The sequence below is a fragment of the Talpa occidentalis genome, unplaced genomic scaffold (assembly GCF_014898055.3).
Source record: "Talpa occidentalis isolate TD23 unplaced genomic scaffold, MPIMG_talOcc4v2.1 talOcc4.11, whole genome shotgun sequence".
Lineage (NCBI taxonomy): Eukaryota > Metazoa > Chordata > Mammalia > Eulipotyphla > Talpidae > Talpa > Talpa occidentalis.
Genome location: NW_023601104.1, coordinates 2,521,864 through 2,590,942, shown reverse-complemented (window position 1 = coordinate 2,590,942; position 69,079 = coordinate 2,521,864). Strand labels below are relative to the sequence as shown.

The following is a 69,079-nucleotide window of genomic DNA, read 5'->3' as shown; positions in this document are numbered from 1 at the left end:
GGGGATCGAACCGGTGCTGCAGAGGTGCGGACGGCTTCGCAGCCCAGCTCTCAACCGCTGCGCCACTGGGGTGGCCCAAATAAATAAATCTTTAAAAACAAATAAATAAAAGGAAATCTTCAGCCCATAGGACTCTTACTGCCCGGGGAGAGACTGGAATCACCCCGGGATAGAGGTTCAAGAATAGCTCAAGTAGGCTATGGATGGAGGGACCACAGTGCTCCTTTTTCTTATGAGAGATGCTTGAAGGATCAATAGGAAAAACAAGGAGAAGTTGAAGACATTGACTCAAAAAATTGATACACCTAAAGACGCTCAGGAGGATAACTGAGGGACCTAGTTATCCCTCTGTGATATCCGAAGAGGTGAGGAAGGGTGGGGGAATCGGAATATAATTGCAAGAATGGCTTTGGCCTGGAAAACATCTGTCTTGGTCCACTTGGGCTGCTCAGCAAAATCCCATAGATGGTATGACTTATCAACAATGGAAGTTTATTTCTCACAGCTCTGGGACTGGACACCTGAGATCAGGCTCCAGGGTGGGTGGGGAGGTCCCTCTTCCAGGCCTCAGGCTGCTCATTGTGTCCTCAAATGGGGTCTCTTTGATAAGACCACAGATCGCATTCACATGGCTAGCACTTGCATGAACTTTTCACTCCCCCACACCAAGGTCCCACCTCTAATACTATCCCCTTTGGGGGCTAGGATTTTAACACATGTATTGGGTTGGGAGACACACAAACATTAATCTATAGCAAGTCTCTTAGTCTGAAACAGGTAGCAAGGAGGCAGGGATGTAGAGGCATGCCAGTTATTTTTTATCCCTGGAGGAGCTGAAGTTGTCTGCTGAGTGTGCATGGAGGGTCAGTGTTGGGGAGGAACCATCCCTCACCGGCTTTGGCAGGTTCCACATTCAAGACAATCAGGTGCTAGGAGTTTATTGAAGCGGCACCCAGGGAAGAAAGCAATGCTGTGATTAATCATTCATTCATTCAAAATATGGATCAGATCTCTATCATGTGACAGGCACTCATGCAGGTCTGGGGAGGTGACTGTGGACAGCACAAGAATGATTCCTGTTGACGGAGCTCACATTCTAGTGAAATAAAAATAACCCAGTAGATGTGCTCACCACACATGTGCCACCTCCGTGGCTCTGAGTCATTGGATGAGGAAAACTCCCCATCCCCTCTGCAGGCAGAGCTCAGATGAAGCCATGGGTCCTGAGTATGCCCAGAGGGTAACAGGCTCCTCTTGATTGGGCTTGTGCTGGCCCAGTGTGGCAGGGACAGTGGATAATCTCCTCACTGTCCACTCTCCCTTTCTTACTAATTAGTCCTTACTAATGCGACACTGATTTTATTGGAGGGACAATGTGCCCAGTTAAAAAGCTAGAATGTGTCACACAGTACCTACCTTGCCAAACAGAGGTAACTGGGGGGCAGTTGAGGCCAATGAGAAATAAATAGAAATGTTGCATAAGGTGTTCTGCAAAGCTGGTTAAAGGGGGTGCACACTCAGTCAGCCTGCCCTTGTGCCCTTCACCCTTGCTACTTCCAGCTGCCTACTGTGCAACCATGATGACTGCACTTGAGATGCCACCTCAAAAATCTGAGAGAAAGGGGCCTCCTTGGTGGCGCAACCTATGAAGCTATTTGCGGCCACTGCAGCACAGAGTTCGATCACCAGGCGGCCAGGGAACTACCCACATGGCACAGCAGACCTCTCCTGACTTGCTGGCTGCTCCCCTCAGCAGTGGATTTCAGTCAGTCTGCCTGTTCTGTTCCCCACTCTGGCTCTGGTGAATCCTCTCACCCCTCCGGCCCATACCCCAGTTCTTGTATGCATAAATACATCTTTTAAAAAAAAATCTGAGAGAAAGGCCAAGAGAATTTGAGACCCCTACCCTGAATCTTAAAGTTTGAGCCAACTCATGTATTCCTGGACTTCTCATTAGATGAGAGAAAGAAGATTAATTTTGCTTAAGCCATCGCTCTTTGAGTTTTCTGTTACATGCTGTTACATGCTAAATCCACAGCCAATATCCCAAGGACCAACTGTGTTTATTACTTGTGGTGGCCATGATAATGGCTTTTCACGTCTTTGATTGCAGCAAGAGTAATGGATCGAGGACCCTAGCTGCTGTACTTGGAAATTCATCGCTGCAAATGTACCAAGGGCAAATTTCCCTTGGGCTGCTCCCAGGGAATGAGTGAGCACAGATGGGATATTAAAACTCGTGCACTCAAGGAAAAGGGACAGAAAATGTGTGACTTGGGCTGGAGGACTCTCAAGTGACCTTGTCGAGCTTTCCTCAGAGCTGCAGTGCAGTCTACGATGCTTTCACCCAACTGGCTTCCTTCCCTCTGTCGCCCAGGGTCAGCCTTGTAACTTGGTCTGACAGTGTCCAGGATCCCCTGCCTCCTTCCTCATCTGGCTCTAACCTGCAGCAGCCCTAAAAAGTGTCTTGCACATTTAATCCCTTCTTGGTGTCAGCTTCTCTGGGGACACGTCCCCAAACTTGTTTATGCTGTTCTGTGCTTGTTATTGTAATTACATAATTTAATGAAGTATAACTAAACCATAGACACAAGGGTAAAAGGAAAGTGAATTGTTATTTCAATGAAAACTAACTCTGTTGTTTTGGAAATTTTCAAGAAAGATAGTGGCTAAAATATAGCTGTTTACAAAACAAAAATTTGACATTTCTAAAGGAATAATGAAATGGAGCCAAACTCCAGGACAAAGGGAATGACCTAGTGGGTGGGTCCTCTCTTCATGCTTAAGAATGCAGAACACAAAAGCAGAGAGAAACCAAAGGGTTTTTTTTTTTTTTTTTAAACAGGGAGTGAGAAAAAGGGAGAACAGAGAGAGGAAAAGGAAGAACAGAGAGAGAGAAAGCCCAAGAACCAACACCCCTTGAACCCAGTGAAGACTTGCTGGGGGCTTAAAGGCCTCCTGGTCTCCTGGCTCCCCCGGCATCCCTGCCTGCGGTGTACCTGGTTGCTGTAGTACATGTAAAGGCTCAATAAAAGCTTGAGAAAAAAAACAAAAAACAAAAAACAAACAAACAAAAAAAACCAAAAAAAAAAAACAAAAAAAAAAAGCTTGAGAAAGCAAGGTCTCCCCCGGTGGTGCAGCGGTTGAGCGCTGGGCTGTGAAGCTGCCCGCAGCCTCTGCAGGGCCGGCTCGATCCCCGGCCACTGGAGAGGGTCCCAGAGGGCGCACAGACCTCTCCTGCTGCGCCCACTGCTCCCCTCAGCAGTGTATTTCGTCAGTCTGCCTGCTCTGTTCCCCGCTCTGGCGCTGGTGAATTCTCTCACCCTCCCGCGCTTCTGACTGTACCAAGGGCTTGTATAAATAAATAAATAAATAAATCTAAAAAAAAAAAGCTTGAGAAAGCCACTGAGGGCTCCAGGACTCCCCTTACCTGTCTGGTCTGCTCGAATCATAGAACCTGCTCAGGTGCCCATCCTGCTCCTACGAGCACCAACCAGAGGCATTTAGTCAGGGAGGCTACTCAGTGATGAAGTAGGATCATCACTCACAGGACCAACATGAGCAAAGCTCAGCTGTTGACAGAAACACGAGGGACAGGAGTTGGAAGGTCAGGGAGATGGGACACAGGGTACCTGCAGGCTGGGGAGGGACCAGCAGGCCATGGGTGTTCCTTCAGGCCTTCTGGTACCTGGAGGGTGGAGGAAGACTAGGTTCTACTCACAAAGGTCTTCTGGATCCCAGTCCTAGGAGTAAGAATTTTTGGGCAAAGGGCCAGGCAGTACAGTTAGGTGAGAAGAAAGGAGAGAATATCATGTGCAACTGACTTCCTAGACCTGCAAGAATTTCTGGTTGAGGGTCTCCCTGGTGGTGCAGTGGTTAAGTCTCAGCACTATGGAGCTATCCTCAGCCATTGTTCCCGACCAGGGAGTTACCCTCATGGCGCAGCAGACCTCGCCTGTCTTGCCCCTGTACCCCTCAACAGTGTATTTCAATACATCTGCCTATCTGTTCCCCACTCTGTCTCTGGTGAATCCTCTCCCCCCCCACACCTCTGGCCTGTACCCCAGTTCTTGTATGCATAAATAAATAAAAATAAATCTTAAAAAAAAAACAGAAAACATCTGGAGTTCCAGTTTGGGATGAGATTGGCATGAAGAGAATCTAGAGCAAAAACAGAACAGGGAGCTCTGGGTACCCCAGGAGCTGAGGACTAGGAGGGAGAGAGATTACTAGGAAAGAATGTATCAGACTGAGGATGGAGATAAAAGTAAGACTAGCCTTGCAGTATATCTCAGTGGTTATCCAAGTGAGATCTGGAATGTGTCCTGCGGATGTGGCATAGGGGCTCAGCCAATGCCCAAGTCAGTTCTTACTAGACCCAGGTCCAGTCTGGGCCTTTTTTCATCCTGGACAGTTAGTGGGAGCAAGGTTGGATGGGCATTCATATTCTAACTCAACAAGCAAGCAGTGGGTGGTGTGTTCAGAGCTGCCAGGTTGGTGAGGAGGTAGGGGTGATGAAATGAGCTATGTGTAGACCAGCATCCAGTACAAACTGCCAGCCCAGCCACCTAGCTGGTGAGTTAACTCTGCAAGTGTTGGTCATTGCAGCCATGGGTTCCCCCTACTGGTATTTTTCAGGAACTGCTGGTAGAAGGAAGGGATTGAGGCTTCAGATACAAGCAGGAGGATGAAGGCCAGGAATCATCTCTGTTTCCTAGACACATGCAGTCCCATCGATGTCCATTAAAAACAACTCAGGGGCCTCCCTGGTGGGCGCAAGGGGTTAAGCACCGCACTACGAAGCAATCCGCAGCCTCTGCAGCGCAAGTTTGATCCCCTGCCAGCCAGGGAGCAACCCACATGGCGGGTAGACCTCTCCTGTCTCGCCTGCTGCTCCCCTCAGCAGTGTATTTCAGTCAGTCTGCCTGTTCTGTTCCTCACTCTGTCTCTGGTGAGTCTTCTCACCCCCCCCCCACATCTCTGGTCTGTACCCCAGCTCTTGTATACATAAATAAATAAATCTTAAAAAAAAAAAAACAAAAAAAAACAGCCTCCCCGATGGTGCAGTGGGTTGAGCGCAGCGCTATGAAGCTGTCTGCAGCCTCTGCAGTGCAGGTTTGATTCCCGGAGGGCCAGGGTGATTGCCACATGGCGCGGCAGACCTCTCCTGTCACGCCCGCTGCTCCTCTCCGCAGTGTATTTCTGTCATCTGCCTGTTCTGCTCCCTGCTCTGTCTCTGGTCAATTTGTAACAGGGTGGTCTCCAGGAAAGTGGGAGGTTCCAGGTTCCCTGCCCCACCCAAGGGAGGGTGGAGCTGAGCAGGAACAGAAGAGGACGCAGAGGAGACTGGGGAAGGAAGGAAGCAGGATGGAGCCAGAAGGAGACCTGGAGGAGGCACATGGAGCCTAGAGACACGTGAACTGGGTGCTTGTCTTTTGGTGGTGGACTGGGTGACACAGATGTGGATGAGACCCTTGGGGAGGTGACAATGGCAGCTTTTATCTTGATGTTGATTTTGCTCTTTTCCTTCCGGGCTTTCTGGTTGTTTCTGACCCTTTTTTGTGGGTCCCCACTGGAAGATGCTTTAGACTTGTGGTAGGCTTTGGGGTCTTGCTCTTTTTTGTGGGTCCCCACTGGAAGATGCTTTAGACTTGTGGCAGGCTTTGGGGTCTTGCTCTGGGCCGATCCCATATGGATGGACTTTTACCCACGAGGGGACGGGTAACTTTGGGTGCTTCATTTAGAAACTAGACTCTTTGCCTTTCCTGTATTGTTTCCTAGTTTTATTAAAGTTCCTTCCCACTAAAGTCTCATATGTTTTGTGTTGACGCGGTGGATGGCAGAACCTAGTTAGAGCAGGCAGGTTTGCAGGGTCTGGGGTGCCCCTCTCCCTGCCCTGTAACAAATCCTCTCACCCTCCCATGCCTCTGGCCTGTACCCCAGCTCTTGTTAAAAGTCAATAAATCTTAAAAAAAAAAAAGTAAATAATCCAGTCAAAAAATGGGCAGAAGAGCTAAAAAGAAACTTCTCTGAAGAGAAAATGCAAATGGCCAACAGGCATATGAAAAAATGTTCAACATCACTTGTCATCAGGGAAATGCAAATCAAAACTACAATGAGATACCATCTCACACCAGTGAGAATGGCACATATTAAAAAAAACTAGCAACAACAAATGTTGATGAGGGTGTGGAGAAAAAGGAACTCTCCTGCACTGCTGGTGGGAGTGCAAACTGGTCCAACCACTATGGAGAGCTGTGTGGAGATTTCTTGACCTACTAAACATAGAGCTTCCATGTGACCCAGCAATTCCACTCCTAGGTATTTACCCAAAGAACACAAAAACAGTAATTCCGAAGGACACCTGCACCCCTATGTTTATTGCAGCACTGTTTACAATAGCTAAGCTATGGAAACAACCTAAATGCCCAAAAATAGATGACTGGATCAAGAAGATGTGGTACATATACACAATGGAATATTACTCAGCATTCAAAAAAGATAAACTCATGCCATTTGCAGCAACAAGGATGGAGCTGGAAGGGATCATGCTCAGCGAAATAAGCCAGAAAGAAAAAGAAAAATACCGGATGGCCTCACTCATAGCAGGAATTTAGAAAATAAGGGATCAAGAAAAAGACTAATTATAACAAAGTAAAAATCAAAATCAACAGGCAACTATAAACCAGAGACACTCTACGGGGGCGGGAGCGGGGAGAAGGAAGTAGGATCAAAACAAGGGGGGAAGGTGGGAATTTTATGGGAATGATAACCCAGATGAAAATGTGTGTATTGTACAAAAATGAAAAATGATGTAAAAAATATATAAAATAAAAATTAAAAAATTCCTGTTCCAAATATATATAAATAAGTTTAAAAAATATTCCAGTTCTTGAACTTCATATAAGTGGCATCAAAGAAGTATGTATTTTGGTTCAATGTATTTTGCTGAACATGTTTTTGAGATTCATCTATATTATTGTCTCTACCTGTTACTCTTTCATTTTCCTCATTGAATCATATTCCACTGAATGAATATACAATGCCCTGTTTGATCATTTTCTTTTCAATGATTTTCCAGTTTTTAACTACTGTGAGTAAAATAGCAATGAATTTGCAACTCTTTCGTGAACACATGTTTTCATTTCTCTTGAGTATATAACTGGGAGTAGAATTTCTAGGTCAATTGGTAACTCTATGTTTAACTTTTTGAGGAAATGCCAGACTGTTTTGCAAAGTATTTGTACTTTTTGCATTCCTATCGGTTGCATATGAGGGTTCTGATTTCTCTACATCCCCATCAATACTTACCATTCTCTGTCTTTTTGACGATAGCTATTCTAGAGAATGTGAAGGAGTGTCTCATTGCGGTTTTGATTTGCATTTCCCTGATGACTAGTGATGCTGAGCAAGTTTTCATGTATTTAATGACCATCTATATATGTTTGGAGAAATGTCTATTCAGATCCTTTGCCCCCTCCCCCCTTTTAAGAAAAAGACATTACTGTTTTTAATTTTTGCATAGAAGAACTGGGGTGTATGCCAGATGCGTGGGCCGGAGAGGATTCACCAGACATAGAGTGGGGAGCAGAGCAGGCAGATTAACTGAAATACTCTCCTGTGAGACAGGAGAGGTCTGATGTACTATATGTGGGTTAGCTCCCTGGCCAGGGGACCAGGGGACCCCTAGGTCACCGGGGAGGCCCTCCTTTGCCCATTTTAAAAGTAGATTATTTATTTTTATTATTTTTTTATTCAGCTGTAAGTTATTCATATATTCCAGATGCAAGTCTCTTAATAGATATATGATTTGCAAATACTTTCTCCCCTTTCGTGGGTTGCCTGGGGGGAGGATTCTAGTCCGGTTGCAGAGAAAGACACAGAGGATGGGGTGGTGGTGAGGAGGAGCGGTGGAGGAGAGGCATTATAAGGGGGGGGGGTCTAGGGTGAAATTTCTGAGTGAACTGGATGAGCTGCTCTTACATCACCCAGCTCTGCTGGGAAGAATGTGTGTCATTGTACGCTCAGAGCTGTGTGATCAGGCATGCGTGCTAAGTGTCAAGGACTTGGCATCTTGCAAAAAGACCAGGAACATGGATTGAGGGTTGGGGGTGGGGATTTAGAGCCTTCCCACGCTGCCTTCTAAGTCCATGTGACAAACTCCCACAGGACTAATGAGTTACCTTGGAGGCAGCATGATGTGACATGGGAGCCACACATACCGGGCTCTAGATCTTGCTTGTAGGAGATGCTACTACATAGTTCTGCCCCCAGGTCCCGTAGCCATTCCCATGACTTCTTTCTGCAAGCCCTTGGGATTTTCTGCCAAGGACTTTCTCTGCTCAGAAGGCATACAGGGAAGGCTGGAAGTGCCAGGAGCAATCCTCAATCCTTATTTTCCTCATTTCTTTGGTGGGAAAATGACACTGTGTTCAGCACTATGTCCCACAGGTCCAGAATGGGGTTAGCCCCTTATTGCCCTCAGAGGTAATTTGCTCATTATTGCATCCTGAGTTGGGTTCCTTTCATTTTTTGAAAAGATTTATTTATTTATGCATACAAGAGCTGGGTACAGGCCAGAAGTGTGGGCAGGGGATGAGAGGATCCACCACAGACAGAGCGGGGAACAAAACAGGCAGACTGACTGAAATACACTGCTGAGGGGGGCAGTGGGCGAGTCAGGAGAGTCTGCTGCGCCATGTGGATTGCTCTCTGGCTGGGGATCAAACTTGTGCTGCAGAGGCTGCGGATTCCTTCATAGTGCAGTGCTTACCCCCCTGTGCCACCAGGGAGGCCCTCATTATTATTACTTTTTGGCTTCTTAGGGTCATCTTTTTTTTTTTTTTTAAAGATTTATTTATTTATACAAGAACTGGGGTACAGGCCAGAGGCGCGGGAGGGTGAGAGGATTCACCAGAGATAGAGTGGGAAACAGAACCGGCAGACGGATGAAACACACTGCTGAGGGGAGCAATGGGTGAGACAGGAGAGGTCTGCCGCATCAGCTGGGCATCTCCCTGGCCAGCTGGGATCAAACCTGCGCTGCAGAGGCTGCAGACAGCTTCACAGCGAGGCACTCAACCCACTGTGCCACAGGGGAGGCCCATGGTCATCTCTCAAATATACCATTTGTACTCACATCTCAGTGTCTGCTGCTGGGAAGCCCAACCTAAAGTTACTTGGATATTCCATTTCTCAGCTATTTCCTTGGAGATCATTTGACCTGTTGAATCTTACTTTCTTCTACAAAATGGAGATAATAGCACTTTGCAGGCGAGTCTTGAGGAATAGCATCTAGCTCAGACATATTAAAGGTTCAGTAAATGCTAGTCCTCTTTTCAGTTTTTACTGGTCTGTAACAGATTTTTTTTTGAAGTAGTTTTTTTAAATTTAAGATTTATTTATTTATGCATACAAGAACGGGGGTACAGGCCAGAGGTGTGGGCGATGAGAGGATCCACCAGAGACAGAGTGAGGAATAGAACAGGCAATCTACTAAAATACACTGCTGAGGGGAGCAGCGGGCGAGTCAAAAGAGGTCTGCTGTACCATGTGGGTCAGCAACCTGTCGGGGGATCAACCTCAGGTGGTCAGTGATAGTGCTGAGACTTAACCCCTAAGCCACCAGGGAGGCTCCACATGTATTAATTCATTTCATCATCACAGGAATTTGAAGACACAGGTTCTATTACCACCATCCTTATTTTACACATATGGAAAACTCAGGTTTAGTTGAGTACCTTGCTCAAACTTACACAATTGGCAAGGTGGGCAGTCTGCCTTCTAAGTTCATATTGTTAACCCCTGCACTGTGCTATTCTCATAGTAGGTGATCAGAAAATGCTTGTTGAACAAAATTGTGTTTATTCTACATTGCTAACAGCATTTGTCCCCTTCCATTTGCCCAAATTCTAAAGGCACAATCAGTGGAAACAAGGATGAGCTTTGATTTTGGACCTGGGCACTTTCCCTGCCTCTGCTGTTAGCTTAGCAGGAGGCCCTTCTGATTCTCTTGACCAGGGCAATGTCATATGTGATTAGCAGATAGGGGCCCAAACATTTCTCCTTTAGGGCCCATATTAACCACAAGATTTCTCTTTTAAATTCTATGTTGAGGGCCTCCCTGGTGGTGCAAAGGGTTAAGCACTGCCCTATGAAGCAATCTGCAGCCTCTGCAGCATGAGTTGCATCCCCGGTGGGCCAGGGAGCAACCCACATGGTGAAGCAGATCTCTCCTGACTCACCCGCCACTCCCCTCAGCAGTGTACTTCGGTCAATATGCCTGTTCTGTTCCACACTCTGTCTCTGGTGAATCCTCTCACCACCCCCTGCCCCGAATCTCTGGCCTGTACCCCAGCTCTTATATGCATAAATAAATAAAATCTTAAAAAAAAATTCCATGTCGATCCAACAAATCTCTGTAGACCTCACTTTGGACCTCAGACTCCACTGAGGAGCTTTTGGGAACCCTCATCTTTCCTGAGGCCCACATGGAAATACACTATGTCTCCTGTAGGAGCCATGCTCTATAACTTCATCAGATTCCCATTCATTGTTTCACTAGGTGCTCCCCACAGCGCTGCAAATCAGCTGGAAATGGCATCATAGCAGGGGCAGAGAGCAGTGAGAACATATGGGTGAATCTGAGACAGGGCCAACATTAGGATCCAGTTGTCTGCCCTGCAGCTCATAGTTTTCTCTTCATGACTTGCCTGATGGCTAGACTATGCTTCCTGTCAAACACTTCATAGCTCCTGAAGCTCGCTCCCCTATCTTCCCTCTCTTGCACTAATTCTCATCTGTCTGTTTTCACTCCCGCCCCTTTCTGTCCCAGCTGTGGGAGTCAGGCTCCACTCCCAGCAGGCTGGAGCTGGACAATGGGCTCTTATTCTGGTCAAAGAATCCCTGCAGTGTCTCCCACCCACTGAGGCCCCCTTCCAGCCCCTGAATGGTGTGGGTGGAGGGCCCTGCGGAGGGCAAGAGCCATTGGCTGGCAAGACAGAGAGTGCCCCTGGCTGTTGAGCTCCCAGAGGAGGTTTACAATGTAAACACCACTCACAATAAAAGCCTGTTTTTCACTCCCAGTCCCATTTCTCCAAGTAGGCATCTCTAGACCCTGTTAGTTCTGTTTTTTTTATGGGTTATGCTGATGTCCATTCACATTAAGTGTACCTTTCTGGGGCCTCCCTGGTGGCGCAGGGTTAAGCACACTGCACTGTGAAGCAATCTGCAGCCTCTGCAGCACGAGTTCAATCTCCGGCCCGCCAGGGAGCTACCCACACGGCAAGGCAGACCTCTCCTGACTCGCCCGCTGCTCCCCTCAGCAGTGTATTTCAGTAGATCTGCCTGTTCTGTTCCCCGCTCTGTCTCTGGTGAATCCTCTCACCCCCGCATCTCTGGCCTGTACCCCAGCTCTTGTATGCATAAATAAATCTTTTTTTTTTAAAGTGTACCTTTCTGCATATCCTCGTTTCTTGCATTGTTTTCTTTCTCTTTCTACCCCTTTCCCTTTATATTCCTTGGTATAACTTGCCAGTCCCTCGTTCTTATTTCATTCTGACTCCATCATGCTCTCTCTTCTCTCTCTTTCCATGTCTTTCTTTCCAGATCTTACCCTGCCGTGCCTCTGTCTCTTTCTCCAAGTCTCTGCGTCTACCTTTATGTCTCTCCTCGCTTTGTCTTCCAGCTCTGTGCCTGCAGAGGCTGCTGTCCATGCTTCTCCCCGTGTCCCGCCTCGCCTCCTCGTCACCCCCTGCCCTGCCACCTGGGCCTGGGACCTGGACGACCCTCGTCAGCCACCCGCTCTCCTGTCTCAACCCCTCGTTCCTGCTCCCGGCGCCCCGGGACCGGCGTGTCCGGGCACTGTCCCGGTAGCAGATGCGGGCGCTGAGGCCCTGGCTGCTGGCCCCCGGCGCCCACCCCGCCGGCCCTGCGCCCCCGTGGCCGGCCGCGCCCGGGACGCAGCACCTCGGACAGCTCCGGGCCCGCTTCTCGCGGGGGGGGGGAGTCTCGCGAGAGCTGCCGCCGGCCGGGCCGGGGCGCGCGCGGGAGCGGGTCGGGGGCGCGCGCGCGCACCCGCCGCTGGCCCGGGAGCGGCTCGCCGCGGGCTCGGCGCCGCATCGCCGGGTGCAGCGCAGCACAGCCGCGGCCTCTCGGCGGCGGAGCCCCCGCGGCAGGTGAGTCCCGGCCCGCGGCTCGGAGGTGGCGCTGCGGGGGAGCCGCGTGCGGGGCCGGAGGGGTCACCCCCTTCCAGCCTGGCTCCCCCAGCGCCGCACCTCTGGGTGCACCGGGCCGGCCGGGGAGCTGCGGAGCCGGGGCTCGAGGTGACCTTACCTGCTCGGGGCGGGGGAAGAGCGCCCGGGGCGTCCCGGCCCCCGCGCCCCCGCCCCTCTCCTCGGGGGACCCCGGGTCTGGAGAGGGATGACGTCAGGCCCGGGATCTGGAGCCGGGCCTCGGGCCTCCATCCCCCGCCCCACCTGGCGCTCCCTGGAAACGGCCTCCTCCCCCCGGGTGGCGCGCGCGGCCGGGGCTGGGGGCCGGGGTGCGGGGCCGGGGTGCGGGCGGCCGGGGCGGGGGCGCCGGGGCCGCGGCGCTGCGCCTTCCCTCGGGTGCCTCCTCCTCGGGGCGCCCGCAGGTGGCCTGGCCGCGCCCCGCCCTGCGCTCCTCGGGCGCCGACCTTTGCGCGGGGCTGAGCCGCGGGGTGCGGGGGAGGGGCGCCCGGCGGAGCCCGTGCAGCCCGCGCGGGGGCGGGTCGGGGCGCGGGCCGGGCCGGTGGCGGCCGCGGGGACGGGGCGAGGGGCTGGAGCCATCCCCGCACCTGCCTCGGGGGCCCCTGGGGCGCCCGGCCCGCGCTCGGGGCGCGCAGCGGGGACGCATGGAGAGGTCGCCGCCCGGCGCTGGAGCCGGCGATGCCCGCGGCGGGGAGGGAGCCGGCGCGGCCCGGGCGTGCTCGTCGGAGACGCGAGCGGAGGGAGGCGAAGGCCGGGGGCCGGAGGCTCCTGGCACGGTGGCACCTGCACGGGGGCAGGAGAGGGGGCGCCACGTTGGGGGGTGTGGGCGAGGCCGGACAGGGCGGTAAGCGCCGCCGGTGGGGAGCGCGGCCCCTGGGCCCAGTCCTGGGCCTGCTCCCAATCCTGGGCCTGCGCCCTTGGGGTGGGGATTCTGGAGGATTTTGTAGCCTGTTCTGCCCCCACCGGGTGGGCTGAGAGAGGGAGGTGGTTCTTGCAGGCACATGACCGGCTGCAGAGAGGTTCTGTTGGAGCGACACCCGGCTGAGGAGGTCCGGGGGGCCTAGTAAGCCGCGGGAAAGTCTCCAGAGCTGGGAGGGGACTGTCCCCGGTGAACAGGTCTAGGGACGGTGTAGTAAACCCCTGGGGAGTGAGAGGGTCCTGCAGGGGAGCCCTGGATAGGACCCTTGGGCGCTGGAGCTGCTTCTTTAATCCTTTGCCTGGCTGGCTTGCTGGCCAGAGTTGGTTCCTCTCTCTGGGCAGCTCTTTGCCAGCGCCTTTCTCTAGGGATGAAATAATAGGACTAAGTACTGACCTCCCTTGAGGAAGCTGCTTGTTCTAGTTTAGAGCCTCCCTCCCCTGCTCCTTCTGTGTCTCCCTGTCCCGCCGCTTTCCCACAGCATTTCCTCACCGACTGACTGCACTTCCTTCCTTGCTCCCGGCCTGGAGTCTCTGAAGGCTTCCCGGAGGAAGTGTGGGACAGCAGGGCTGGCAGAAGCTGTGGGCTGAGCCGGACTGGGGGAGGAGGGCGTCTCTTGCTTTGCTCCCACCCCTGGGGAGGGTGTCCAAGTTTTAAGTAAGAACATGGATTGACTGTGCTCTGTACCTTGCCCTCTGCTGGGAGCCTCCTGGAAGCCCCCTCCACGAGGAGGTGAAGAGACTGGATGAGCAAGAGTGAGCACTGGATGCTCAAGAACTGTTGCAGAATGTAAGCAGTGGGATGCAAAACTCAGATGTCTGGAAAGGCTTCACCAAGAAGCACGATGTGAGAAAACAGGACTTAGAGGAGCCGACAGGGTATGGTTTAGGGGCACTGGAAATAGGTGGGTGTCCAGACCTGGTGGCCTGCATGAATCTGGGTTGTATGGGAAGTGGGTCAGCCATGGTAGAGAAGCAGAGGGAGGCAGGTATCTGCTTGACACAAGGCCTTGAGTGCTAAACACAGGATCAGTGGGATCTACTGGAGAGTTTGTGTCAGGCCAGTGATAGCAATGCCTGGAGTGCTGTTTTCTGAGGAGGAGTCATAGTTCTAGGATTTCAGGGCTGGGGAATGAGGTCAGGGGATGAGACATGGAGTTGGGGGAGGGTTGGGGGGACACTCCTGTGTTGGCAGCCATGCTGTGGGCAGGCAGGAAAAAGATGACCATGTTTATGCATAGGATGAGGGGCTATTGCAGGGGAGGAGAGAGGGCTGGTGAGCAGGGACCTAAAACTAGCTTCAGGTCCCTGGCTTGATCTGAGGTGGCTGGGCTTTGTTCTCTCTGCCATGAACCCCTCTCTCTCCACTGTGGGAGCTTTTGTACCTCCAGCTTCACTGTAAGAAACAGAATGAATTATAGCCTGGGATTTTTGAAGACAGTTGAGGTAGCATTAGTTATAAGATAGCTAAGGAGGCTTCCTTAGGCTTCCTCTCTTTGGGGAGATGTGTAGCACCACCCAAAACTCCCCAGCACTAGGAAATACTGTAAATTTGGGAGCAACTTGCTATTTCTTCCATTTTGCATTTAAGAATGGTGTTCTATAGAGGCCAGTTACCAACCCCTCCCCACCCCCCAGTATACTGGCGAACCCTGAAATAAGGTCAGGTTGCCTGGAGCCTGTGACCCCAGCCTCCTGCAGCCCCCTCCCTCCAAGTCTAAATTCTCTCTGGGCTGTCTTCATATGCAGACCGCACAGTCCTGCCCTGTGCTCTGGCCCTGAGCTTTGATTTCTCCTTCCATCCTTACTTTGCTGCACTGACTTCTCTGTAGTGGTGGGGACAGCTTTGGGACACAGCCTGGTACTAGGACAGGGGTCAGACTGGAGCCGGGGTCAGAGTCTCTTCCTTTGAGGCTCCTCCGATCTACTATCTCCCTGGCCTCCCTTCCTTGTTATTCTGGAGGACTTCAGTGCTGGACCACAGTCTTCCACTCTCCATCCCTTTGTCCTATGGAGGCAATGCCTCCTTCAGCCGTCCTTTCTCCCGGCCACGCCTCGCTGGTCAGCCCTGGCCTGCAGCCACCTCTGAAACCTTAAACTCCAGTATCCTCTGACTACAGCCCAACTTTTATTTTACCTGTTTGTGAACTCAGGGAGATCTCTATCTCTAGTTCCTGACACCACACTTTCTGAGACCTTCCTGGGCCCCATGGTCCAGTACTGTAACCATTCTCTGGCCCACGCCCTCAGCGACCATGCCGCTCGGCCTGTGTGTCCCGCCCACTCCCAGTGCAGGACTCTGCCCTCAGAATGTGGAGGGCGACTGGGAGCATCAACTACCCGGCTGGCTCAGCTTCCATGTGGGGTCTTCAGCCTCACTGGTCTTCCATTGCTTCTAGAGACCCTTCCTCTGTTCCTGTCTGCTCCCCATTCCATTCCATGGGAGGAATATTCCAAACTGGGCCACTTTCCTAAAGGCCTTTACTCACGGAGAGGGTGGTTGGAAGTCTGTGTGTGTGTGTGTGTGTGTGTGTGTGCGTGCACGTGCTCGCTTATGGCAGGGGGGGTGGGGGTGTCATTAAAACTACTGATTTTTCTCCACTTCTCAATTCCCAGTGAAAGGATTCCTAGTCTTCTGTGCCTCTCCGTGGTGGAGGCCGGTCCTGCCTGTCTCCTGAGGTGCCAGTGTCCATCAGCTGTTCTGCTTCTCCTCTATGTCCCTTAATCTCTGCTCCCCTATGAATATGCTCATCTCCTAATTAGAAAAGCCTTTCTAAGCCTGTCCTCTGCTGCTGTTTTAAATCTAAGGCTTTGTCTCTGCAAAAGTGATACATGGCCATTGTAGAAACTTTAGAAAGGAAAGATAAGTAAACTTATCTGACTTTCAAGAGAATGCTATTAGTCCTTTGGTGTGTGGAACTTCAGTGTGGTCACTGGTATTGTCTGCATGAAATGAACACTTCGGCCACATTTTTTGAGGCTGGTCTGCTAGACTTGTCCCTTCTTCCTCTGCCTCTGGTTTTCTATGCTTCCTGGCAGCTGACCTGCTCCCCACCACGCCCTCAAGCTGTGACTTCCTGGTGGCCAAGTCAGCCCATGTCGCACCTGGCACTCTGTGGTGTGGACATTGTTGACCTGGCTGCCCAGTCATTAAAACGATCAAGATAACCTGTATTCATTGACATGAAAAATTTTCCTGCAATTTTGTTGAGTGGAAAAAAACAAGTTATAAAACAGCATGGATAAAATGACCTCATCTTTGTCATATATGCTTATAGAAACACAAAAAAACTGAAAACCTAAAGGTCAGACTTTTAAAGGGAAGGCTTCTGGGCCGCCCTGGTAGCGCAGGGGTTAAAGTCTCAGCACTATCAGCCCTGGGACATCACATGAGTTCAGCAAGAGTTTGATCCCCAGCCAGGGAGCTACCCACATGGCACAGCAGACCTCGCCTGTCTTCGCCCGCTGCTCCCCTCAGCAGTGTGTTTCAGTCAGTCTGCCTGTTCTGTTCCCCGCTCTGTCTCTGGTGAATCCTCTCACTCCCCACACCTCTGGCCTGTACCCCAGCTCTTGTATGCATAAATAAATAAAAATGAATTTTTTTTAAAAAAGAGAAAGGGGTGGCTTCTGAGAAGGTGGATTTTGGAGGAACTTTTATTTTCTGCTTTATGCACTTGGATTTTTTTTGTAACTTGCAGATGTTTTTGTACATTTTCATTTTGTTAAAAAAACAAACTTTGGGGCTACCTATTTTTAAAAGAATAGGACCCTCAGTGGCTCCCATGTGGGCTTTGACGATAAAGCCCAGATCCTTCAAGGCTAGGATGACAGCCTCTCCCACCTTTCAAACCTGTTTTTGTGTTTCTTCCCTCCCTCCACTTTGAGCTTCATCCCTGCTCTACTTCTTTCTGCTCTTGAATTTGTCATGTTACTGCCCTGAGCTTCACATTTGCTTTCCTGGCCCTGCTCCCCTGGCCGTCTCTTACTAATCTTTCAGGATTCAGCTCTGCTGTCACTTCCTCTATGAAGCCCTGCCTGGCTCCTCCAGGATGGAACAGGGAGGTGTTCCTCTTTCCTCCCACAGCTTTTTGTACTTACTCTCCCAGAGTGCTTCTCAGGCTGTGCTCTGGCCGTGCTGTGGCTGTGCTGTAGTTCTCCCTTGAGTTGGGTCCTTTGCTCTTACTTCCTCCCTCTCTACTGCAGCCTGTCTCCTCTGGTACCGAGAAAATGGAAGCATATGGGAGTGACTCTCACTGTCCTTTCCAAGGCCTCAAACCTGCCCACATCTTGTGCGTCATGCTGTCCTTCCACTTAGGATTGGGGCTGTCCCACCTGCTGTGTTGGCGCCCATGCTTCTCCCTGTCAGGAGCTTACCCTTCATCTCTCTTGTAATTGCAACTTTCCCTGCAATTACAATTCCCTGCAAAAATTTTTTTTTTTGTGGGACCCTTGCCGGCGGCCGGGGAGCAAACTGGCGCTGCAGAGGCTGCGGGCAGCCTTGCAGCCCAGCGCTCAACCGCTGCGCCACCAGGGGAGGCCCTCCCTGCATTTTTTAAAAAAGATTTATTTATTTATGCATACAAGAGCTGGGGTACAGGTCAGAGGTGTGTGTTGGGGTGGGGGGGGGTAAGAGGATTCACCAGAGACAGAGTGGGAAACAGAACAGGGAGACTGACTGAAGTATACTGCTGAGGGGAGCAGCGGGGAAACAGGAGAGGTCTGCTGTGCCATGTGGGTTGCTACCTGGTGGGCTGGGGATCGAACTCGTGCTGCAGAGGTTGTGGATAGCTTCATAGGTTGCGTCTTAACCCCTTGCGCCACCTGGGAGGCCCTGTTTCCATCTTAAACACTCCTCGACCACAGCCGCCCTGGACCTCATATCCCACCTAGGTAGTACTGGATCTCTGTCCCCTTCCTAATTAAGCAGGCTTCTTCATACCTGCTCTCAGCGTAGCTGTTCAATGAGCTCTAATTTGGCTGCTACTCCTACCTACCGCTGCCCCTCCATGGCAGCCCAAAGGATTCTTTCTGTGGTCACAGATGACTTGCCATTGCTAAATGCAATGACTTTTCAGGTACATTTCCTGCAAGTGGCATCTGTCACATCTGTCCACTCTCTACTCCTGGCTCTGGAGACTGTAGCCTCGTCTTCCTGCCTCATCAGCTGCTCCTACTTCTCTGCCAGCTCATCTTCTTCTGCCTAACTTGTTCTTTTTCATTTTTTAAAATAGGTACTACCTTTCCATGATTCATAATGCAGAAGGACGTGCTGAATATCATCAACTCTAAGATGGACATGTTGATACTTCTGAAAACATTTTGTCTTCTGTGTCTAAAACATTTTTGGTGTCTATGATTACAAATTGGCAGTTTTTGTTTCTTTTGGTAAATAAAATAATGATCTATCTTAAAATTGATGGTGAGTGGGTTTAGGCAACGTAAAAATATGTAGTAAAAATTCTTCCTCCCACTTGCTCTATACCTACACACATATGTATTCCCCCCACGTTCTTACTTCCATAGTTCTCAAAGCTACAGAAAAGCCTACAAAATAGTTCAGTGAATACCTGTATGAGGATCCTTCACCTCAGTTCACTGTTTGTTAATACTTTACAGCATTTGTCTTACGTAATATTTTTTCAGAACCTTTTGAAAGTAAGTTGCAGACAGTTACAGCAACATGTATCTTCCTAGAACAAAGAGGTTCTCCTACCCTATATAACCACAGCTCCTAAGAAATTTAACTTTGAGCTCTGGTATCTACTCTGAAGTCTGTATTCAAACTTTCATACTTGTCTTAACAATATATAACTGTGATTTAAAAATACAGAATCCTCTCAAGGCTCACTCATTGCATTTGGTTGGATGTCCCTAGCCCTTTCATTTAGAGGAGTTCCCCCCACCAGTTTTGTCTTTCATGACATTAGTATTTGTCCTGAAGAATGTTCTACAATCTGGATTTGTCTAATCGTTTTTTCATAATTCTATTCAGATTAACATTTTGGCCATAATACTATGTAGGCGGGCCGCGTCCCTGTGTGAGTGTCACACCAGGGACATGACGTCCTTTTGTCCCATCCAAAATGCTGGGTTTGGTGGTTTAGCATTGCGGATTGGGTTGTCTTCATTACAGGAGGACTATTTCTCTGTTGTGATTAATAAGTAATCGAGGGAGTGGTTCTCAGACTGCACCGGTTCTTTAAAATTTTAATTTATTTTTTGAGTAGAGAACAGGGGTGTAGGCCAGAGGTGCAGTGTGTGTGTGTGTGTGTGTGTGTGTGTGAGTGAGAGGACTCACCAGAGACAGAGGGGGGAGCAGAACAGGAGAATCTACTGAAACACACTGCTGAGGGCAGCGGCGGGGAGACGGGAGAGATCTGCTGCGCCATGTGAGTCAGCTCCCTGACCAGGGGTTGAACTCTGGCGTTAGGGGTGCTAGCACTAAGACTCAGCCCCAGGCTGCCATTCCTTCCCTGTTTGTCAGATCTTTCCTTTTCTCTCCTGCCTTTCGTGTGTCTTGGTGGAGATGTGCATTCCTTTCCCTCAGTGTCTTATGACCCATTCCTAACATTATTCAGATTTTTCTCCAGCTTTTTATTTTGAAAACTTTTACCCTAAACTAAAATGGAAAGATTCGTACATGGGACACTTCATTCCGATTCACCAATTGTTAGTTATTTGCCACATTTGGTTTGATTCCTTGTCTATCCATCTACCATTTTTTATTTTCTATCAGAAGGAAGTTTCAAATATCGTGACATTTTACCCCTAAGTAAAGCACATATTTCCCAAGAATACTCTCCATAACCCCAGTACCAGGATCACACCCAAGGAGTGTGATATGAACACAGTGATATTTTCCACTTTCCAGTCTGTGTTCACATATCTGTGATCCCTGGGAGGGCTTTTGCGTTTCCCCGTGAACTGGGATTCTGTGTTTCCCCCGTGAACTGGAGTCTGTGTTTCCCCCGTGAACTGGATTCTGCGTTTCCCCCGTGAACTGGATTCTGCGTTTCCCCCCATGAACTGGATTCTGCGTTTCCCCCCATGAACTGGATTCTGCGTTTCCCCCCATGAACTGGATTCTGCGTTTCCCCCGTGAACTGGGGTCAATCAGAGTTTACACACTGCTTAGTGTTTGCTGCCACGTGGCTTTGTTTCCATGCATTTAATCCCTTGCTATTTTATTTTGTTTCATTTGTTTATCTTTTAGGATGTTAACATTCTTTTTTTTTTTTTAAAGAGGCATGTATTTTTATTTATTTATTTGCTTGTTTGTTTGTTTATTTATACAAGCACTGGGTACAGTCAGAAGCGCGGGAGGGTGAGAGAATTCACCAGAGCCAGAGTGGGGAACAGAACAGGCAGACTGACGAAATACACTGCTGAGGGGAGCAGCAGGCGAGTCAGGAGAGGTCTGCTGTGCCCTGTGGGTAGCTCCTTGGCTGGCTGGGGATCGAACTCATACTGCAGAGGCTGCTGACAGCTTCACAGTGCTGTACTCAACCCCCTGTGCCACGAGGGAGGCCCTCTTCCTCTCTCAGAACAAATGTCACCGTGGACTCATGATTAATTTTAACAGTTAGTATGTTATGTATTATCTTTCATTACTTGTATTGATCATTGCTATTTTTGATGCTCTTAATTATCCCAGATCTAGTTGGTGGTAACCCCTTTAAACTGGTGTCCTTTTAATACGCTCATTAGTTGAATTAGTTGTTTCTGGCACCACAAGATAGTGTAGCCTGACCAGTCAACTTGTGACCAGCCAGCCAAATGTCTGTATTTTAAATCCTGAGTTCTTACTGGTACTGACACCTACAATTCAAATCCCGCATCACAGGGCTCTTTCCTTCCCACATTCCATAGTCTGTCTCCTACTCTAATAGCAAGAACCAGGTTCCCAACATTAGCCCATCTGCTCTCACGCTCTCTCCTGCAGTACACAGGACAGAGGCTCAGAATCGTCACACTCGTGTGACAGAAACAGAACCCTGCAAATTTGTAAATTTCTTTCTAATTGTTTTGTCCTTGAGATCGATACTTCTAGAAGAACACGGAGCACTGTTATCAAATTACTTGACCAGTTCTTTTCCCTGTGTGGCTGTGTTATCCGTTTGCGTAGTCAGCTTCATTGCTTTATTTTCAGCATCCCCAGTGCCTACGAGGCAGCTCTGTGTTTGGGGAGGGGTCTCCCTGCACCTCAGACCTGCCTTGCTTGTAAGGCCACAACTTCTTGTCTTGCCCTGGATCTGCGCCTCTTTCCCCGGGTGCTTCCTGTGATGGACAGCCCTGTTGTCCGCTTCGTGGCTTATGCTGGCAAGTGGTCTTCCTGATAGCCTCTCTCCCCCGACTCACCAAATCCACCTCAGGGTCTCAAACTTGCCTCTAAGGCCCTCAATAATCAACCCTGACACCCCCCCCCAAACAAAACAAAACAAAAAAACACAAAACTGCACTGCACCTTGCCAGCCTCACTCTTGCTGCTTCCCTGTTTGCGTTTGTTTTGGCCACGTCGGTTTTCCTTCCTTTCTCTAGAGCGTGTGAGGCGCTGCGTGCTTCCCCTCTGCCCAGAAAGCTGCCCTGCCCTGGACGCCTCCTCTGTGTTCTTCAGGTCTTCTGCTTACGCATAACTGCCCGGCTCCCTAGTCCAGGCCGGATCACCTTGACATGTGCTGGGTGTGTGCATAGCCGCGACCGTCCCGCCGTTACTCACAGCGTTTGTACTGGCAGTTTATGCCAAGGGCTGGGGCCACCTCTGTCTCACTTGCTGCCTCCAACAAATGAACCAGTGGTCAAAGACAGACACAAGACGAAGGTGGCCCAGCTAGGCCTCCTGCCTGGAGTCACCTCCCAGTTCCTTCTCCCCGCCCCAACCTTGGATGGGTTCTTCTGAGTCTGGGTTTGTGCCTTGAGGCACAGGGCAAGCTGCCCTGGAGGAGGCAGCTGGTGGGACTAGGGTTCTACAAGTGGGGCTCTCTCCACTGGCTCCTCCCACTGTGGCAGGGGAGCAGGGCTTGCTTGGGGGAGCTTCCAGCCAGGTTGGGGCTGAGAGACTGGCTTGGGCCAGCCATGATCCTCATCCCGTTTTTCCCTACTTTCAGAGCCTCTGACTTTTTTTTCTTTCCAGTTCAGGACAAAGAGACGTGGCAGGCCCCTGGGCATCCTGGTGCCATCATGGCAGGTAAGGAGGGGGCAGGCCACGTGGGTAGGACATGAAAGTGAGTATAAGCTGGGTGGCCTTCTTGCTAGTTCCCATATCCCCCCTAGTTTTTTTTTAATATATATTTTTTTAATTTATGCATACAAGAACTGGGGCACAGGCCAGAGATGAGGGGGTGTGTGGATTCATCAGAGACAGGGTGGGGAGCAGAACAGGCAGACTGACTGAAATACACTGCTGAGGGGAGCAGCGGGCAAGGCAGGAGAGGTCTGCTGCACCATGTGAGTAGTGCCCTGGCCAGGGATCGAACTTGTGCTGCAGTGGCTGCAGATAGCCCCATAGGCTGCGTCCCAACCCCTTGCGCCACCAGGGAGGTCCATATCCCCCCTAGTTTTGGGAGGTCAGTTTCTATCCTCTTGTCCCCAGGTTTTCCCTGAGGCCTGTCTATCTGAGACCCTCAGAATGACACTGTGAGCCCTCTGTAAGGCCCCTGCCCCTGGGACCAGGGAGGGACCAACCACCCCAATGTCCTGGTCCTCCTGGCCAGCTGATCATGAGCTCAGCGCCCTTCCCCTCTGTCACCATTGCTGCCTATTCTCCAAGACCTTGTCCTCTGGCTTCCAGAGGCTTAGGCGCAGAATGCCAGAGCTAGAGGGACCTTTGGGGACCACCTCACTCAGCCCCCCACTCCTTGGGTAAGCTGAGGACTGGAGAAGGCTGGTGACTTGCCCAAAAGTGTGAATGTTGGAGTGGTGGCTGGAACCCAGGTCTCCAGACTCACCCTCCTGCTTCCTCTGCTTGGAACAGGGTCCCCACGGAGAATGGTGTTGCTCCTTGATGGAGGCATTTATTGTTTTCATTCTTCTGAGAGACAGTGTTTTTTTTTTTTTTTTTATATAGAGGCATGTTTTCTTTCTTTCTTTCTTTTGTTTTGTTTTTTTGTTTATACATGCACTGGGTACAGTCAGAAGCGCGGGAGGGTGAGAGAATTCACCAGAGCCAGAGCGGGGAGCAGAGCAGGCAGAAGGACCGAAGTACACTGCTGAGGGGAGCAGCGGGCGGCAGGAGAGGTCTGCACGCCATGTGGGACCCTCCTCCGGTGGCCGGGGAGCAGCCGGGGATCGAACCGGCGCCGCAGAGGCCGCGGGCAGCTTCGCAACCCAGCGCTCAACCGCTGCGCCACCGGGGAGGCCCCTGAGAGACAGTGTTCTGCCTCAGGGATAGTTTGGGAAGCTCATCCAGGAAGCTGGCTTGGGTGGGTGGGGATAGCAAAGCGGCCTGTGGTGCAGAGCCCTGGGAACAGCCCAGACCAGAGGAAGAATGTACACATGGATCGTCAGGGAGGGGGGATATTCAAGGTGACCCCACCCGGTGTGCCTTGTCCACAGAGAAGGTGAACAACTTCCCACCGCTGCCCAAATTCATCCCGCTGAAGCCATGTTTCTACCAAGACTTCGAGGCAGACATCCCTCCCCAGCATCTCAGCATGACTAAGCGCCTCTACTACCTCTGGATGTGTGAGTGCTGTGGGCTGGGCGTGGGCTGGGGGTGCACTGGGTCTTGGGGTGAGGTTGTCCACAGGCCTGCTGTGCTTCACCCCACTTGCAGCATCTGCATGGCCAGGTAAGCTCTCCCCTGCCTGGCTCCCAGCAGGTACCTCTCATGGCCAACTCCCCAGCAGCTGGGCCTCAATTTCTCTCAAGCCCCCCAGGCCTCTGTTCCCTTCTTCCCTCCAGTGATTCTTCTACTGGAACAGTTTTCTAGGGACCCTCTGGTGACTGCCTTGGGATTCTGGATTTGGAGAAGAATCCTTCACTCAAAGCCTCCTTTTTCTTGCCTTCTCTGGGAAACTGCTCACAGAGAAGAGCATTTAACTTGGAGTTGGGAGCTGTGGGACCCAGCAGGGCTGGTTGCTCTCCTTTCTGTGCAGCGGGCTTCTCACTTGCGGGAAGACCAGGCTCATCGGTCACCTGCAACTCTGTGTTGTGCGTTTTGTGCATTGAGAGTCTAGGGTCCTGATATTAGGCGATTTTGAGGCTCAGTGTTTAAAGGTCTGTGGCAGGTTGGTGGAGAGAGTGTCACCTTGAGGGGTATGGGATTTGACAGTGCCCATCTTGGCTGGTCCAGGGTCCCTCTTAGGCATGTGCAGGGAGGGCAGTCTGGCTGCCCTGCGCTAAGTCCTGGCATCGGGGAACCCCAGCAGTGTGACCACAACCAGCTGAGCCCATGTGACGTTGCCAGGAGTTGGGCCTGCACTAGACTGCTCACCTGGGCACTGAGTGATTGTACCAGGACAGTGGCCAAGAACGTGGTCTTTGCAGCAGCTCCTTCCTGGAGTGGTAGAAATGGTATGGGGACAGACAGGTGACTGTCAAGTCCTGGTTGGCCTCTGGGTGGAGAAGGGACCTCTTCCCATGTAACACGAGAGGAGGAAGGGTTGGGCAGGTGTGGGAGGTTTGTAGCTGATGAGAGGGGCGTGAGGAGGTCCCCTCTGATGCTTCCATCTCTTTCACCACATATGATGTAGAAGTGGGGCTGGAAGTGTTGAGGACCGTGGGATTGGAATGTTTGTGGACAGAAGGTACAGGGAAACCTGATGGCTAAGACTTCTGGGCCAGGCACAGGGTCCACTCGAGCCTGACCGCTGTGAATGGAGAGTGCTGCCGGGCCTCCCCGTGCAGGTGCTGCTTCCTAGCAACATTCAGCTTGGGTACGGCGGCAGTTCCGTTCACCCAGGTTGAGTGTGCCCGGAAGACAGCAGCGAGGGGATTAGCAAAGGGGCCTGATGAATCACGGGCTCTGAGCTGCACAGGGGGTGGGGGTGGAGAGAGATGAAAGCTGATGGCTAGAGGAAGGGTGGCCAAGTCTAGAGAAGTCCATTCCAAGAAGGTGGCAGAGCAATTGCGGCAGGAACACTAGCTCAAGCACGTCTGGAAAGTGAGGTACACCTCATAGGCACCGTCGATCTGTGCAGCTACTCAGCCTTGTGCCTGTGAGACGAGTGGGTTTGGTGCCAAGTAGACCATCTCTCCATGCGCCAGTGAAACCAGCCATCCGTGTTACTGTCTTTTCCTGCTGGCGTCACAAGGATGCCAGCAAAGAGCAAACAAAATCAGTGAGAACACCAAGGTGCCAGGCACTCTGAGGGTAATGGATAGGGATGGAAGAAACGCAGCTGCAATGCACAGGAAGAAATGTCTGCATTTGGCATGAGGGGCCCTGAGGTGGGTGTACTCACAAAGGGGACGGGGTTGTCAGGCCAGACTAGGGGAGCACTCTACTTGACCATGGGCTCTAGGAACTTCCCCCAAGAAGATTGCATCTGGGAGCTGGATTTATGGGCTATAAATAGCCCCCTAAGTCCTCACCCTGGAGATGCTTAAGGGTTCTATTAAGAAACCAAGACCATAGACATCTGGATGTCGGAAGCCGAGGCTGAACCTGCCTGCCTTCGTTCACCCAGCCGGTGTTTATGGAGCCTTAAAGGAACTCAGGCTGATGCCCCAGGAGGGAGCACGTTGATGTCAGAAGAGCAGGGTGCATGTCAGTGCCAGCATCCGATAAGGAGCCTTTGACCCTGTGATGCTGTATTCTGAAGTTCAGCTAGATTGTGTGGGAGCCCGGGTCCCACTCCAGTCTGGTTGATGAACTGGGTTTTTTGCACTTGGAGAATCACGAGAGCAGCCCAGATCTGCAGATCAGAGAGCTAGGGAATAACTAAGGCTGCAGTTGTGACGGATGGCTTCTTGGAGGAGGTGGTATGATAGTGGTCTAAGAAATAGATTTAATAACGGCTAATGTTCCAGCCACTGCTCCCTGCCCTATTGAAGTTCCAGGGCAGATGGTACAATACCTGGAAGAGACAAGAGTCTCTTAGACAAGAGTCTTTTACAAGGGGGGACCCTTTTTGTACCCCTACCTTGCAAGAGAAGGTAGAAGATGGGTTTCCCACCTTGGACTTGGTGATGGCTGTCGGTCTGGGAGGGCCAGGAGCTGAGGTCACTCTTCTAAGGAGAAGAGCATTAATGCTACCTGAGGCTTTGGGGCCCTTCGGAGGCTGAGGCTCTGGGTTCCTGCTCCGGGGAGTCTTTGCTCCAGATTTCCCAGACCCCTAGGAGTGGGTGTGGGGAGGGATTGGTCTAAGCTCGCAGCTTCTTTCTTACAGTCTGTACTTCCTCTGTATGTGTGTGTCTTGTGTATCTGTCTGTGTGTTCACTGTTGTGGGTCACGGTGTGAATCTGTTTAAATGTGGTTTGCACGTGTTTGTGTGTGTGCATCACTGTGCTTGTCCGTGCTGCTTGCATGTGTTTTTGTGGGTCTGTGTTGAGTTATGGGTGTTGTGTTTGTGTCTGGGTGCGCATGTATCTCTGCATGAACCTGTGTCTGTGCGCCTGTCTGGTGTCTGTCTGTCTGTGCGTGCATGTGCTCCTGGGTCTGCAGTGAACAGCGTCACGCTGGCCGTGAACCTGGTGGGCTGTCTCGCGTGGCTGATCGGAGGCGGGGGAGCCACCAACTTTGGCCTCGCCTTTCTCTGGCTCATCCTCTTCACACCCTGCTCCTACGTCTGCTGGTTTCGGCCCATTTACAAGGCCTTCAAGTAAGTGGTTGTTGCTGACCCCAGCTCCTAGCCCTTCTCACCTTGTCTAGACTTCTCTACATCTTTTCTCACTCCCCCAAACTCACCTTCCCTTGGTCACCCTCAATTTAGACTACCAGGTAGGATTGGGGCTTCCTGGAAACTGCAGGGCCTGGTGAGGGGGCTGGGAGTCGAGCCTTCCTCTGAGTTCCTCCCCTCCTCACACTACCCTTGCATAAGAGCAACACAGACCAGGCCTATTGTCGTTTTGCCTTCCCCAAGCAGCTCCATGTTAACTTTTGCTAATGGTGCCACCTGTCTTGGGGGAGCTGCCCAGCCTTGTCCATGTGAGACTCGCTGATTTGGTGCCAGTGAAACCGAGCCATTCATGTACCACTGACACTATTTATATGCTGATGAGGTCTTCCAATTCTGTGCCAAAGGGTCCACCCATGCATGTAACTGAGGGGCTAGCTGTCTTGGTGCCAGCAGTCTACCAATGGGCCTCAACTGTCGTTGCCTGTCGGACCACCTACCCATGTGCCAATAAGGTGTTCATTCTAGTGGGTCTTCCTACCTCTGAACTTATGGGACCATCCATCCATGTGCCAGTGGAACTGTCCAGCCCCTTGACAATGGGTTATTTCTGCCACATGGACTCATCTACTCATGTGCCAATGAGGGCCAAGCACCCATGCTTCAGTGGGTGGTCCATTCACGAGGGGATTGCTCCCTGTGTCATGTTGCATACACAGGCCTAACACATGGAAACCTGCAAAGATCTCTGGGCAAACGCTGCCTTATTTTGGCCTCTCAGTGAGGCCTTCAAATGTCTTCTGTCCATTGTGTACTCACTCTAACTCGGGAGGGCTGGGGGCCTTGAAGACAGGAAGCTTCTATCCAGGTGACAGGAGCCACCTCCTCTGCTGCAGGACTGACAGTTCCTTCAGTTTCATGGCATTCTTCTTCACCTTCATGGCCCAGATGGTCATCAGCATCATCCAGGCTGTGGGCATCCCAGGCTGGGGCGTCTGGTAAGAGACTGGGCTATCGGGGCTGATTGGGGGTGGCAGGGCAGCACTTTGGGTGTGTCGTTGGCTTCTGTGTGTTAAGCTTGGGGACACCATGAGTTATAGGAAGAGAGAGCATTTGGGATATTACGGTAGACATGGCCACAACATTGGAGGGAAGGAGAAACTTGCAGTGGTTTCTGGGGGCTAGGGGTGTCAAGCATCGTGGGAGAACACGAGGGAAGGACGGGAGCCTTATGTTTGAGGAGCCCATCTTCTGAGCCGTGGGGAAGCGTTCTTCCTGAATCCCTGTACATGCCCTTGGGTGTCACTAAGATGGTTCCTGTGCATCTGATGATACACCCCCTTGCTCTATGGGGGTGGCTCCTGGGTACGCCTCACCATGCCTAGCAACCCCAGAGCTGACCTCTTCCCACAGCGGCTGGATTGCCACCATCTCCTTCTTTGGCACGAACGTTGGCTCCGCCGTGGTGATGCTCATCCCCACCATCATGTTCACAGTCGTCGCTGTCTTTTCCTTCATCGCTCTCAGCATGGTACGCGGTCCCCTCTGGCGGCGGGAAGGGGCTGTGACAGGAAACTAGCCCTCCTCCGGGTTACGGGAGGACCCCTGTGTCTTCCAAGGGCCCCGCTGTGGGATGACTTGGTGACTTAGCTCCGGTGTACTGGGCGTGGGTGGGACACCTGGCTTTTACAGGGACTTGTCCCTGGCTGCTTAGATGGGCTGCCTCTTCCCTCTGATTGCCCCTTTGTGCTTCTCCTCCTCCAGGTTCATAAATTCTACCGGGGTAGTGGTGGGAGTTTCAGCAAAGCTCAGGAGGAGTGGACCACCGGCGCCTGGAAGAACCCGCACGTGCAGCAGGCAGCCCAGAACGCAGCCATGGGGGCCGCCCAGGGTGCCATGAACCAGCCGCAGACTCAGTATTCCGCCACCCCCAACTACACGTACTCTAACGAGATGTGAGCCGCGGAGCCTCCCGGGAGGCAGGGCCGGGGCCAGTGGGCTGGGGCTCCAGCCACAGCGCGTGCTGAGGTGACCAAGCAGGGTTCCCTTTTCCTTTTCTCCGCCCCAACTTTGTACAGAGAATCAGAGTTATATATATACACGCACACACACACGCACACACACACGTATATGTCTCTCCCTCCCCCCCACCTTCCGGACTCTGCTCTCGGCACCCCGAGAGCTGCGGGCTGCACGGGGGGGCTGTCCCGTGCGGTGGTAGCTGTGTCCGTGTCCCTTGTGAGTAGTGTGCCGTGGAGGTCTCTGTTGTCGTGGTGCTAGATGTATGTTTAGAACTAAACCAGCTCCTCACCCTCCACCGGACTGCCCGCTCTGAGCTTGGCCAGGGACCCGGCGTGGGGCGGGGGAGGCATAGCAGAGAGCCTGGCCCCCTCCCCAGGGCTGTGACCTGAAACCCTTCCACTGTTGGTCTTACTGGGAAGCAGCAGTATTTAGCACTCCTGGTGGGGGGAGATGGGAGGGTGGGGGGTGAACAGGGGGTCTTCCTTGCTCTTTCTGATCCTGGTCTCCCCCTCAACCCTTCCCTCCCCTCCTCTCCTCCCTGCTGTCAGTTTCTCTGTGGTCTCCTCTCCTGCCAGGCGCTCTCTCCTCCCCTGTGGCATTTCTTCGTCTTCCCCAAGGCTGAGTGTCCCACCTGTATTGAATTTCTGAGACTGAGCCCATTCCCAGATCAAGAAAGCAGTCAGGGGAGCTGCGCCTTCGCCACGAGCAGTGGGCATGGCCCACAGCTGAGAAGCGGCGCTCACTTGGGTACCTGACTGCCAGGGAATGGAAATGCGGGGCTGTCTCCTTGATTCTGAGAGTGGCCTGCAGGGGCAGCCTCCTCTTCTCCCAGCCCTGCTTCCCCCCTTCTATTCCTAGAGCCCCCTCAGTTTTTTCCCCTCTGCCTGCGTCCCTCCTGACACCCTCAGCTGCTGTGACCTGGTTCCCATACCTGCATCTAGGAGGGCAGATTCTCCCTGAAGAGGTGGGTGGTGTCCAAGCACTTTTCAGGCAAAGGTGCACCTGGAGCAGAGGCTGTGTAAACAACTGCTGATCTCGGGGTGAGGTCTGACTGGCTCAAGCCCACTGGGCAGGTTCTGGGCATCTCTGAGTGACCGCTGGATTCTGGGGAGCAGTAGCTGTTCTGTCTGGGTTTGGCAGAAGAGACGGGCATAGAGGGTTGGGCCAGGAGGGAAGGTCAGAGGAGGAGGCAGGCAGGACTCGGCGAGAGGCAAGCATCCCTTCTCCCTCCACCTCCCTCCTCCTCCCCTCCCAGTTTGCTTTTGGCCACAGGGCAGTTCTGGGCCCTGAACTCGGCCCAGGAAGAAGCAGAGGCCCAGTGCTCTCTCCACGCACATGGCTGGAATGGGATTTCAGGGAAGGAGGGTGGAAGGATCCAGTCTTGCTGCCCTCTGCCTACTGGGCATGGTTCTTGGCCCTTCTTCAGAATCCTCCCGTCCGAATCCCTTTCCCCTTCGAGGATGGTGATCTCAGGCCTGTAGGGCTGTTGTGTTCCAAGCATCATGGGACTCTGACTAGCAGAGGTGCTGGTTCTTGAGACCTGGAGGGGAGTGGGTTCTCACCCAAGCAGCAGCTACCTGTTTCCCACCCACCTTTCTACCTGGAGTCTTTGGCCTGAAAACACAAGCCCCTCTTCGCCACTCGGGGCTGGCTGCAGCTTGGAATGCAACATGTGGGCTTCCAACTCATCCTGAGTTTTGAGTTCCAGGCGCTTCATTTTCCTGTAAGCAGAGCCTGGGAAATTCTCCTGTTAGTCCCTTGGCCCTGGGCCACGGAGAATGATTGCTCTTTCCACTACCATTTTCTCTCTGGAAGCAGTTGTCACAGCCCTAAGTACCTGAAGAGGGACCTGGGTCTCAGCTCTTTCTCCCCAACCCTCTCCCTGACCCTGGACTTCTGGCTCCCATTTCCTTAGTCTCTCTGGTAGCTCCACGAGGCTTGTGGTCTAGCTGCCAGCCCAGGGCCCATGGCCTATGGCCCGTGACCCATGCCACCTCCAGTTGATTTCCTGCCCTACCTATCTTACCTTTTATCTGGCTTAGACCTGTATAGCCCTGATTCTGCCCTGGGGAAGGCCTGTTACCTGTGTGTGGCCCAGCTTGTCCAGTCCCTGGGATGCTGCATCTCCAGGCAACTATGCACTTTCCTGGGAAGAGAACCCGTAAGAGAAGTGGGGGCTGGGCAGATTCATTTCTGTTAGATGGTCTGGCTTGGGGGTGGGGTGGAAAAAGGCCCAGGTCAGTTCTAGGAATCCTCAGGTCTGCAGCCAGCCAGTTACCTGCTTTTGCATTCTGTTGGTGCCCACCGCTTCTTGTCTCTGAGACATACAGACCATTTTCCAGTTGGCAGTTGACCTGCCTGAGCCAATGTGTCTGTGCTAACTGAGAGAACCATAATAAAGGGGAACATTTGGCCCTGTGTGGTCCTGTGTCATGTGTCTTCATGTGGACCTGTGTGGAACCTCACTGTGGGTTGTGGGGCACAGAGGCAGGGCGGGTCGAGTGGGTCTGTATCTTGTCATTCCCTGGGGCCAAAAGCCACATTCCTCTGTGGTTTCTTTCCCTGAGGCAGCCTTGAGTAGGCATTTGGAGTTGCCACAGAAGCTGCTTACTATTTGGAAGAAGGGGTTCTGAATTCCCTGAGGAGCAAGCAGAAGGCTGGAGCAGTGGATAAAGGGCGTTTTGTCCTGAGTGCAGGGAAGGGCAGGGGTAGAACAGAGGGCCCCACCTTGGCGCTCATCAATGGAGACTGGCATCTGACTGAGCGGCCCCAACCAACACAAGGGGTGCCAGGGCACTGGGGGTGCTGGAGATGAAGAAGGCAGCCAAGTGCACCCACCGTTCTTTCTTCCCCTGGCCAATGCTGCATCCTCCACACACAGTGCAGTTGGGCCTCTAAGCTCCCGCTGTTACAGGGCAACCCCGCTCTAAAACCGGTTGCCTGACAGTGGGTCCTCACCCGCGCGCTTAAAAGGGACTGATTAATACTCAATGGCAGGCACACGCAAAAGATTAATAAAAGGTTTATTGACAAAAGAAAGGGAAAATGAGGAAATGAATAACTGAGGGAGAAAAAGAGGGAGATAAACTCATGAATGCATCCTACCCTTTCCGCTGGTGTGGAATCCCAATGGCCCGCTGAGAGCTGGAAAGAGCCAGGAGGCATGAGGCCACGAGAGAGACCTGAGGCCCACGTGTCCTGGCTGCTTAATCCCACCCTCCGGTCCCAGCAGCCCTCCCTTTGGTGCTGATGGGATTTATCATTCCCAGTGTCTTGAGGGCTTTGGTCTGGAGTCGGGGGTGGCGTCCACAAAACCTGTATGGAGTTTGCTTAGGACATCCTTTGCCCCTAACACTGCCATCCTGCAAGATGCACCTCCAGTGACTCCTTTTGCACGGTCTCCCGCCCCCTACTTGTTTGCTTAGGCCCGTGTGTGCTTTCCCGAGGAGGCCCTTATTCTGTAATTTTCTGTGCCCTGTTTGTCTCTACAACAGGGAAGCTTCAGCTTTATTTCTGTATCCTGCACCCTTAAAACATACAAGTTCGGTAAATACTCAGTAGTAAGTGCCCCAGTGACAGGCACCGTGTATACGCGGGATGAGGTGTGGGCGGTGAGCAGGGCGGCGATTAGGCCAGCCTCAGGCGAGAGCCCCAGAAATACCAGGAACCGGAGCCTGGAGGATGAGTGACAGGATTTCCCAGAGGTCTACCGCCACCGGGAAGCAGAGGAGCGGACTACAACTCCCAGAAGGCTGCGCGACACGCAGCCGGCCCGGTGCGCTCGCGTAGTTATGCGCCAATCAGAGTTCACTAACCGACGGCCGAGATATCGCGATATTGGGGGCTGCCCCGAGATGTGCCTGGCGCGGTGAGGAATTAAGGGGGGCTCGAAGCCGGGGTTCTCGCAGTTGTGCTGGGCTGGGGCTTGGGGGCGGGGGGGGGGCGGCCTGCTCGCCCCTGCGGGTGCGTTCTGGGGTGCGCCCTCCTCTGCCGACTGTGCCTGTCCCTGTCCCTGCTCTGGTCGGGGTCGCGGGCGCTGGCCCCTCACCCGGCGGGGCCCGACGAGGGGGTCGCCCCTGGACCCCGCTCCCCCCCCCACCCCGCCCCGTCGCCTGCCCGGGGACCTGTGGTCGGGTGTGGACGGTCACCCTCCGAGTGCCCCGCACCGTTGCTTAGCGCTAAGAAAATTATGAGCCGGCTTCCAAAGAGAAATAGGGACTGTGCAGAGTGAAAGCTGCATTTTGAAAGGTCAAATTTAAACAGGAAAGCGCAGTGATGCTGGGGTTATCCCCACCCCTTCAGGGAGTTTAAGCATCAAGAGAGGCCAGCTCTCCTGCGAAGCGTGTGGAGGCTGGTACTGGAGGATGGGCAGGGAAGAGTCCCAAGTTGGGGCTCCATTGATTGGGGAGCAGAATTTTTGCCCACATCGCTCCCAGGGACTGAGAGTGGCAGTAAATACCTTGCCAGCCCTCTCTGTGCATGTCATTATTAATATCTATTAAGGTATGTAATTTAGTATATGTCTCTAAAATCTGACCTTCAGGAGGGCTGCCTGAATGATTCCAGAAGCTTCCGAGTCAAGGCTCCTTGCTTCTAGTTTGCAAGAAGTCTTAGCAGAATACCTTGCGTTCTCCCTAGGGAGTTCTTTGTCTCTCCTTGGGGGAAACGTTTTAAGTGCCCTTGTGGCCACAGGGCTCCTTTTAATGTCTTTGGGTTTTAAGGCAGAGTGATATTTTGGAGAGGTACAAGTTTACAATTACAGAGACAGTAGCGTATTGCCTGGTGGGGGATGAGGCCACCAGGGTAGTAGTGAGGGGCCTTTAATGGCTCCTGGGTCCTTGCCCATCCCCACTCGCATTTGGTGCTGCTTTGTCCTGTGGTGGGACATGGTTGCTGTATTGGGCTGACTTCATACCCCATCTGGCCCTTTTTGGTCCTGGTTCTGCCCCACACTTGCCCATATTGTGACTGGAAGGTAGCCCTGAAACCTTTATTTAAACTCGGCCTTAATTAAACTCATGAGTAGGAGACATATCACAAACCTGCCACGGGCCGAAGATCTTAGCTGTCTGACCTTGTCTTTCTAAAGATCAGGGAAGCTGCCACTTTTCTGCTTGTGGCGAACTTGCATGGCTGGCTCTCTGGCAGCTGGAGGCTCAGTCATCAGTTTTCAGTCCCGTAACCTCTCTGCCTGCCAACTCTTTCTGCTGCTCAAGAGTTCCTGTGAGTCTAGCAGAACCCAGAGAAACGAGGTGCTGTCTTCAGCCACCTTGGCCATACAGAGAGGTATTTCTCACAGGAACCGCATAGAGTAACCAACTTTAGTGGTTTGGGATTTGCTTTTCTTGAAGAACAAACACAAAGAACTGTCTGCTGTCACCCTCTTTGGGATTGTCAGATTGAACTAATTTGACTGCTTTCAATGTTAGCTAAGTCGGCCAATTTCTATTCCTGGAGTACATACACCCCTCCGCCCTTTTCTAGAAAGGTATGTAGACTGTGGTCTTTAGCACATCTTGCTCCGCCGATCTTGTGCTGTACCATCTGCTATGGGGAAGCCGATAAAGTTACCCACAAGGATTCCTGCCCCAGGTTTAACTGATGGGGGAAGTTCCTGTTCCTTTCAGTAACCTGTTCCTTAGGAATGATAGCAGCTTGATTTGGGGGAGCTCCAGGGACTGCAGAGATGAAATTCAGCTCCTGGCTTGGCAGGAATCTCCCTGTCCGAGGACCCATTGGCTGGGTGTGACAGAGTTGAGGTTTGATATCTGCAAGGTAGCTTTCCCTGAAGAATCAAAAATCTGTTTCCATCACCCACTGTGGGTGGCATGGCCGGTTAGTTGTGGGAGGAAGCTGGCTGGTAGGCCTCTAGACCTTGCCAATTGCTAACGTCTCCCAGGTCCTGGAGCAGACTCAGTTGTACTCTGGGTAAGCAGGGCCTTGACTGAGCCCATGATATGGAGCAGAGATTGACTTGCTGGCAAATGGACCTTTGGCGGAATCTTGCTCTAGGGAACTGGCCTTGTTTAGCTCCTGTGGACAAGGGCCTGTACATTTTGAAGACTTGGATCTTCTGGTGAGGAGTGGGATAATGGACCTAACTGTGATCCTTAGCTCATGGGAGTATGTGCCAGAGTCTCAAAGGCAATTACTGAGTAAGTGGGCCCTAGTACCAAGGCACCTGTGGGTACAAAGACACAGAGGTAGTTCTTGGGTGACTCACCAGTATTCCCTCTTTAGGGTTTGCCTGAGTGCCTCCTCCCTCTGCATATTCTACCCCACATCTTCCAGGCTCCACTTGTACAGAGAGCCCCTCACCACTGTCTTGCATGTATTGACTCAGAAGTTTTCTCCTGATGAAGAGACGGGTCCAGGGAGGGAATGACTGGGCCCAGGTCACAAACTGGGTCTAAAGCACAACCATGGACAGGGCCAAGGATCCTTATTCACAGGTCAGGCTTCTGCCCTCTGCTCCTGCTGGTTTCAGATGTTCAGAAGTTGCCAGATGCCTGATTAGTTAGATGCTCGTGATTAGACCCTGTCACACATTCAGAGAGCTGAGTGGGGGGTGGGAAAAGAGTGGGGAGGAACAGGCAAGGAAACTGTTATACCAATTGAATCAGTCATCCCCAAAAAGTTGCATCACAGAGAAGAACCCGTCTCCAATGATTTCAGGTCTAACTCCTGTCCTCTTGACTCATCCTCAGCTCCCCTGGCTGCAGTGATTCTTCCATAATTCCTTTGCCTGGCTGCATGGAATTGGTCCTCAGTGATTGCTGCTAATGAAGTGAGTACTTGTTGTTAGTCCAGTCGACCAGACTGAAAAATGTTAGTTTGTTCACCAGCCATATTATCCTGTGCACGTCTAGCAACATCTGAGACCGGAGGAAGAAACCAAGCAGCTGTGCGAGAGGGGCCCTTTCTGACGGCTTCCTTTATGACATTACCTTTCTGCTCTTCTCTTTCTGGTCTTGGATTTGTAGGGTAATACCCAGGATATACTTCAGAGTACAGGGAGAGAGACAGAGAGGTACTCTCTCAGTCCCTGGCGCACCCAGCGCTCTTTGTCCGAGGGTTCGTCCACCTCACACGCATCCCTTGAACCTGTGCCCTGCCACTTCGTTCACTCAGCCTGGGGGGCGGGCCAAAGTCCACCTCCAAGGACTCTCCACATCACCCTTGACACTGCCCTTGACTTGATTTCGCAGCCTCGCCTGCTTCTGCCTTGTCTCCACATCACATTTTAGTCTCACTCCTAAGCTGCTCCCTGTTTCTCAAACCTGCTACCCACCTTGTGTCCTCTTCAGCTTTCTAGGATTGCTCCTTCTTGCAAAGTTTTTTTCCTCTGGAAACTTACTTGTCCATTTAGGACTCAACCTGAATGTCATTGTTTCGGCAACATGGTCTGTGACTTCCTCACCATCTCTCCAGGGGAGCCACAGGCCCTGGCATACAGCTTCCTCACAGCCCTTAGCACCGCGCATTGTAACTGCCCCGTCCGTGGCCAGGGTGTCTCTCTTAGAACACCTCTCAGGGTCTGGCGAGGCTAAATAGGGATGCATTTTGGTTGAATGTATGAGTGAAGGTGGTGTCCCTTCTCCTTTTAGATCCTGAGTCCTGACAGCTTTATGAAGGCCAGTCCCGAAGGCTCCAGGACCAGAAGCCACCAGTCTGCCCATGGAACCCCGGGTCTCATGTCCAGCTGCTGCACCCTTGGGGGAGAGGCAGTTCCGTGTTCTTGTGGGTGTCACTGGGAGTGTTGCAGCTCTGAAGTTGCCTCTCCTGGTGGCACAGCTGTTGGACATTCCTGGTGTGAGTACCCTGCTAGACAGGCAGGGAAACCTCTGGCCTGAGGCCCTCTGCTCTGGGACAGAGCGTTTTTGTGCAGCAAACGGGGTTTTCTGTTTCTTAATTGTGTCTGCGGCAGTCCTCTGTGCGCTGACACGTGGAGTGTGCCCGGGGCAGGCACTGGTGTGACCATACCCAGGAGCTGGGAAAGACAGTGTGGACAGGGCACCAGGGAGACGGCCAGGAATGCGTTGGTGAGTGTAGGGTTGGGGTTCCCATACTTAGGTTGAGGTCCTGGAGTGGGTGGAGGGCTGCCTGGAGAAATGGAGTAAGCGCCCCTGCCCCCTCCGTGCTATGGGCTCCCATCCTGCCTTCACGTGTCGGAACACTCCCCCTCTATCCTCCCTGTTCGGCAGCCTCTGTGGCCTGTCTGCATGCACTGGACTCTCAGAGGCTCCCCGTTACCCACAGCTCTGTTTCCGCACTGAGATAGGTAGTGGTGGGGGTCGGGGGAGTGATCTGTCTGTCCTTGACCAGGCCCCCTGACTTTTGGTCAGTTTTACATGTCAGGGTTCTGCGGAGGGATTCTCTGGGCTGGAATGTTTGAGGCTTCAAGCAGGCGAAGGGCAGCAGGTGGTCACCAAGTGCTCAGTCAGGTGTGGGAGTCCTTCACTGGCCCATCTCTGCCACTGCGCTGCGCTCTGCCTGGGGGCCTTTTCCTCCTGCTGGGCGCCTGCCAGGCGGCTGCTCTTCCTTGTCTCCACTTTTCCAAATTCTGCACAAGCGTCAATGGAAATAGCCCTCCTGGCCTGCCTCAGCCATGTGGCTTTGCCCCCTTTTAAACTCATTTGATGTGTTAAAGATAGTCCAGAACCGGTCTTGTTAGAGGGGTAAAAACAGAGTTCATAGAGAAGAGCTATTGCAGTAGCAGAAACAGACTAGAGTGCAGAACTGGGCGGAGTTCTGAATTCAGAAAGGAAATAGGGGTATTTCTAGGCAACGAGCAGTGGATGGGAAGTGACTGAGGGAACAGTCAGTGCGGGAACGTTCTGGCTAATCCAGCCGACAGGTGGCCCACAGAAGGCAGGCCAGGATGGTCAGACGTGCGGACAGGGGACATGAGGAGCCTGCTGGGACATCTGAGAGACTGAGGGTGGGCGGTCAGGGCTGAACCAACTTAGCAGGAGTCTTGCGCTTGACGACAAGGCCCGAGCATGGGGCCTGGTTGGAAAGGACTCAAGGACGCCTGACTTGACGCCTGAAAGGACTCAAGGACGCCTAACTTCCACTCTAAGATGTGGAACGCTTGGTTGTCTCGGATGCTGCCATGTCGCCTGCACTGGTTATGGGCGCGGTGCCTGGGCCCCACAGCCCTGCCTCTTTTCCCCTTGCTGGTGTGGGAAGGCCTGGGGCGCGGCGGGAGTCATGGGCACGGCCAGCAGGGGGCAATGCTCACCCACAGATGACAGCGTGGGGCGGCAGCCGGTGTGGGAACGCTTACCTTTCACTTTCTGCAAACTTCTACCCACAAAGTCAGCCCCTGCACCCCCTCCCGACTGGGAAAGCCTGAGGCGCTGGCCTGCCCAGAGGAGTAAGGGAGGAGGACCTCCTGCTGCCCGAGGCCGGGTGGTGCTCCTGCTGCTGGGGCAGTGCCACCCGGCCTGCTCCCCCACTTCCTTCCCTGTGCCCGGTCTGCTCCCCCACTTCCCTCCCTGTGCCCAGTGCCACAGGGGGGGTGCCTGGAGCGGGAGCTGCTGCAGTGACAGCCTCACCACCGCCCCTGGGGAGGGAGGGAGCCCCGCAGTTCCCTTTTCCCAGAGCCCCAGAGCAAGTGAGTTTCCGGTCGGGGGTGGGCCGGGGCAGGGAGTCCTATCCCAGGAAACAGATGGGCAGCCTCCGAGCGGAGGGAAATGGCAGCTCCGCCGCTTCCTGCTGTCCCACACAGCCAGCGCTTGCAGGGGTGTGAGGAAGAGGCCCTCCAGCCGGCCCCAGGCCCTGAGCCGGGCCTGCTGGGCAAACAGGCGTGTCTGGAGCAGGTCTTGGCTACCCCCTGCTGGAGTAGCCGCTGGAGTCAGGCAGCCATCGTGGTCTGACCCGGGAGAGAACACCCAGACTGGCCTCCCAGGGCCTGCCTTTCTCATTTAAAAATGAGGATGATTCCACCATCCCCTCAGGCTGTTGTCAAGGCTGGGGGAGGGGCACCGATGAATCATTGTCCAGCATCTAAGGCAGCTCCTGGCGCTGGCGAGCCCTTGACTGTGGTTCTTTCCTGCCCTTCATCCTCTCCTTTCCTCCTGTCTTGTCCTTGGGCCTGCCACATGCTGTGGGGTGTTGGGGCTCCCCGCAGGTGGGAGAGCGCTGTGAGCCACAGTCTACCCGCTCCTGTGGAGGGGCCCTCTCCTGTGGGCACACGGAGCCTGTGTTTGCTCGGTGGGGTCCTTGTGAGATCGTGATCTCCAGGCGGGGGATCCTGCTTGCCTTGTGTTGGCCAAAGTGTTAGGGGGAAAAGGATGTCCCAAAGCTCTATAACAAAAGCAGTGGCCTTCCCCACAGCACTGCCCACATTCTTATGGCACTGATCTCCCCATTGTCCCGTGTCTGGGTCCCCCCAGGAGCAGTCTTGGTCCCTTGGCACAGTCCTCAGCTCTTTGCCTGCTAAGTCTTAGGTTCACATGTTTGAGGTTTTCCTCAGCCCCCTTAGGCACAGCTAGATTTTGACTTTGCAAACTGCCTGCAGGGTGGGCGCGGGAGCTGGGTGATGCTGCAGAACTGGCTGTGATTGTACCTAACTCAGGGTCCATCTGTCCCAGGAGAGCCGGTGACCTAGAGGCAGTTGTGCTGTTGCCCCACGGCCAGACTTGGAAGATTGGGGGTGGAGGGTGCCTTTAGCCTCAAGCCTCGCATTAGCAGTGGGGAAAGTAGCTGGCAAAGTAGCTTTGGGGCTTTGGTGTGATTGGAGACAGTCGCCCAGAGGGGACCAGCAGCCCTCTGGAGAGCTGGTTGAGCTGGGAGGGGGTTCTCATGCTGGTATTCTGGGCAAGTCTGTCTTTTATGTCCTCGGTTTTCTTAACCCTGCAGTGAAGTGGGGGCAGGTACTCAAATGATCCATCTTCAAGGCCTCCTCTGGCACTAGTGATGGAAGATTCTAGATGTGAGGGTGGGAAAGACTAGGAGTGGCAGGCATGTCATTGGGCAGAGCTGTCAGCCCAGGCAGTTTCTGCCCTCTGGTTGGCCCCTCTCATTTGGGAGGAAGACTAGACCTCTCTAGCTTTTTCCAGGGCAGGCTCACAGGGCTGAGAGCCAGTGGGTATTTCTAAAGGTGGAAAACAGGGGCCTCCCTGCTGGCGCAGGGGGCTAAGCACAGCAATGTGAAGCTGTCTGCAGCCTCTGCAGCACGAGTCAGTCCCTGCCAGGGAGCTACCCACATGGCGCAGCAGACCTCTCCTGTCTTGCTCACTGCTCCCCTCAGCAGTGTATTTCAGTCAGTCTGCCTGTTCTGCTCCCCACTCTGTCTCTGGTGAGTCCTCTCACCCCCCGCACCTCTGGCCTGTACCCCAGTTCTTGTATGCATAAATAAATATATCTTTAAAAAAATAAAGGTGGGGAACATCTGCCACTCAGAGAGTTGGCAGATCTTGGACTTAGAGAAGGAAGTTTCTAGCACACCCTCAGGCTGTGAAGGGCAACGGCAGTCTGGAGTCAATTCCACTCTTCTGGAGGATCATTTGGCAGTATCCAAAGAAATCAAAAAATGATCACAGCAGCTCTGATTGACCCCTAGGAAGGAAGCCTGTGGGGTACCCTGGTGTGAGCTACAAGGCTGTATAGTTTCAGTGCACAATACACAATAAAATATGGAATACAAACGATAACATACAGTCAAAAGCTGGATATAAGCAAACTACCCGGCAGTAGCGGGCTGTGGTGGGGTTCTGTCCAGCCCCGAGGCAGTGGTGAGAAGTAGTTCACATCTGAGTTACCGGCTGCAGTTTCCCCCGTTGTGGAGAGTTGGGAGGGAGGACTTGCATTTTGTCTCGTTCTGTTCAATTTTAATTTCCTACCATCTGCATATATTTATTTTATTTTTAAAGTCAGTGGGACTGTCAGTGGGGATATTATGGAACATCCTTTGTCACTTTATGCTTTTTGAAAAATGCTCCCAGAAGAAAGACGAGCAGGAGAAACAAGGCCTGGCTTGAGGTTTCCTTTTCTTCCTGGGGCCGGTGGGGGGGCGGGTGTCTCTTGTCTCCTCTGTGGCGCTGCTGTGAGCACCCGTCTGTTCAGCCTGAGTGCACTGAGGCATTTATTTTTGCCTCTGCTGCCTGGCTGGCTCCTTACTTCCCTGGCCTGCTCCTCCAGGGAGTGAGCTCTACAGGCTGCTGGTCAGAGGCAGCCAGCCCTGGCCCCAGGGTTCCTGCACCCCAGGGTCCTTCCGTGAAACCCCAAACAGTGTGCCCACGGAGAGCCGCAGTCTGCCTCTCTAGTTCTACTCTTGAGACTCTTCTCCGGTTGGGCATGAGCACAGAGGGTTTGGAGGCTTAGTTCTGCCTGGCGCAGGGAGGGCTGATGCAACCAGAAGCACCCCCAGGAGGCCTTCGTGGAGGCTGATGAGAGAGCTGCTTTCTCTGCAGCGTCTGGGGGAAAGGGTAAGGGTCACGAGAGGGCTGGGGCACAGTGAGCAGATGGGACCTGAAGGCAGTCTGTCCAAATGGCTCATGGTTCAGAAAGGGAAAGGATTTGCCTGACACCCCCCAGCAGAGGTGGCAGAACTGGGGCTCCCGTCAGTGAGTGAATGGAGGGTCTCGCATCTGGAGCATGGGCATCCTCTGCTGCAGCTCACTGCTGCTGTGAGGGTGAGACTCCCCATCGTGGACTCTTCCCTGATCTGCCCACCTGTGAGACCGCAGGCAGAGCTCCTACCCTACCCATGCTGGCCCCGGCTGCAGATAGGGGCTCCGTGCTTGTCTGTCAAGCCAAGACAGCAGTGGGAGCCGTCGGGACACACACCCAGCCAACAGGACTCTCTTTTGGGGTTTCTCTTTGAGGCCACCTCCTCCAAAGCTCGCCATGCCGTGGGATAGCCATTCTGGGCACCCACAGTCCTTTTTCCCAAAATATACCTGCTGCCTCCATGCTCAGGTTAGCTGTTCAGGTTTGTCAGTGCCTTGGTGCTGAGCACTGCCAATGTCAGCTCTGGCCGGCCCAGTGTGAGGGTCCTCTACTGCATGTGCCAGCCAGCATCCTGAGCACATCCTCTTTGTTGCTCGCCTCCCAGCAGGTTAGGTCACAACTTGTCCTTTCTTTTTTTTAGTTTTGTTCTTGTGAATAAGAACTGGGGTGTATGCTAGAGGTGTGGGGGCCTGGGACAACCTCATCAGAGACAGAGTGAGATGCAGAACAAGTGGATTTACTGCTGAGGAGAGCAGTGGGCGAGACAGGAGAGGTCTGCTGCGCCATATGTGGGTTAGCTCCCTGGCCGGGGATCAAACTCAGGCAGTAGTGGTGATCGTGCTGAGACTTAACCTCTAGGCCACCAGGGAGGCCCTTGTCCTTCCTCTTTAGAGTCCTCATCACTGTCCTGTGGAGGCATCAGCCAGGTCCTGCTAGAAACACCTGCTGGTTTCCAGCCACTCAGCAGGGGGTGAAGGAGGGGGTGGGGAGTCTCCGCCGGGGCTCTTCTCTCTTACTTGTCTTCACAAGACCTGCTCTGTCTCATCTGGTAGCCACTAGCCACATTCAACTTTATTTAAAATTTTTTTTTTTAAAAAAAAAGATTTATGTATGCACGCAAGAACTGGGGTGTAAGCCAGAGGTGCAGGGGGTGAGAGGATTAAGGGTAAGGAACAGAGTAAGGAACAGAACAGGCAGCCTGACTGAAATACACTGCTGAGGGGAGAGTGGGAGAGGCAGGAGAGGTCTGCTGCGCCATGTGGCCTGCCCCCGGGCTGGCCAGAGATCGAGCTCATGCTACAGTGGCTGGCGACAGCTTGACAGTGCTGCCTTTAACCCCTGTGCCACGAGGGAGGCCCCAGATTCAACTTTATATTAATTAAAATTAAATAAAAGCAAACATTTAGTTCCTCACTCCACCAGCCACACCTCAGTACTCAGGGGCCACGAGTGGCTGGAGGCTTCCAGGGCACAGGGAGTAGAGGAGATGCTTCCCCACTGCAGAGATAGAACTGGGGTTCTATAGTGTCATGGTTCTCAGCGAGGTCTTTTGCCTCCCTGGAAACACTGGACAGTGTCTGAAGATATATTAATGGGTATAATTTGGGGGCGAGGACACTACTGGCTCACAGTTCTAGTGGGCAGAGGACAGATTTGGAGTTGAAGGTGGAAATTCAGGCCGTGGGATTGGTCTCATCCTGTGGCTGTTGAAAGTGCTTCTCACAGGCCCCTCTGTCAATATGCCCTGTGACGTGGGCCAGGCCAGTAAAGTAGAAGTAGAGCTCTACCCCAAATTCTGTTTGCATTTCCCTTCTCTGACTGCCCAGGAGTCCCATATGAGGTCTCTTCAGCAAGAAAAGGAAATCAAGTCTGCCAGTGGTTTCAGGAAGGAATCTCCGTACATGCCAGGCAAAGTGCAGGCAGCTTAACAGGGTGTGCCCAAGTCTTGTCACATCACACAAGGAGAATCAGGTTAAAAATATTAACTGTAAAAACTGTTGGTGTGGAGCCTCCCTGGTGGCCCAAGGGGTTAAGCACAGCACCGTGAAGCTGTCCGCAGCCTCTGCAGCTCCAGTTTGATGGCTGGCGGGGGAGCTACCCACATGACGCGGCAGACCTCTCCTGACTCGCCCGCGGCTCCCCTCAGCAGTCTATTTCTGTCAGTCTGCCTGTTCTGCTCCCCACTCTGTCTGTGGTGAATCTTCTCACCCCCCCACAACTCTGGCCTGTACCCCAGCTCTGAAGAAAACAAAACACTGTTGATGTGGTTTTGCCAGGGGGCCACGCAGAAGACTTGGTGTGGTGTGAAGGAAATTTTGTGAATGTCCAAACCTACTTCTGCCAGAACTCAACAGGGTTGTAAGAGAAACCCAAGAAGGGTTCCTTCCCTCAAGGAGTTTTCTGTCATACCAGGGTGAAAGGTGAAAGCTCTAGGTGAGTGAGTGAATAGTCTGAGTCACTTAATGTCTGAGAAGGTAATATAACATGAGATAGGTAGGTAGGTGGGTAGGCAGATAGACAGACACACTGTGTATCTATTTATATGTGTGTGTATAAACCTGGGGCCTAGTCCTGCTCCAGGACATTTTGGGAGAGTGAATGAAAATGAAAGAAATTCCATAGACTGATGAGTCCCCGCAAGTGACATTCCTCTAAAACCAGAAAAACTGGCTGGGGCCTGCTGGATAGCCCTGGGGTCAGGGTCACTGGCAAGGCAGGTTGAGAGGAAGGGCATGGGGAAGAGTCAGCCCAGCTCTTCACACTCTCCTTCATCGTGGCTGTGTCACTGGGGTGGGGGAGGACTGGGCCTGGGGAGGAGCTCAGAAGGAAGCTCTCCATGGGCGGTGTTAGTGCCCAGGGGGGAGACCTGACTTGACCTTGGCTGGGACTTCCCAGGGCCAGTGGGAAGGCAGTATAAAGGCTCCCGATGTGAGAGGGTGTAGAGGGAAAGGAAGGGTAGAGCTGGGAGGTGGGCGCCCTGCGCAGGGCCTCTGCCAAACTGGAACTTTTCTGAAGGCGGGTCCTAGGCACAGTCCTCTGAAAACCAGCAGCTGGCCTGGGCATTGGCAAGAGTTGGGGAGCTAGATCTTCAGGAAGCAGCTTTCCAGTGTTGAAAATAGAGGATGGACTGGGGCATTCTTAGTGGCAGATGGTTCAGAGTGGTTGAAAAGCTCTTAGAAATAAAAGACAGTGGTTCGCGTGAGGAGAAGCAGGCAGTGACAGGAAACTGGTAGGCTACCTGCGGAGCCTTCTGCTGAAGGAGACAGAAAAGCAGTTGCATGGAAAGGAGGCCCTGTAAGCAAAGGTAGGAGTAGTTCAGAGGCCACCAACATGAGCTGACGCTAGTGGTGAGACTTCGGCTGACCGAGAGGCCATAGCATGTAGTTGGAAAAAGAAGAACGGAGCAGTGCCCAGTCCTGGCGTCAGTGTGGAATGTCAGGAGGGACAGAAAGAAATGAGAGGGGCTCTTGAGTCCTATTTCATTTCCATCTTATGAGCTTGAAAAAGTAGGAAAACTATGCTAGGAGGGGCAGGACTTGAACCCAAGTTGAGTGATTTATCTCCAGACCTGGGCAGGTTCTGTCCTGGGGGGCTGAGGCTGGGGTTGGTGAACCACAGGCTGTGCAGGAAACAGCCGAGGGCCTGGGACTGGAGGTGATTAATGTCCATTTATCAGAAAGGCACAGGTGGCAGACTCCAGAAATCACTGCAGATGATTGAGTGCTGAGAAATGCACTTAGAAAATGGCGTCAGCGGGCTTGATTGGGCTCCCGCGGACAAGCGAGTTTCAGTTTATCTTTTGAATATTAGACAAACTACATTTGATCTAGGGAAGGCCGCTCATAGAATCTTAGGACATCCCCCGGGCCCTCTGGTGATGTCAGCCAGTTTATGGTCACTGAAAGATCTTACTCGGGAAGGGTCATCCGTGAGTCTTTCCCACCCCCAGCCTGTGGGCCTTGTGGAAGAGCTTTGCTCTTGACCTTCTTCTCTTCATGGTTTGGATTCACGTTGAGGGGCTGCTCAGGCGGCGCTGGCTGAGAACAGTCAAAAGGGACAGGACTGAGATCTCAGGAGCTCTGGGTAAACAGAGCGAACCATGGGCCAGTTCTAGAAAGGGAGAGTTTACCAGGGCAATGTGAGAGATTGCATTTGGGGCCAGGAAAGTAACTGCTCAGGTGTAGTGTGGAGCTTGTGGCTTAGTAGCAACATGAGTGAAAAGAACCCTTTTGAGTTTTTGCTGGTTGCAAACCCCACGTACATCAGCAGGAGGATGTGGCTTCCCCAAGAGCGGACGTGGGCGCAGGCTCCACTGAGAAACTCATGGGTGGCAGGGATGGGAGACAGGAGACCCCAAAAGGGTGACACCTCAGCCCCTACAGGCCGAAGAGGTGGCTCCTGCCTCTTAGCTCTCCAGTTCTGGGAAGTTTCATTTCGTTTCTTGGGTAATTTCTCCCTTCTTCCCCTCTATTTCTCTGTTCCCTCTTTCTGGAACTCATTATTAGTCAGATTTTGGGCCTCCTGAGTTGATCTTATTTTCTCACCTTTTTGTCTACTATTTGCCATCTATTTCTGTTTACTTTCTGGAAGATTGCTTCTAAACTTACACTGAGTCTTTTTGTTTCACTATAATTTTAATTTCTGGGAGTTCTTTTTGGTTCCCTGAATGTTTCTAAAAAACCAGCTCTTTGTTCTTGTTTCTCAGGCGCAATCTCTCATCTTTCTTAGAATATTATAGTCTGTATTTTTAACTTCTCCCTGCATTGCCTGTGAGTCTATTTTTTGTTTATGCGTTTAATCTTTTCTTCTTGCCAGGAGGCTTTCCTCGAGTATCTGATAATCCTTGACTCCTCTTATTTGGGCACCAGAAACTGAGTGGAAACTGTGGGTGGGACCTGTCACCAGGGACTTCACTGCTGGGTTCCCAGCTAGGGAGGAGATGTTTTGTTGGGGTAACCTCCAAATTTAATATCTGATGATTTCCTTTCCTGTAACCCCTCTCCCCCCTTAACTCTCAGGATCACTGGATATTTCCAGAAGAGACCCTATCAGATTCTTGTCTGATAGGTCCAGTGTTCTTAGGGTCAAATGTGGGAAGGGGATTTGGGTCTTTGGTCAGTATGTAGATTCCACAACTGAGGAATTCCAGAACTAATTCCAGTCTAAAGTACCTTCTGGCAAGGAACCACAAGAAAGGCGATAGGTGGTTCCCAGAGAGCTGGGATGGAAGGAGAGACCTGAAATTCATAATGTACCATGTAATGCACCACGTGGTGGAGGTAACAGCTGCCCTGGACTGTACCGGAATGTCCCCAGAGCAGCCTCTCCACATGTCTCTCATCCACATGTTTCTCCTTTTGTTCTACCTCCATTTATATATCCACCTTGTTCCTTTCCAGTTGCCTCCCCATTCAACATCTACGCTGGGAATTGTTGTCCAAGGTGACTGTACGAGGGAGTGGATAAAATGGCCCCCATTCACTGTGTTGCGATGCCCCTCCCCTTTTATAGAGATGCGTTCAGTAACGCTTTTTTTTTTTTTTTTTTAAAGATTTATTTATTTATTGATTGATTGATACATACAAGCACTGGGTACAGTTAGAAGCGCGGGAGGGAGAGAGAATTCACCAGAGCCAGAGCGGGGAGCAGAGCAGGCAGAAGGACTGAAGTACACTGCTGAGGGGAGCAGCGGGCGGCAGGAGAGGTCTGCGCGCCATGCGGGACCCTCCTCCCGAGGCCGGGGAGCAGCCGGGGATTGAACCGGCGCTGCAGAGACTGCCGGCAGCTTCCCAACCCAGCGCTCAACCGCTGCGCCACCGGGGAGGCCCAACGCTTTTTTTTTTTAAGATTTATTTATTTATGCACACAAGACCTGGGGTACAGGCCAGAGGTGTACGGGGGTGAGAAGATTCACCAGAGACAGAGTGGGGAACAGAACAGGCAGACTGACTGAAATACACTGCTGAGGGGAGCAGCGGGTGAGTCAGGAGAGGTCTGCCGTGCCATATGGGTTGCTCCCTGGCCGGGGGTCGAACTCACAATGCAGAGGATGAGGACAGCTTCATAGGTTGCATCTTAACCCCTTGCGCCACCAGGGAGGCCCTGTAACACTTTTATGTAACTGTTTATATCCTTTTGTTTTACGTGTGTGTGTCTGTGTGCTTTTAACACTTTTTAAAAAAAAGATTTATTTATTTATTTATACAAGCACTGGGTACAGTCAGAAGCGTGGGAGGGTGAGAGAATTCACCAGAGCCAGAGCGGGGAGCAGAACAGGCAGAAGGACTGAAATACACTGCTGAGGGGAGCAGTGGGCGCAGCAGGAGAGGTCTGCACGCCATGTGGATCACCTCCCTGGCCGGGGATTGAACTTGTGCTGTAGTGTCTGTGGTGAGCTTTATAGGTTGCGTCTTAACCCCTTGTGCCACCAGGGAGGCCCAAAAGTCTTGTATTCTTAGGGTTAGCTCTAACTCACCCTGTCCCTTGCTTGGCCTCAGTGTAGTGTCACCTGCCTGGCTCTTCCATTGCCTTTCCAGGACTGGTAGCCCTGCTCGGTTGTCGTCTTGTTTGGAACCGGACAGCTTGTTCAGGGCTGTCCTAGAGGGAATTCCAGTGCTTACTGGGAGTTTGGTTTAAAAGCCTTTAAAAATATCCCTGAGACTCTGTGCAAGTTCTCGGGATAGCAGCTTCTGAGGGGAGGAGAGGGCGAATGGGCCAGTCCAAGAGCTGCCCCGTAGAACTGGGAGTGTCAGACCTGCTGAGATATTTTCTGAGGTTCAGCTGCTCCCGTGCCAGCTTTGCCCTCAGGTGCCGCGCGCAGCATGGCTGCCACACCATCCCGCCGTCCCGCCGGGAGACAGACAGGAGAGGAGCCCTCGGAGAGCAGGGGAGGGGGCGAGGGGCACAAGGTGGAATCGGCACCGGCATGCCCCACCCAGAGAGGCCGCCGTTCCTTAATGCCACCACGTCATTATCAGCTAGGAGCGCAGGCCCGGCCGTGCCAGAGCTTTCTGTTTTTCAAGAGAAGCCAGGAAATTGGATTTTCTGTGTGAAATCTGCAGATTTGTGTATATTGGCTCAAAAGTGTTTATAACCCCATGTAGACCAAATTGCCCGTCTGCAGGCTAGACCCAGCCCAGACGCTGCCATCCTCTGCTCTGGTTTCTCGATGATTCTGTCCTGGTCACTTTTGAGTCTCCTCTTGCCTGGACAGATGACCCCGGAGAGGTGGTTTTCTTCCAGCTACCTCTTCTGGGCCCCTTCACTCTGCCAGCTTCTCTCATCTTACAGATGTCAGCAACCTGTCAAACACCCTCATGTGCCATTTCTCACAGCCGTTTATCCTTTCAAGCTCATTAGCCGCGTTGTTACCTACTCTAGTGAAGGGCAGTGCAGAGGTAAATTTCTCTCACTGCATGAGGGTGGGATGTCCGGGTTTGGTTTTCCTAATCTGCCTGCAGCCCGGGCCTTGGCGGCCTGGTTCCTAGAAGTACATGAAAGGACTCTGCCTGCTTCTGCTGGGGCACCATGTGTGGGGGGCCCAGCTCCCGGTTCCTGGGCCTGTGGACAGCAGGCCTACGGTGTGGCCCAGAGCTCAGGTAGCCCCTCTTGTCTTGTGTTCCCTTCTTGTCTCCCACCCTCCCCTGCCTCTCCCCTCCCTCTGTCTGTGTGGCAGGGCTGCAGCTTCATACCCTGTGTGGCTGGTGACTCATTCCTCAGCAGCCCCTCAGAGAAGGAAGTGAAACGGCGGCACCTGGTGGGGCCTGACCTTTGGGTGACAGCGGAAGTAACTGCGCACGTGGGGCCTGCTGCCAAGGGAGAAGTCCCCCGCATAGCTCTGCTGGGGGGAAGTGCTGGCCTGCCCAGCCCTCGCTGGCCTCCTGGCCTGTGCTGTGCTGACAGTTCGCCCCCCTCCCCCGCCTTCACTTTTTTCTCGGTGACAGCTGGAAGTAGCCGTGGTCACAACTGAGAAAGCCAAACATTTCTACAACCCCCAGGACGTTCCTGTCACTCTGCACAGCGACTCTGATGAATGGGAGGTCAGTGCGGGGGCCCTAGGGCCGAGTTTCATTGCGATTCTACCAGCGGGACAGGACTCTTCTCCCTGCAGCCTGTGGTCCTGGTGGCCAGAGCAGACAGACCAGGCTCCAGTCAGCGGTCAGGGCCCTCTGGGCAGAGACGATGAGGAAAACATCTGTGTAGCTCCTGGCCCACAGGAGGCCCTCAGACTCCTCCCACTGCCGGAGTGCCTCAGCCTTGGCGGGGTGCCTGAGGCTGAGTGTCCTTGTGCTTATCTGGGCTGATGAAACCACAGAGGAGCTCTGTTCCCACCACCCCTGTCCACGTGGCTCCCAGTGTCAGGGCTGTCGAGATGGCCTCACTTCCCACGGCCACCGGGCTGTTCTGCTCCCCCGCAGGGGGGCGGGCACCGACCAATTCACCAGACATCGAGTGTGGGCCTCACTGGGGTGCCCTGCCAGGCAGTTTTAAACATTCTCAGCCTAGAACATTTCTGGCTGGCCTGTCTTCCCCACCCCGCCCCCTCCATTTCTCACCGCCCCAGAGCCTTCCACGGACTTGGACAACCCAAGCATCCGCCTCAAGCAGACAGGCCAGGAGTTCCCTGCCAGATGTCAGTTCTCTTGAAAACCAAACCATAAAGGGAATAGCTCAGAGAGACAAGGGGCGTTTGTTTCCTCAGGCCTGGCTTCTCTCAGGCTGTTGGCTTCGTGGTCCACACTCACCAGCTTAGCTGCTAGAGGCCATGGCGGTGGCCTCGGGCAGGGTTTGCTGAAGGGGTCTCCCTGGGGTTCCTGACTTAGTGTCCTTGGACCGGGTTGGCCTTCCCCTCCCCTGCCCCTTGGGAGAGTGGACAGCCTGGTGACCCTGTTTTCTTCCCTCTACCAGATGTGGAGGTTCCGCTCCGACCCAGTTCTTCACATTGAACTTCGGAGGTGGGCTGACCTCATGCTGGTGGCTCCTCTTGATGCCAACACTCTGGGGAAGGTGGCCAGTGGCATCTGCGACAACTTGCTTGTGAGTGACTCCCTGTGCCCTCCTGCCATGCTGGGCCTCATGCCTAGTTGCAGACTTCCTTTCTGTCCACCCTCCCTTGGAGTCCGTCCTTCCAGGGTGGCTGCATTGCTGAGAAGGTGAGCCCCAGCCTGCTCTCCTCGGCTCACCTGTGGTCTGGCAAGTGGGCACAAGACCTGGTCCTGATGGATGACTCTCTGCGGGTGCTCTCATCTGCCCCTCGAGACTCAGCTCTTCTCCTTTTGCGCTTCCTTCTCTGGGCTGCCTCCATGTGCTCTTCCGTGGGCTTCTGGCCATGCCCTGTGGCCTGCCCCTTCCGGTCAGCTCCTCACCAGGCCCTGCACATCCACATGGGCGCTCTGATTGTGTTCACTTCCTCACAGCGCCCTCTCACACCTGTCTCCCCTGGAGCTTTCTCCTCGAGTAGAGATGCGGCTTTCCTGTGTGTTCTGGAAAGCTGAGCGGCGGGGAAGAGTAGGGGGAGACAGGGCGGGAAGCCCGAGCTGGTGGGCAGTGGAGGTGAGCAGCGGAAGTCCAGTGTGAAGGGGGAATTGTCTGGAGACCAAGGGGCCTCCAGGGAGCTGTTGTCATTACCGTGTCTGTTTATATGATTGTCCTGGGAGAACTGGGGGCTGATCTCTCCTCCTTCCTCCCTTGTCCCCACCCCTTTTCCTTCCTCACTAAACTTTTTTTCCTCCCCCCATGGGTGAATTGGTTGTGGGAATTTTATTTTTTTTTCAATAGGTTTTTTTTATTTTATATATTTCTTACATCATTTTTCATTTTTGCACAATGTATGCATTTTCATCATGGTTATTGTCCCCATATAATTCCCATCCCCCTTGTTTTGATCCTACTCCCTCTTCCCCACCCCGTATTGTGTCTCCGGTTTATAGTTGCTTGTTGATTTTGGTTTTTACTTTATTATAATTAGTCTTCTTCCTGGTCCCTTATTTAGGTTTTCTAGATTCCTGCTATGAGTGAGACCATTCAGTATTTTTCTTTTTCTTTCTGGCTTATTTCGCTGAGCATGATCCCTTCCAGCTCCATCCATGTTGCTGCAAATTGCATGTGCTTATCTTTTTTGATTGCTGAGTAATATTCCATTGTGTATATGTACCACATCTTCTTGATCCAGTCATCTACTTTTGGGCATTTGGGTTGTTTCCAAAGCTTAGCTATTGTAAATAGTGCTGCTATAAACATAGGGGTGCAGGTGCCATTTTGAGTTACTGTTTCTGTGTTATTTGGGTAAATACCTAGGAGTGGAATTGCTGGATCATATGGAAGCTCCATCTTTAGCAGATTGAGGAATCTCCATACAGCTCTCCGTAGTGGTTGGACCAGTTTGCACTCCCACCAGCAGTGCAGGAGAGTTCCTTTTTCTCCACATCCTCGCCAACATTTGTTGTTGCTGGTTTTTTTAATATGTGCCATTGTCACTGGTGTAGGATGGTATCTCATTGTAGTTTTGATTTGCATTTCCCTGATTACAAGTGATGCTGAACATTTTTTTTCATATGCCTGTTGGCCATTCATATTTCCTCTTTGGAGAAGTTCCTTTTTAGCTCTTCTGCCCATTTTTTGACTGATTATTTACTTTGTTTTTGTTGAGACTCTTCAGCTCTTTGTAGATTTTTGTGATCAGTCCTTTATCATTCGTGTTGTGTGCAAAAATGTTCTCCCAGTTGGTGGGGTGTCTGTTTGTTTTGGTTACTGTCTCTTTTGCTGTGCAGAAGCTCTTTAATTTGATATAGTCCCAGCTATATCTTTAATTTGATATAGTCCTTCACTATCACTGCTTTGGTGATGTGTCTTTATTTTTTTAAAGATTTATTTATTTATGCATACAAGAGCTGGGGTACAGGCCAGAGATGCAGGGGGTGAGAGGATTCACCAGAGACAGAGTGGGGAGCAGAACAGGCAGACTGACTGAAATACACTGCTGAAGGGAGCAGCGGGCCAGACAGGAGAGGTCTGCTGCGCCATGTGGGTTGCTCTCTGGCTGGCCAGGGATGGAACTCATGCTGCAGAGGCTGCAGATTGCTTCATAGTGTGGTGCTTAACCCTTTGTGCCACCAGGGAGGCCCTGGGTGATGTGTCTTTAAAGATGTTTTTGAGGTGTATCTCATGTACTGTTTCGCCTATATTTCCTTCTATATATTTTATGGTGTCAGGTCTTATGTCTAGTTCTTTAATCCATTTTGAGTTGGTTTTTGTGCATGGTGTGAAGTAGTAGAAAAGCTTCATTCTTTTGCATGTAGTGACCCAGTTTTCCCAGCACTATTTATTGAACAAACTTTCTTTGCTCTATTGCATATTCTTTGCTCCTTTGTCAAAGATTCATTGACCGTAAATCTGTGGGTTTATTTCTGGATTTTCTATTTGGTTCCATTGGTCTGTATGTCTGTTCTTGTTCCAATATGATGCAGTTTTGATTATTATGGCTTTGTAGTACAGTTTGAAGTCTGGGAGTGTGATACCTCCATTCCCTTCTTTTTATTTTCAGGAGAGCTTTGGCTATTTGGGTTTTTTGGTGGCTCCATGGGAATTTCATCAATATTTGTTCTGTTTCTTTGAAAAATGTCATTGAAATTTTTATTGGAATAGCATTGAATCTGTAAATTGCTTTTGATAGGATGGCCATTTTGATAATGTTTATTCTTCCAATCCATGAGCAGGGGATGTCTTTCCATTTCTTTGTGTCTTCTATTTCTTTTAACGGTGTTTTGTAGTTTTCTTTGTATAGGTCCTTTATTCTTTTGTTAGGTTTATTCCCAAATATTTGATTTTTTTTGTTTTAATAATAAAAGGGATGGTTTTCTTGATTTCATCTTCTTCAGATTTATTGTTTGTATATAGGAAGGCTACTGATTTTTGCATGTCGATTTTGTATACTGCCAGTTTACTAAACTGATTCATTAGTTTGATTAGTTTTTCTGTGGAGTTTTTGGGTTACTATGTATATTATCATATCATCTGCGAATAGTGATAGTTTAACTTCTTCCTTCCCTATTTGGATTCCTTGTATGTCTTTCTCTTGTCTTATTGCTCTGGCTAGGACTTCCAGTATTATATTGAAAAGCAGTGGTGAGAGTGGGCATCCTTGTCTTGTTCCAGATCTTAATGGAAATGCTTTCAGCTTTTCACCTTTGAGAATGATATTTGCTATGGACTTGTCATATACGGCCTTTATGATGCTGAGGTGTGTTCCTTGTATCCTGAGAATTTCAAGGGTCTTTATCATAAATGAGTGTTGTACTTTGTCGAAAGCTTTCTCAGCATCTATTGATATTATCATATGGTTTTTATATTTCTTTTTGTTGATGTGTTGGATTACATTGATAGATTTTCGGATGTTGAACCATCCTTGTGTCCCTGGAATAAATCCTACTTGGTCATGGTGAATTATCTTATGGATACATTGTTGGATTCTGATAGCTAAAATTTTATTGAGGATTTTTAAAAAAGATTTATTTATTTATGCATACAAGAGCTGGGGTACATGCCAGAGATGCAGGGGTGGTGGGGTGGTGAGAGGACTCATCAGAGACAGAATGGGGAACAGAACAGGCAGACTGACTGAAACACACTGCTGACGGAAGCAGCGGGCAAGACAGGAGAGGTCTGCTTCGCCATGTGGGTTTCTCCCTGGCTGGTGGCGATTGAACTCATGCTGCAGAGGCTGTGATTGCTTCATAGTGGGGTGCTTAACCTCTTGTGCCACCAGGGAGTCCCTTTATTGAGGATTTTTTGCATCAGTATTCGTTAGAGAGATTGGCCTGTAGTTTTCTTTTTTTGTGTTGTCCTTGTTCGGTTTTGGTATTAGTGTAACGTTGGCTTCATAGAACGTGTTTGGTATTATACCTTCCTTCTCAATTTTTTGGAAGAGTTTATGAGGGATAGGTACTAGTTCGTTTCTGAATGTTTGGTAGAATTCATTTGTAAATCCATCTGGTCCTGGGCTTTTTTTGGGCGGGAGGGTTTTGATTACCAATTCAATTTCACTGCTTGTAATTGGTCTGTTTCGGTCTTCTGTTTCTTCTTTATCTAGCTTTGGGTGATTGTAAAGTTGTAGGAATTTGTCCATCTCTTCTAGATTGTTGAACTTGTTTGCATATAACTGTTCATAGTAGTTTCTGATTACTTTTTTGATTTCTGCTGTGTCTGTTGTGATTTCTCCTCTTTCATTTGTGATCCTATTTGTTTGTGCTTTCTCCCATTTTTCCTTTGTGAGCCTGGCTAGGGGTTTGTCTATTTTTTTTTATTTTTTCAAAGAACCAACTTTTGGTTTCATAGATCTTTGTTTTTTTTTTGTTTTTTTTTTTTTTAGTTTCTATTTCATTTATTTCTGCTTTGATTTTTATTATTTCCTTTCTTCTACTGGTTTTAGGGGTTTTTTGTTATTCTTTTTCTAGTTCCTTGAGATGTGAGATAGGTTATTTCTTTGAGTTCTTTTTTATTTCTTGATGTGAGCCTGTATCGGTATATATTTTCCTATTATTACTGCTTTTGCTGCATCCCATACATTTAGAAAATTGGTGTCCTCCTTGTCATTCAACTCAAAATATTTTTAAATTCCTTCTTTGATCTCCTCATTAGTCCAGTGGTCTTCCAGTAGTGTGGATTTCAATCTCCATGAGGTAGGAGGATTCCTTGCCTTTTTTTTATGGTTTATTTCTAGTTTGATACCTTCATGATCAGAGAGGATGGTTGTATTTCAGTCTTGGCGTGTCTGTTGATGTTTGTCTTGTGTCCTAGTATGTCATTGATCCTGGAGAATGATCCGTGTGCACTTGAGAAAAATGTGTACTCAGATTTTTTTGCGTTTAGTGTTCTGTCGATGTCTGTTAAGCCCATGAGGGCCAGATCATTATTTAGAGCTTTAATGTCTTTACTTATTTTTTGTCTCGTTGATCTATCCATTGTTGATAGTGAGGTGTTGAAGTCTCCTACTACATACGTATTTTCTCTGATGTCTGTTTTCAGAGATGACAACAGTTGTCTGATATATTTTGGTGCTCCTTCGTTTGGTGAGTATATGTTAATGAGTGTTATGTCTTCTTGATGTATTGTCCCCTTGATCATAATGTAGTGACCATCTGGGGCTCTTTTTTACCTTTTTGAGTTTGAAATCTGTTTTATCTGATATAAGTATTAGCTGTTCCTGCCTTCTTTTTTGGTCCATTTGCTTGTAGGATTGTTTCCCATCCTTTTACTTTCAGTCCATTTTTATCTTTTGTAGTTAAATGTGTTTCCTGGAGACAGCAAAAGGTTGGGTTTTGTTTCTTAATCCAGCCTGCAACTCTGTCTTTTTATTGAAGAGTTTAGTCCATTTACATTTAGAGTTAATATTGATATGTTAGCTTCTGTATTTGCCATTTTGTTTGTCTTTTCTCTGGTTTTATTTATTTATTAAAAAAAATTTTTTTAGTCTTGTTTTGTTCTTATTCATCGTTCTGTTGGTTCTGGCTTTAGGACTCCTTGTAGTTATTTTTTGGAGTGGGGGTTTCTGTTTGCCTGGGAAGGTATTTATTCTTTTTTTTTTTTTTTTAAGATTTATTTATTTATTTATTCAAACACTGGGTACAGTCAGAAGTGCGGGAGGGTGAGAGAATTCACCAGAGACAGAGCAGGGAGCAGAAAAGACAGACTGACGAAATACACTGCTGAGGGGAGCAGCGGGCAGCAGGAGAGGTCTACACACCATGTGGGACCCTCGCCGGTGGCCGGGGATTGAACCGGTGCTGCAGAGGCTGTGGGCAGCTTTGCAGCCCAGCACTCAACCAATGCGCCACCAGGGAGGCCCAGGTCTTTATTCTTTCTTCATAGAGGAAGGAGAGCTTTGCGGGATAGGATATTCTTGGTTGGCATTTGTTGTCTTGGAGTCTGTTGACTATGTCCCTCCACTCTCTCCTTGCCCATGGTGTTTCTTTGGAGAGGTCTGATGTCAACCTGATTGGTTTTCCTTTGTATGCTATCTGTTTCTTCCCTCTTGTCAGCTTCATTATTTTTTCTTGTCTTGGATTCTTGGGAGGTTTACTATTATGTGTCTTGCTGTATTTTTCCTTTCATCATGGAAGTTTGGTGTTCTTCTTGCTTCTTGTATGTCTATTTTCAACTCCTTCTTCATGTTTGGGACGTTCTCTTCAATTATTTCCTTGAATATTTTCTCTGTTTCTATGTCTCTTTCCTCTCCTTCTGGGATTCCTATAACTCTTATGTTTCCTTTCCTCATGGAGTCAGATAGTTCCTGAAGTCTTTCTTCATTCTTTTTCCTCCATACTTCTCTTTCCTTTTCTGTTTTGGTTCTTTTTATTTTGTGTCTTTGAGCATACTTATTCATTCTTCCATTTCATCTATTCTGCTCTCATTGGTTTTCCTAGAGTTCGTTAGCTCCTCCATTAATCCTTTGATCTCCTGCATTTCTTTCACTTCCCTCTTTAGGGACTCAATTTCATTCTTCTGATCGTTGATTATTTTTCCCATATCTTTTTTGACTTCTTTCAGTTTTTTAATCATGGCTATTTTTTTTAATTTAAATTTTATTTTTATATTCCCCATAAAATTACAACCCCCTTATTTATACCCCAAGCCCTCCTTTCCATGCCCCCCCACCCCCCATAGAGAGTCTCTTGTTCATAGTTATTTGTTGACTTTGATATTTTCTTTCTTATAGTTATTCTTTTTCCTGGTCCCTTATTTAAGTTTTCTAGATTCCTGCTATGAGTAAGACCATCCGGTATTTTCCTTTTTCTTTCTGGCTTATTTCGCTGAGCATGATTCCTTCCAGCGCCATCCATGTTGCTGCAAATTACATGAGTTTATCTTTTTTGAATGCTGAGTAATATTCCATTGTGTATATGTACCACATCTTCTTGATCCAGTCATCTATTTTTGGGCATTTGGGTTGTTTCCAAATCTTAGCTATTGTAAACAGTGCTGCTATAAACATAGGGATGCAGGTGCTCTTTGGAGTTGATGTTTCTGTGTCCTTTGGGTAAATACCTAGGAGTGGAATTGCTGGATCATATGGAAGCTCTATGTTTCGTAGGTCAAGAAATCTCCACACAGCTCTCCATAGTGGTTGGACCAGTTTGCACTCCCACCAACAGTGCAGGAGAGTTCCTTTTTCTCCACACCCTCGCCAACATTTGTTGTTGCTAGTTTTTTTAATATGTGCCATTCTCACTGGTGTAAGATGGTATCTCATGGTAGTTTTGATTTGCATTTCAATCATGGCGATTTTAAATTCTCTATCGGGAGGACTCAGAAGTCCCTCTAAGTCACTGGTGTTGCAGTCTGGTGTTTGGTTGTCTTTTTGTGGTGTGTCTTTTCCCTGGGGACATGCTTGTTTGCTTGTAATTTTTCTTCTCCCTGCTGCTTGTTTTCTGATTTGTCCTGTGCGTTGGGACATTGTGTTGCTGGTACTGGCCGGCATCTCTTTGGTGTGCTCTTTCTGGGATGTTGGGAACTGGTGGTCCAATCGAGTCCAACACTGTTATGCCAGTCCAGTAGTGGTATTATGGATATGTTAATGGTCGCTGTCCCTGAAAATCTCCTTCTTTATTTGTTTAATTCCAGAGGTGGGTCTTGAGGAACCACAGACTGCCCTGGCGGTGGCTGAATCGCCCGCTGGGCTCCAAATCACTGGATCCCCCTCTGGGCTCCAACTTGTTGCCAGGCGGAGCCTGGCTTGTGGGGGCTTTCAGCTTACCTCTGACTGTGGGGACAGCCCTTTCTCAGTTCCACACAACTTTGGTGAGGTCCGGATGCACTCACTAAACTTTTACCTGCCATGAACCAGGCCCGTGCTGAGGGACACCTGGGACAAGGGGCTAGAATTCTGAAAGGAGAGGCTTTCTGGCCACCCTGCAGGCACGATGGGCGTATGATCTGGTGTGGTGTTGTCCTTCTTTGACAGTGGCACCACCACCTTACACAGTGTGGCATGAGTAGGCATTAGTAAATGCTTATGTTTGAGATAATTAGTAAATTTACTTTTGTAAGCAGCCAGGTGTTTCAGATTTTAATATGGTGAAGAAGTGAATGATGAAACTGGGTCAGGATTTTTGGGGTCAGACGGGGTTAGTTTCTTCCTATGTTTGTTGATCATGCTTATGGGACTTCTTGAAGAATCTCCCAGTGATTTAAGCACCACTTGAATACGCACAGAGTGGCCACAAGAAGAGCAGCACACAGGTCGTGCGGCCAGGACGGGGTAGGGGTGCAGAGAAGGGCAGGCCTGGCGGTGGTGTTGTCAGAAAGGCTTCCCAGTGGGTCTGGTGCCGGGATGCAGGGTGGCTGGAGCAGGAGGCTTCTGGCCACTTTCAGCTAGGAGGGTCAGGGCGTATGTGAACTGCACCCTGCACCAAGTCTCCTGGCTCTCCCTGGCTTTCCTGGGTTGAACAGCAGCCACTGACGTAACAGGTACACTGATGTAACAGGTACGCCTGGGCCTTCTGCTCTTTCCTTCCTCTGGAAAGCTCTGCTTCTTTTTTTTTTCTCCTATCACTCCTTGGAATCTTTGGGGTTCTCTCTTCCTGGGTTGATTGAGCAGTGGAATCTGATTCCAAGATGAGCCCCCAGGCCATTTGCCTCAAAGGGTTTCACTTGAAGTCTCAAATATTTCAAGGAATTGCAACTGTTACGAAGTTCAAATTCCTTATCCTTGGTCATTGGTTCTGCGCTCTCTCAAAAGATGTTTTTTCCTTCTCTCTGAGAAGCTGCTCATCCTGCTTCCTCTCCACTTCAGCTCGCTTCTCACTTCTTAGTGCCCAGAACCTAAGATGTGGCAGGAGCCGCTAAGTGAGCTGCAGCCCCCAGCCCCCAGCCTGGTGAGGTACCCCTCCATCTGCCCTGCGGCCACACACGCCCTGGCCCCTTCTTTGTGCTAAACAGACAAGCAGACAAGAAAGAGGAGGTGACTTCCTCGAGTCACTAGTCTGCCTGGGATCTGGTCTCCTGACGGTCTGGTCTCCTCCCAGCCCAGCTGGATTCTAGAGTCCCTGGAACTGGGCTGCTGAGCGCAACATTGACCAAACAGAAGTGACTGAGGGAACTGCTGTCCTCTCTCCTGCCTGCTGCTGCTGCGGGCTCAGAGGAGTTTGTCCAGGAAGCCCTGAGCTTTGAGATGAGGTGGGAGAAGCAGAAGAGGTGGGTGTGGGATGTAGGGGTTTGGGTTTCTGTTCTGATTGGTGTGCTCTGCTTTGCGGGCACTTAGAAACCCCAGCCCGGCCTCCCCCCGACACGCAGGCAGAGGGCTCTTCTAGGTATGCTCATGACTTCTGCGGAAGCCACAGGTGGCGCGGGGCCAAGAGGAAGCGGGACTGAAACTGTCCATTCATAGCCTGGTTGCCGGGTTGAGAGGGCTGGGTGGGAGAGCAGCCCCGGGTCTAGCCGACGCAGCTAGATTGTGCGTCTGTGTGCTGCGCTGCTTCCTTCCTGCCCCCAGGAGACGGCAGGGGCATCCCGGCAAGGGCCTCGGCCCGCCCGGGCCTTTTCGTGACATTGTTCTCTGGACTTCCCCCTTTCTTTTCCCACTTCTTCCACTTCGGGGAAGGCTGGTCGGCCACCGTCTCCCAGGGTCCCGTGGCTGGGAGGAGGAGCGTGGCACACTGAGCACGGAGGGCACATCCCTGTGTGCCGCAAATCTTATTTCTCTTCCAGGAAGTCCCCTCTCCAGGGGCCTGTGCCTGTTTCTGGCGCTGGTGCCAAGCTCTGTCGCCCTCCATCCTCGCAGTCACCAGAAGGGGGGCTTTTGCTGCGAGAACGCTGAGCCTCTCTGTTCAGTGTCTTGTCCACGTTTTCACAGCCAGTCAGAGTAGGGAGTGCCGAGAGGACTTGCACCCAGGTGTGCATGATTTCGCAGCCCCCAGCTCCGAGGGCTCTGTGAGCTGGCTGATCCCTTTCACAGCTGCTCTGCTTGTGACATGGGGGATGAATGGCCCAGAACCTGGGAGGTAGCCAGGCTGCTCCAAGTGGTGGAGGTCTTGCGGCCCTCACACCCCAGGTCACAGAGTGTGACCTTGGTAACACCCCTCTGGGGAGTGCAGCTTCCTGACCCACGAAACGGGCCAGCACCTTTGTAGGTTCGCAGTGAGAGTTCAGGGCATGGTACATGTAAGAGGGGTTTTGACATGTGGTCGATGTTGTTTTCATTGCCAAGCTGCAGTTGACCTCAAAGTGGAGCTAGTGTCAGGGTAGATGCAACACACCTGAGGAGCGGTCGGGCCCCCAGCTTTGCAGGTTGCTGCAAAGCCAGCCTTCTGCTCCCCGGGGCTGCTCCGTCTGCAGGTTGCCTGTCTGCGGCCAGCTGTGGAGAGGCTTACACGCACAGGAAAGCCATTCTGCATGGGAGGGGGGATCTGCTTGGAGTGGGGGGCCACACTGGTGGAGCGCCTGTTGTGCAGAGGGCCCGAGGGCCCGTGCCAGAGCCCGTGGGGAGGTGGAGAGGGGCAAGGAAACTCGAGACAGCTCCCTGCAAGTGTGAGGGGGTGGGTGGGGTTGGAAGGGCTGAGAAGGGGGCAGGCAGAGCAGTAGGCTCCCCTCTACAGACCTGTGTCATCCGGGCCTGGGACCTCCGCAAGCCATTGCTCTTCTGCCCCGCCATGAACACGGCTATGTGGGAGCACCCCATCACCGCACAGCAGGTGGACCAGCTCAAGGCCTTCGGCTACATCGAGATCCCCTGTGTGGTCAAGAAGCTGGTGTGTGGAGACCAAGGTGGGTAGGGTCACGGCCAGCCCCCTCCCCCCCAAGGCTGCAGAAGTGTTCTGCTTTGGGGGCAGACCTGCATTCACACGCGTACCTGCTGTGACCTCAGTAAAACTGATCTCTGAGCTCAGCTTTCTCAGCTGGAAAATGGCTCAGGCAGAGGCAGCCCCGGTCTCCTCTGTCTGCAGGCCACAGCAGAACTTTGCTCCTTAGGTCTGGGCGCCATGGCTGAGGTGGACACCATCGTGGACAAGGTGAAAGAAGTCCTCTCCCAGCACAGGAGCTGCCAACAGAGTTGACCCAGGAGTTTTGTCCCACGTGTCCCTCTGCATCCAGCATGTTCTCAGGCAGAGTTGGTGATGAAGGTGGACACTGGTAAAACATGGTGAAGATGGCGGCCCTTCTGAGCGGCCTGGGCCTGCCCTGGGTTAAACTAGACCAAATGCCCAGGTTCCCACATCTTTGAACTAGAAGACACCCACTTTCTGGAGTCCCTCCTCACTTTTCCTGAGGTGGTACAGCCAGTGAGAGGAGCCAGTGCTCTGCTGTCCCTGGGCTCCGGGGGTGACTGACAATGACTGAGAAGCCTTGATTCTGCCCTGGGCCCTGGAATGCTTTTAGAAACAGCCACCGTGGGGAGCCCCGGCGTGGCCGCGCCTGACCAGGCCTTGGAGCTTCGTCTCTGTGATGGAGTGCACAGGTGCCACGCGGGGCCAGGGAGGCCTCAAGTTGGCAAGACCCTGAGGTGCCCGCCGACCAGACTGTGAGACCAGCGTACTGTGGCGTCAAGAAAAGGGGCCTTTCAGGAAACTTCTTTCCAGCCCTCCTGTGGCGCTGCTGTGTGTGGCTGGGGAGCCTCTGGGTTGATGACTGGTGTCCTCGATTCCCACGCCCCGTGGTAGTTAAGGGCAAGGACTCTGAGGAATCCCAGCTCTGCCACCTACGAGCAGTGGCTCAGGTCTCCGCTCTCTGACGCTTGCTCTCCGCGTCTGTACGGCCCGCCCTCGTGGAGTTGCTGGGGAATTGAGTGAGACGGCAAGTGGGATGAACGTGGGCAGTGAATGTCAATTAAATGGAATTTAAAGCTAGATGTGTGTTCTTGCCAGTGACCCGTCTTAGCATTTGCTGACGTAGACAGCCCATTTTGGGAAAATCAGAATCCCAGGCCCTAAACTGACACTAATTCTGGAACCTGACCTGGGACCCAGCGCTCTCTTCTTGGTGTTACCCCGTAGCTTCACTATACCTGAAGTAGGGGCTGGGTGTCTGTGCCTTCACACCCCATTCCCTGCCAAATGACACTTGAATAGGGGGAGTAGACGCCAGAGACGCAAAGCAGCCCTCAAATACCCCCACTACCCTTCTTTGGCCAGTTGCTGTCGGATGGCTGCAGCAGGAAGGGGCTTATTTATCTCTTTGGATCTGAGGTTGGGGCTGGTGTCTGCCCTCCGTCTTCCAGGCCCAGGGGGAGTGGGCCCCACATGTGTTCCCTGGGACCATTGGGGGTGGAGAGACCTTGGAAGGGTTCCAGGAAGCCTACTTGCTGAAAGTAAGGCCTCCAGCAGCCTCCAAGAGCCTGTTCCTCTGCAGTTCTTGGCTGAAATCAGGTGACTCTGAGATTAAAAAATACTAAAAAAAAAAATAACTAAATTAGTAGCATCAAAGACTAAACCATTTGGGAGCCTCCCTGGTAGCGCAAGGGGTTAAGCAGCACTATCAAGCTATCCGCAGCCACAGCAGCACGAGTTCAATCCCTGGCCAGGGAGCTGACCCACATGGCACAGCAGACCTCTCCTGGGTCGCCCGCTGCTCCCCTCAGCAGTGTATTTCAGTAGATCAACCTGTTCTGCTCCACACTCTGTCTCTGGTGAATCCTCTCACCCTCCGCATCTCTGGTCTGCACCCCAACTCTTGTATGCATAAATAAATAAATAAAAATTTAAGAAAAAAAAAAAAAGACCAAACCATTTAGTTGCCTGAAGGACTGGGGTGTGAGGAAGGCCTGGGTAACTGAAATCTAGAGACAACCCCAAAGTCGCATTTATATGGATTCCAGCCTCCCTCCTGTCCACATCGCTGTTCTAACTGTGATGAGGCTTTTCCATTTGCATGGAAACTGCTACCACTTACCAGCACTTAAATGCCTGCTTTATAAGCCCTTGGAAGCCGAGTTCCAGGCCTCAGCCTGACGCCTCTGAAAACAGCTGTGGCTGCTCAGAGCAGCACTGAACCTTGTGGACTGGGAGGAAAGAGATGTCCCAGCAGATGTGGGCCAGCTGGAGGCCTCCCCTCTGGGGGCTGCCACCCCATCATGGCACTCACATATCCCACTGCCCATTTGAGTGGGGGTCTGGAAGAACGGATGTGGGTTGGCACTGAAAAACCCAATGACTCCCTGAGCCACACTGGATCTAAGAGGAGGCAGCAATAGGTGTCTGAGCAGCCTCAACCTGGCCCTATCTGCTAGAGGGGTGCAGAGCACAAGGGATCGCCCTGGTGCTCCCCACTAAGAGTTGAAACTTTGAAGTTTCTCAAAGAAGATGCTAGCCGCCCTGATCATTTTTATAGAATTCTGGAATTTTGACAGCGTTGCATTTGGGTCTGAAATTTGCACTCTTTTTGGGAGCCTGGAGTCTCTAGCAGCTGTGGACAAGAGGCAGAGACCTCCAGACCAGGGCCCCGCCCCCACACTGCTGTCTCCTGCCCTCCCAGAGCCCTGTGTTCCTCTGCTGCCTCCCAGCAGCCTCAGGGAAAGGCCCCGAATCTTGGACCATACACACTTGGCCCTCTGTGATCTGACCCCTGCCTGCCTTTCTAGTTCACCCCTTAACTGCACACCAACCCTGCAGGGGTCCCTGTCCTCTTGCGGGACTGGACAACCTTGAACGAGTCATGTTGCTTCTTGACTTTGCACATGCTGCTGCTTTTCCTGGGAGGCCATCTTCACCTGACTCTTACCTGCTCCCGAGGTACCTGAGTGCCACCTCCTTTGCTGTGCCTTCCCTGACTAATTAAGGCTGCCTTGGGGCCTCGTCTAGTACCTCCTCTTATTATGACACAGAATTGCAGTAGTAAGTTTACTCTGTGTTCTCCTAAAACAGGTGGTCTCCTGAGGCTGGCGTTGCCCTGTTCCTCAAAATCTGGGAAGTCGTTCCAAGCTTCTTATACTGACAAAATGAATAAAGGTGTGTATGGGGTGGTCCTGCTCCTTTCTGAGAGACACACACCCTATGAGCCATAAAAGCAAAGACTGATAAATTTGCCTTTAGAAAATATTAGCCCAGGGCCTCCCCAGTGGCGCAGTGGGTTGAGCACAGCACTGTGAAGCTGTCCGCAGTCTCTGCAGCGCTGGTTCAATGGTGGAGATTCCCACAAGGTGCAGCAGACCTCTCCTGTGGCGCCCGCTGCTCCCCTTAGCAGTGTATTTCGTCAGTCTGCCTATTCTACTCCCCGCTCTCTCTGGTGAATTTTCTCACCCTCCCGCACCTCTGACCTGTACCCAGTTCTTGTATAAATAAATACATCTTAAAAAAAATATATTAGCCCAAATGCAAAGTCAAAAGACAACAAAAGGGAAATTCTCTGCAGCTCATATAACAAAGGGTGAGTTCCCCCGACACACAAGCCCCTGTGCAGGGATTAGAAGAAGACCAAGAACACAAAGGAATGTGAGCAGAGGAAAAAAGAGCAGGGGCATGACCCCTCCCCTCTCTCCCCACACAGGGCCTTTAAACAAGGCTCCAGTGACCCCATCATGCTCATGGGAGCGCAGTGCAAATGACATGAAAATTTTCACTTACTACATTGGCCAGGGTGGTGCCTTCATAGGGGTGTAAATTGATACAACTTCTTTGGAGAACAATCCAGAGACTTCTATCAAAATGACATATGCATCTTACCTCCTGACCCAGCAAGTCTACTAGAGATTTATCCCGTAGGTAACTCACAGGCATGACACTGAGTGCACGGGCTGTTCATTGCAGCTTTGTACACGGTAAAAAAGATTGGAAACACGTGGAGATTGGTTACACCAATTAGGGTCCCTCCTAGAGCTGCAAGAGAGCACGAGGAGGCTCTAGGTGCTGATAATGGGTGATGTCTGGTTAGCCCCAAAATGCAAGATGAACAACACTGTGTATCGCACACTGGCTTGTGCATAGAAAGAAGTGAGGCAGAAAAGAAGGATCTATTCGCGCTGACTTGTGTGTGCGCCAAATGCCTGCGGAAAAGGAAACAAGAAGCCAGTTCATTGCTTGCTCTCAGCAGGGAAACTTGACTTTAAAGTTTTGAGCCAGGTGGACATATTATCTACCACAAAGGCAATAAATACATACCTTTAAAAAAAAAAAGTTCCTTCTGCCCTTTATCCAGAAGTTCTTAAAAATGTGTTGGCAGGGAGTTAATACAAAAGTCCTGCTAGGGGAATCTGGAGATTTCCATCAAGGACCTTAGAGAGGTAGATGGCTTTTGAGCACCGCTGTGTGCTCCTTGTAAGCCTTCAAGGTCCTTGAGCTCAAGGAGTTTATGGTCTAGTGTGAAGAAGCCTCAGGCTTTGAAACAATTAAAATAATCTAAAGAAAATCAAAGTGAGACTGGATGGCAGGGACAGTGCAGGCCCTGAAGTTCTGAGGGAGCAGCAGCCTGGCCTGTGGGGAGGGAGCAGAGCTCCTGCCAGTGTTTATGGAGGGCCAGAGCACTTAGAAGTGGATCCTGAGGGTGAAGAGGAAGGTAGAGGGGATACCTTTTACCCTCAGGTGGGAACAGACCCCAGGTGCCAGAAGCCAGGCGCTTCTGCAGGGGAGCCTGGTGAGTGTGGAGTGCGGTGAGATCAGCCTCCGGCCTGTGGTACAGATGGGAGAACCCAGAGGCCGGGGTCAAGGAAGAAGCAGGCTGTGCTGCAGGCCTTGGCCACACCGGCATTTAGGGAAGGGGGGGTGGTGCAAAAAAACGAGTGAGGGGGTGAAGATTAATCAGCAAGACAGTGAAAGCCACCGCCCCGCTGGTGGGGCAGGGGCCTGGGGAGCTTGTCGGCACAGGACTTCCACTGAGACCCAGGCACTAAGAATTGTGCCGACCACTGGTTTCCCCAATGGTTCCTGCGCGTCTGTGGTGTGGGGTTAGACAAGCTGACGCAGGACTGGAAGTGTGGGGAGAGAGGGGGAAGAAACCTTACTTTCGGGATTGTGTTTCCTTCGCCAGGGCAATAAAGGGGGAGAGAAAGTAAAGCAATTTGGAAAGTAAAGTAAAGAGAAAGGAAAGCAAGAAAGGGAAGGGAAGGGGAGGGGAGGGGAGGGGAGGGGAGGGGAGGGGAGGGGAGGGAAGGGTCTTGATTAACTCCAGAGGGGGCCTGCATGAAGGGGTGGCAGCAGAGCCATGCAGGCTGACCAGGAATTGGGGTACAGCTTTGATGGGAGCTTAGCGTGGAAAATTTAGGACGGAAGCTTCACAAGGCCAGAAACTGGAGGTGGGGGCAGAAATGGCCAATGAGTCTAATACCAGTGACGCCGGCGTGTGTAACAACTGCTGCCGCTTTACCACGAGTTCTTGTCTCGTGAAACCGTAGAAAGGAATTCACAGACTTTTTGGAGTAAGTAAGCAGAGAGAGACAAATCTTGTCTTTGAAAGAAGAGTTTATTTAGGAAGAAAAGAGACAAAGAAGAAAGACTCCCAGGTATAAGGTACCTGGGAGGGGCCGAGATGAGCCAGTACGGGATATTACTTTAGGAACATATACTTTCTCTCTCTCATTATGTTAAAATTGCAGTCTCTCTTCCTGATTGGCTAACTCCCAGGGGGTACTAAGTGGGGATTTCACATTCCTTATCTAACAGTTTTTTCTTTCCCCATTTGTTATGCTTATCACTTTACCTTTATGGTCTAGTCCTCCCGGTGAGCATCTCTACACTTTATCTTATCATCTGAAGAAAACCAGGACCATCCTTAACAAGATTGTCTGTGGTCCTAGGATGCTGGTTTTCCCCCTATTGTTAACAATGGTCCTGGGATGTTTGTTTTTCCCAGTTGAATTGGTTACATTCCCTTGGTTGTCCATATCTCTGAAGCCTCCCTAAATTCTTCAGAGGTCCCCTCCTGCACTGTCCCTAAAACTGCCTAATAACCCTAGCTTGCCCTGTCTCACCAGCTATGGAAAATCTGTAGGCATAGGCCGGAGGCGGGGATGTGGAGAATTTGTCAGTCATTACGAAGAAACACCAGTCCTTACCTATTCACCCAACCAGACCTTAGAAGTGATCAAGTTCATAATACATAGATTTCTATAAAGGACTAAATCTCCCCAAAGAATACTATATAAAGATGCCCTTTGGGCCTCCCTGGTGTAGGGGTTAAAGACAGAGCTATCAAGCTATTGCCAGCCACTGCAGCGCAAGTTGGATCCCCAGCCAGGGAGGTACCCACATGGCACAGCAGACCTCTCCTGTCTCGCCCACTGCTCCCCTCAGCAGTGTTTTCGGTCTGTCTGCCTGTTCTGCTCCCTGCTCTGTCTCTGGTGAATCCTCTCACCCACCCGCGCCTCTGGCCTGTACCCCAGCTCTTGTATAAATAAATAAATAAATCTTTGAAAAAACAACAAACAAGTTGCCCCCTGCTCTGGTAAAATGCAGATCTTGTCCCAAGACTGCCTGCCCGTGTCTATGCAGGCATCTCTTAGTAAACCTAGCAAACGTCTTTTTCCTTAGTAAACTTGCCCTGTGCCGCTGAATGGGAAACTCTGCCAAAACCTTTCTCAAGGAATCCAAGAACCCTTTTCATTCACTGAACCCCAACATCTGAATCCCATCAGTTTGAAGGTTAGCTTAATAGCACCTCTGAATTTCCATGGTACAAGAAGATGGGGGTTAAGGAATGTTTGAGGTTTGTAAGTTGGACACACTTTGATGTTCTCCAAGAGACCAAGTAAAGGTTGGGGTTCCCTGGAAACTCCTTCGCCAGTGTGTGCTCCTCTGAGTGTTAGTCTGTGCAGAACTGAGTCACCAGGAGTCCCAGATCATATCTGAGTTGTGTACGGTGCTGAGTTTCCTTGCTTCCCTTTCACCCTCCTAACACACAGGCTCATGACAGTTAACTAGCAGTTCCGTTGTGTGGATGGGAAAATGACAATCACCCCGCCAGTGTTGCGTTGACAACACTGCACTGACAAAGGGGAGTCGTGGAGCAAGCTGTGGGATGCTGGATGCTGCTGAAAGAGCAAGATCCTGGCCTTTTTATTCTTAGAATAATCTTACAGCATCAGTTGAGTGGGGGAAGGAGGACAAGGAGACAAGGGAGGGGTCAAACTGGAGAATGTGCTGGGTCATCTAGAGTGTCTGGGGGCGTGAGTCTGCCCCCAGGGCTGTCTTATCTGCTTGATGACTCAGTATTGAGATTGAAATCAAGCCCCAGATCCCAGTAATGGTTTCAGTCTTATCAACAAGGCTACCACGGCTCAGCTTCTGGGGTTCCTTGTTTTACACCGTCAACAGCCCCCAGGCATCCCCTGTCATCCCCTTCCCAGGGTGATCAAGCTTTCTCCTCTGGATTGTTTGAAAGGCGCCTTGCAGGGTTGGGCTCCTGCAGCTGACTGGCCGGCAGCTCCGACCTGGCCTAGGAAGGCACAACCGTAGGCCACAGAAATGGCGGCTGAACAGGCCGCTCGGGCGAGCAGACCCACACACCGGTTTTGTGTCAGGGCTCCTGGAACCTGGTCCCTCTTTGTGATCTTTTTGTCGTTGAGTCCCCAGGTTGATGGGAAAACCACAAACCCCAGCCAGCCAATCACCAGTGAGAAACAGACCCTCCCCGCCCTGCTGATCAACCCCGCAAAACCAGGACCACCCTCTAGCCTCAGGCTGTTCTTTTCCAGGGTCTTCGCCCTCTCTGGAGCCCTTTAGTCTTAGCAGTAAGGTCAGACACGAGCTCAAAGGTCAGCAA

General features: G+C 51.5%; 2 protein-coding genes across 7 annotated transcripts; both read left to right on the top strand.

Moving 5' to 3' along the window:
- Window positions 1-13,479: 13,479 nt before the first annotated feature.
- SCAMP5 (secretory carrier membrane protein 5) lies at window positions 13,480-29,393 on the top strand. The gene is made up of 7 exons (XM_054700105.1): window positions 13,480-14,050; window positions 22,276-22,329; window positions 23,697-23,825; window positions 26,749-26,905; window positions 27,817-27,918; window positions 28,334-28,451; window positions 28,685-29,393. The coding sequence occupies exons 1-7, from the start codon at window positions 13,948-13,950 to the stop codon at window positions 28,877-28,879; spliced, it is 858 nt and encodes a 285-aa protein (XP_054556080.1). The 5' UTR covers window positions 13,480-13,947; the 3' UTR covers window positions 28,880-29,393.
- A 3,374-nt stretch (window positions 29,394-32,767) lies between these two features.
- PPCDC (phosphopantothenoylcysteine decarboxylase) lies at window positions 32,768-63,065 on the top strand. 6 transcript variants are annotated; one of them, XM_037502086.2, is made up of 8 exons: window positions 33,063-33,445; window positions 34,372-34,430; window positions 35,650-35,729; window positions 36,550-36,754; window positions 49,345-49,440; window positions 50,309-50,437; window positions 60,991-61,159; window positions 61,364-63,065. In XM_037502086.2, exons 4-8 carry the CDS (start codon window positions 36,620-36,622, stop codon window positions 61,447-61,449), a joined length of 615 nt encoding a protein of 204 aa, XP_037357983.1. In that variant the 5' UTR covers window positions 33,063-33,445; window positions 34,372-34,430; window positions 35,650-35,729; window positions 36,550-36,619; the 3' UTR covers window positions 61,450-63,065. The 6 variants fall into 6 exon arrangements, with proteins under 6 accessions (XP_037357982.1, XP_037357983.1, XP_037357984.1 ...); XM_037502085.2 differs by lacking the exons at window positions 33,063-33,445; window positions 34,372-34,430 and adding an exon at window positions 32,768-32,810; XM_037502087.2 differs by lacking the exon at window positions 34,372-34,430.
- The last annotated feature ends 6,014 nt before the right edge of the window (window positions 63,066-69,079 follow it).

What these genes read in the sequence shown, in the direction of transcription:
- SCAMP5 (XM_054700105.1), top strand. Translation starts at nt 13,948, where the DNA reads ATGCAAAACTCAGATGTCTGGAAAGGCTTCACCAAGAAGCACGATGTG. An exon ending in TTTAGGGGCACTGGAAATAG is followed by an intron (nt 14,051 to 22,275) that starts GTGGGTGTCCAG and finishes TTTTCTTTCCAG; the next exon opens with TTCAGGACAAAGAGACGTGG. An exon ending in TCCTGGTGCCATCATGGCAG is followed by an intron (nt 22,330 to 23,696) that starts GTAAGGAGGGGG and finishes CCTTGTCCACAG; the next exon opens with AGAAGGTGAACAACTTCCCA.
- PPCDC (XM_037502083.2), top strand. Translation starts at nt 49,704, where the DNA reads ATGAAACCACAGAGGAGCTCTGTTCCCACCACCCCTGTCCACGTGGCT. An exon ending in CCAGGAGTTCCCTGCCAGAT is followed by an intron (nt 50,034 to 50,308) that starts GTCAGTTCTCTT and finishes TCCCTCTACCAG; the next exon opens with ATGTGGAGGTTCCGCTCCGA. An exon ending in GCTGGTGTGTGGAGACCAAG is followed by an intron (nt 61,160 to 61,363) that starts GTGGGTAGGGTC and finishes TTTGCTCCTTAG; the next exon opens with GTCTGGGCGCCATGGCTGAG.